General features: G+C 44.1%; 2 protein-coding genes across 2 annotated transcripts; both read left to right on the forward strand.

The window, feature by feature from the left end:
• Window positions 1–6,323: 6,323 nt before the first annotated feature.
• LOC118372275 (FERM and PDZ domain-containing protein 4-like) lies at window positions 6,324–40,895 on the forward strand. Its single transcript, XM_052498895.1, has 15 exons — window positions 6,324–6,340; window positions 19,155–19,271; window positions 21,493–21,637; window positions 27,201–27,305; window positions 31,231–31,338; window positions 31,568–31,699; window positions 33,181–33,300; window positions 33,688–33,824; window positions 34,105–34,231; window positions 34,696–34,785; window positions 34,965–35,147; window positions 35,576–35,711; window positions 35,828–36,865; window positions 37,128–38,309; window positions 39,027–40,895. The coding sequence occupies exons 1-15, from the start codon at window positions 6,324–6,326 to the stop codon at window positions 40,460–40,462; spliced, it is 5,073 nt and encodes a 1,690-aa protein (XP_052354855.1). The 3' UTR covers window positions 40,463–40,895.
• A 3,613-nt stretch (window positions 40,896–44,508) lies between these two features.
• On the forward strand, window positions 44,509–55,673 carry LOC118372293 (ribose-phosphate pyrophosphokinase 2). The gene is made up of 7 exons (XM_035758126.2): window positions 44,509–44,799; window positions 48,640–48,823; window positions 52,164–52,262; window positions 52,499–52,623; window positions 52,901–53,074; window positions 53,720–53,879; window positions 54,141–55,673. The coding sequence occupies exons 1-7, from the start codon at window positions 44,678–44,680 to the stop codon at window positions 54,231–54,233; spliced, it is 957 nt and encodes a 318-aa protein (XP_035614019.1). The 5' UTR covers window positions 44,509–44,677; the 3' UTR covers window positions 54,234–55,673.
• Window positions 55,674–71,175: the final 15,502 nt, after the last annotated feature.

Here is a 71,175-nt window from a genome sequence, read left to right on the forward strand (position 1 = left end):
ATAAAGGTAAAAAAAAATAGCCGCACCCTCAGCACCCCCTGAAAATATTTATTTTCTAGACAAAAGTAGTGCACTGGCCCTTTAGTAGTCGTGTATTAGGGGACATAGCCGTCTGTAGCAACCCCCACCCCCCAAACATCTTCTCACGACTATGACTACTACTAGTATTATAACTACTAAAAAGGGCTTTCTAAATTCATTTGATTGATTGACTACTACTGTAGCCTGGTCCCAGATCCATTTGCCAAACATGTTGCTATTCACACAGTCACCCAAACAGATCTGGGCCCAGACTACTAATACAGCTGCTGCTACTACTTTGGTAGGTTTAGATGTATAGTTATTCCGGGAAGACATTCAAAGTCATTTGAAGTGTATTGTTACTATAAGGTTTAGAAAGCAAAGCAGTTACTCCAATACACTATCTATTATGGACTGTTGATGATCCAACGCCAAAGAAACCAGTTAGTTAATGGAGAATTGGTACCACACAGTACCCATCACATTTCCATTGTGTAGAGGTAGGTTGCATCCCAAATAGTACCCTAAATCCCTATGTAGCACTTTTCTGGGCCCATAGGTCTCTGGTCAAAAGTAGTGCACTATATAGGGAACTGGGTGCCATTTGGGAGCTACAGTACAAAGTGTACAGGACACTTCAGTGTACATTATGCTATGTTAATAATAAAGCTGATTAATCATAAGATGGAGAGATATGTGATATGTACAGTACTCTAGGTGAGAGAGCGCTGCCAGCCAGTCACGTAAGAGCAGAGACAAGGCGTCACTGCTGATGAATTAGCCACATGACATTGTGTTGATTCCTTTGTTAACATTCATTATCAGCACTGCTTTTTAATTAAATGCCACTATAAAGTCACACTCTGTAGGATGGTCATACTCTGCCAATCCAAAGAGTGGACCACCAACAATGTTGCAAATGCGTCCTCCATGATATTTCCACATGCAAATAGCACTTGACAACCAAAACATGTGAAAACAGGTCCTTCGTCCTTTTAGTTATCATAAGTTCATACAGGTCCTATTAGTGTATTCATACATCATATTATATGTCCTTAATTGAAATGACTGGAAAGCTTACAGACTGTGTCTTTAAATGTGATTTTCAATACACCCATTTGGAGGGAGAACTGACAGACTATGGATAAGACGCGGGAGCTTGGGGCGTTGTTACGTAATGCTGTACAAGTGAATCAGCCTCTGTCAATCGCATGAGACACAATTACAAAGTCATCCTAGTCAAACAATAGATGTCTCGTTAAGAAATGTTCCAAGTCTCTGGCTTTTCAATACCCCCTCCATGAAAAAAAGATTCACAAAAGGAACATTTGTTGCAGCTGACGTACTACGGTATTTGAATAGGTCATCTTGTGGCTGTTCTTTTATCACTCATATTATTGAATTATATTACAATCAAAGTGTAGCTATCTGACCCGGGACCATATCCTCAAAGCGTCCGAGAGTAGAACTGCTCATTTAGGGTCAGGTCCATATAATGTTATTCATTATGACATCAAATGTGAAACTGATCCTAGATCACTACTGCTACTCTGAGAGGCTGCGTTCGTGTGCATTGCTATAACCTTCCTGCACATCATAGTAAAATCTGAACCTGCAGATGCCCTACTACAACTACATACGGCCCCTGTGTGTCGGAGCTGATATAATTCATAGTGCTATGAACACAGCAACCCTACAAGAACATCCAGGTCTTAAAACTCCATCTAACTCTTTTCCGAGGCCCATAGCTCCTTTTGTCTTGTGTTCAGTTTTCACCATTCTGGACCATCCCTTGGGTCACATGGAGAATACCAAAGCAAAATACTAATGTGTTTTTTAATAAAACACACACAGTCTCCCGTTGTGACCTTGGGTATATTGGTTTCCCCCTGTGGACAGTGTAGCCGAGCACGTCTTCCTTATCTCCCTGCAACACAAAGCATCATTGACGTTCTATCTAGACGAGCACCGCTGAGCACGTCCCTTGGCCCTATAAGGTTTAGAATCAGTGCAGGCGGTCTATTAAACCCAAGTCCAGGGCTTAGTGCTAGAAGGTCTCTTGTGTCTTGTGTAACTTTGATGTAGAGGCTCTTGGCTTCCTGTTTGGCTGGATTCTTTGGATCGCAGAAGATCCAATAGCTGAGATGACTTTCATGGTGTGGTATATGATAGGGGCACGACTTTGGTTTTAGAAGTGGGGGGGACATGTTCAAATACATATATATCCAGTCTGATAAACACTCCAAACAGCCTACCTGACTGCATACGCATGGTCCTAAAGCACACCGTTGCCTCGTTTTGTTTCACATTCCAATGATAAAACTGGGAGGTACAAAAATGACATTTCAGAATGTGGGGGGGACGTGTCCCCCCGTCCCCAATGAAAGTTGCGCCTCTGGTATATGGTCTGAATGTGGTCTCTAAATATGCTTTTGTGTCTGCATCCCTCCCGTTCAACACATAAAAGATCATCAAGAAGAAAGTTGAACGTCTTGGAATCTACATGACACTCACTCTCTGTGTTGCCTATGTTTGAAAAGATAGGAACAGGCTACAGATGTGAGAAAGAGTTTTACGCTTCAGGCTCATCTCTGAGATGGGTTGTCACGGCGACCCCTGGAGACAGCGCTCAAACACAGGTAGAGCTCTTTAGGAAACGCTGGGGTAATCATAAAAAATGGATGTGACATAAAAGAGCCCCTCTCCCACACCAAAGCTGTCTTCTCCACTGCTTGACTTAAAGCGCTGTTTAATTTCGCTTCCCGACGCTCTGTTTTTAGAAAAGGGACGCTCCGTTCTTAGTGCGCCTTTGATTCACGGGGGGACGCAGAGAACAGCATACAGCGTTGAGCCATCGACCTCCATGTGATGAACAAAGGGTTCTGCAGCTTTGTTTCCAGGAGCAGTTCAAAGTTCAGCAAGTGCTTGGACCTCTTGGCGTAACAAGTCACATTCACCATAGATTCACTATAGACTCACAGGTGTGGGATCAGTTTGACTTTGTTGAAAGTAACCCCAGGTCAAGACAAGGTATACAGGTCTGGGATCAGGTTGAACATGTTAACATAGCCTGTGTTGACTGTGGCTGGAGAATATACACTGACCCCAGGACCGTAGTGGGTGTGTTTTCTGGTGCTGAGGAGATGAGCTGTGAGAGCTGTGTAAAGGAGCCGCTAATATAACTGACACAATACGGGCAGACCTGTCCCTGTGCATCTCAGAGTAGGAGTCCTGATCTAGGATCAGTTATGTATTTTAGATCATAATGAATAATATGATATGGACAGGGGGACCTCATCAGCACACAGATGCTTCATGAATACTATCTTAAATTCTACCTAGAGGTTCCCGGTACGGGGACCTCCTATATGTGCCCGTCCTCTTTAAAGCTTCAATATGTAACTCGTAGGGGGACCCAACCAAATTCACATAGAACTGTGAGTTATAGATCTGTCATTCTCATTGAAAGCAAGTCTAAGAAATTATATATATCTTCTATGTGCGCTATTTCTATGCTTCCCATTCTTAAGTTTAGGTTTTGTGCACCAGCTTCAAACAGCTGAAAATACAATATTTTTGGTTATGAAAAAGATATTTCACAGCAGTTTAGATTGTACAATGATTCTCTACACTATACTCGCTTATTTTGTCACATAAACTGAAATTAGTCAAACTATTAGAATTTTAGCAACCACGGAATAGCTGAGCTATTTCTGCAGAGTGCAGCTTAAAGAAAACTAAATGTATGGGCCTAATCATGGAACTGCATATAGAATCCTTACTAATTTCATGAAAAGCTGTGAAAACGATTCAACATGTTTCAGTTAAACTTGGATGCATATTTTATGTGGTTGAAAATGAAATACTGTCATCTTTTATGTCATTGAAAGAAATGACATGTTTACAACAGGTCCCTAAGCATCACTCATTCTCTCAAGATGCTGAAAGAAAAAATGTATGTTTCTCCACTCCTGTTCCCGAGACAGAATTCACATTTGGTCTTTCATTTTACTGTGATGAACACTTCATTCTGCAGCAGTTAATATTATAATAGGCTACAAGTGAAGCTTACAGTCCTTTTCTAGACTTCAGTTAATATTATAATAAGCTACATGTGAGGCCTACAGTCAGTGTCCAGACAGTTACTATTCCAACTATTAGGTTACTTCAATTCTGCCATCCATTCAATTCTGCCGTCCATCCATACATTTGATCAATTGAAAGAGACCACTTCCAAAACACCACAAAGTGTTATGAATGCCAGTCTGTTATTGTCATCCATTAGGCCTGCACAAGTCTTGTAACCTGAATTGATGCTGCTGTGGTCTCGGCCACTCATCTCTGCCTTATCATGGAACCACACTGCATTTTGGAGCGTATTCCACAAGTTTTCAAGTCTATTCGCTCATTTTTCATGCGACTCACATCTCGCATGCGGCAATGATAAATACTGTAATAGCCTACAGTTTTTGGAGAATCTATGTTCTAATTATTGTGATAGGCTCATGTTTTACTGGTTTATTTTGCCTGTACTCCATACGAGACCGTTTCAGCTTACTTTCACCCCTGATTCTACCCCTGAACAGGATGACACAGTACAGGGCATCAGAAACAGAAATACACTATTAGTTAATATAGGAAAAAGAGGATATAGGCGAAAAGGAATGATGAAATAATATGGTATAATAAAATATACAATTAGAAAAATATCATTTAACAGTAGGTTAACCTTGAATGCCAGTCTGTCTGTGCTTTCGTGCCAAAATTGTCACTCTTTGTCATGCCAAAAAACACTTGGCATGACAATTCCATAAGGGGTTGGCAAGTGAGTAGAAACAGACACCCAGGCTAAAATGCAGTAAAACCGCGAACAAAACACCACGGTACAGAAACAATCAGAGCAGAACTGAACAGACTTGCCTTTTGGTTGTGTTGCATTGGGTTTGTGTGTTGAATTGTAGTACATGGTACGGTAAATAGACTTAGGCAGTTTTGCATTCGATTACAGTGTGTTGCGGCTTAGAGGCACGTTCCTAATGGCTGACATGTTCTGTCCTTGGCCCCCGTGGGCTGACTCACAGAAGGTAGAGCCTCCTGTTGCTCCCTGGACCATCTGCAGGACCACAGTCACTGCTTCAGGTCAAATGGCGAATGAGGATGGGTCCTAATGGACTTATGCGTGCGTTCCTGTTTGAGGGTGGGTGGGTGTGTGCGTGTGTGTGTGTGTGCATGCGTGCGTGCATGCGAGAGAGAGCTAGTGAGAAAGAGGGACAGAGCAGTGTGCAATCGACGTACATAAAATGCATGCAAAGCATGTCAAGGAGTAATTACACAAAACACAAACAGTCCTAACAGCTGTGTCTAGGCTCATATGTAACTACATATATTTCTGAGACTCATCAAAGACTTGTCAAGCATAGCTCTGTTTCAGGTTTGTAATTAGATGAAAGTTAGCAGTGTGCTGGTGTTCTTTCTATATGTCAGTGTGGTTGCTGTGGCTCACTTAGCAACACAAATAAACCAGAGAGACAGGGTCCTGCTCCCGCCAGCCTCCCTCCCTCCCTCTCTCGTTCTGCAGAGTCAGCGCTCCTCTCCTAACGCTCGTCACGTCTCTCTCTCGTTTGTTTCTTTCTCTCTCCCTTTCCATTTCTCTGCTGCACTCCCTCCTCCCCAGGCAATCCGAGCACCCCTCCCTATCTCTCTCCACCCCTCTCACTTTCGTAAAGGGGTGAAGACCAGGGGGACGGATGGCTCCTCTCTACTCTGCGGAGGACGTGTGAGTGCTGGGAGCATCCGTCATGTGGATTTGAGTCCCTCCTCCTTTCCTTCCCCTGCCTCTCTCACTCCTCCATCCCCCCTCCTCTTCATCCCCTCCCTCTCCTTCTTCGCTTTTATTCTCCATGTAGCTCTGGACCGGCACAATCTTTCAGCTCAGCTGAGATGGAGACCACCCAGAGAGGGCTCAGTGTTGCCCACCGCGGCCAGGGGGAGAGAGGGGTAGAGCGGACTGGCTAGTCAGAGGGGGGTCCTTCACTTGCCCACCATATACCCTCTCAAGGGCAGTACTCTGGATAGGAAACAGGACAGGTCTTAAGGCTTAGCGCTTTCAGCAAGGAATGACACTTCTGTTTGTTGGATTTCTCCAATATTTTAGCATGGTTACTTACTGAATCCTGATTATGGAGTTTGTGCAAATGTGGTTTTCCCTACTCTGGATTTGAATCTGGATCTAATCGCCATCTGGAGTGCCTGAGTTTTTACAGCCGTAACTGGAACGCATGGACGTCTTTGGTTTCGCAAAGATGGCAAAGCTGTCAGGGTGAGTGTGTGTACGGTGCCGGGACGACGGAAACTAAGCGGGCACGCTGGGAGTGGTTGAGGGTGGCGGGGGTTGTCTCTGCATAGGAACAAGGTGTGTGTGACCAATGAGCGAGCAGTCTGTTGTGCCTGGGAGCAGAGTGTGGACTGCAACACAAGCAGTGAGTCAGGACTCAGATCACGGCTCTGTGGCTGATCCATAAAGTTCTGAGAGAGAGAGAGAGAGAGATATATATATATATATGAGCTGAGCGACTGTGTTTGGCCGGATAGTTAGATAAGTTGCAAGAGAGAGTTTGACATAGAGAGTGGGAGAGAGTAAGATAAAGACTAAGGGGAAGTGTGTGAACTAGAGAAGTCATCATTTATGTGAGTGAGAAAGGACAGAAAGCAGACATGGAGATGATGTACCAGAGAGCTACAGAGGGAGGAGGGAAGGAAGAACAGAGTAACAACAAGATAAAGCAAGGTAAGTAAAGTGAAGAAGTAGAAAGAGGAGAAGGCCCAACAGGGAATGTGAAAGAGATAGGGGGGGGGGGTTCTTCGTTTACTTGAAGCAGAAGAGGTTCCATAAGTAGAATGTTGTTGTAATGATGAATAGCAGAGAGCACAATTCTTCCTGATCTCTGTTACTTCCTGATCTCTGTGCTTCTAGTCCACACACACGCATGCAAACAGAGCCTGTAGCACACACAAACACTAACACAATCACACACACAGACGTTGGGATGATCCCTCACTTGAGTGGGGTCGAAACACGAAACCCACTAAACATGGCTCAAAACAAATATTTTAAACCTCAGCACACAGAGAGAGGTCTACAGCTGGAATTAATCATTCTCTCTCTTGTGAAGTAGTGGGAGTGTGTGGCGTAGCTCGGACCTCAAGTTTGCAGAGGCCGGGATCTTCTGGGTTCCTTCGAGGGATTCCTTTAAGAGAGATGAGGCAGCTCGTTGGATCTAATTGGGGCTGTTATTGGCTAGAAAAGTTTCAAACGGTTTCAATCAATCATTGATGCTTATCGATGTCTCTATATTGTTTCCAGGGTGCGCAACTTTCACAGTGCCAGTCAAAGGTTTGGACACACCTATTTATTCCAGGGGTTTTCTTTATTTTTCTATTTTCTACATTGTAGAATCATAGTGAAGACATCAAAACTATGAAATAACAAATATGAAACCATGTAGTAACCCAAAAAGTGTTAAACAAATCTAAATATATTTTAGATTTGAGATTCTTCAAAGTAGCCACTCTTTGCCTTGATGACAGCTTTGCACACGCTTGGCATTCTCTCAACCAGCTTCAACTGGAATGCTTTTCCAACAGTCTTGAAGGAGTTCCCACATATGCTGAGCACTTGTTGGCTGCTTTTCTGTCAATCTGTGGTCCAACTCTTCCCAAACCACCTCAATTGGGTTGAGGTCAGGTGATTGTGGAGGCCAGGTCATCTGATGCAGCACTCATCACTCTCCTTCTTGATCAAATATCCCATTACACAGCCTGGAGGTGTGTTTGGTCATTGTCCTGTTGAAAAACAAATGATTGTCCCACTAAGCCCAAACCATACGGGATGGCATATCGCTGCAGAATGCTGTGGTAGCCATGCTGGTTAAGTGTACCTTGAATTCTAAGGTCAAGTTTTGGTGGTTCCATCGCTAAAAGATCATAACGATTATTTCAAGTTTTACCGCCACAGTCGACCGTTGAATTATTCTATTAATCTGCTGTTTCTCAGAGCAAGGTGCAAGCAGCGTCACAGATATGTTTGAATATAGATATCAGAGAGGCAGCCAGCCGGGAGAAACCAATAGGTTAGCGCAGGAAAACCACACATTTCTTGATTTGAGTCACGCTAATCCTCCCAAGGGATTTTGACGGGTGATCACCACTGCACACATGACCCCCCGCTTCATTCGACTGGATGAAATCGCTGAAGCATGTCACCCTCTGTCCGTGTGTCTGTCAGTCAGTCAGCGAGAGAGAGAAAGAAAGGACAGACAAGAATAGAGGAACAAAGAAATACACAACAATGCAGCCTTGTATTATGAAAGAAAAGATTGAGGGATTTTCTAAGAGGAGGTTGGTGCTCGTGGAGGTCTGAGCAGGGACACTGTAAAGACTCCCGCATGTTGTGTGGGTAGTTAGTGTTGATTATGTAGAGTCTACATAAGGGATAATCAACGAGGGGCTATGCGTTCTGTGGAAAATAATGAATGACGTCAAAGATTTTTATAACTAAACCAAGATAGACCACAATGGGAACAAATGAGTCTTAGCAGGCAGAAAAAGCAAGATGGTAGGCGCCTGTGCAATAACTCAATTTTCCTTTGCACTTCTTCTAAACAGAGCGATTTTTAAAAAACCTTTGCAAAGGGTGAAGTCTACAACACTTAGTCCACCCTTTTCATAACAGATTCTAGTTTTTTAGATAGCTATACTAGTTGCTGTGGTAACCACACAAACATACTTGCTTGTTTAGCTAATCAAACCATCAGTCCTAGCATGCTATTATGTTATGAAAATCGAATTCAACAGCACCAATAAAGTTTTCAATTTAACTTTTGCTTTAAAAAGTAGCTCAAACCAAATATGTGAGAATTAACTATAGCCATTTAATTCTACCTTGCCGATATACTGTGCGTTATAGGGAATTAGAAAATGGATGGGTCTAATCCTGAATGCTGATTGGTTAAAACCGCATTCAAGCCGGTGTCTATTCCACAAGTTACCACCGGCTAAATATATGATGTTAAAATGCCTATTTACTCTGTTCCATCTGACTGCGCAATGCACTGTCTCATCAGCCCAACCAAGCAAATTATAAATGTGATCTCCACTATAAAAAGCATCTCGACATTATCTCACATTTAGTTTTCAACAGTGGAGATGTGTATAAACCTTGCTGCCTGTCTCTCCGACAATAGCAACATTGTTTCAATATTTAAATTCAATCTCCAGCTGTCCCATAGTAATGAACGTGTTGGGAGTCGGGATGAAACAGATAGGCAGGCAGCGTTTCTCAGCCAGTCGAAATCATGAATCAGCTGGCCTCGTTTTTATGGATATATACAAACAAATGTAAATTGGAAAAAGGTCAAACGAAATGAAGTGCAGCTAGTTTGCAGTCTTTCCAGCGTCACTTTGACGTAATTGTGTTAGCTGTGTTGTTGGCTAGCTCCTCTGAACAATAGTGTTCTGACGAGAGAGCATGTTTTCTCTGCAAGGCGAAATTGCTACAAAACAGCTTAAACAAATGCAAATGCAGCTACTGTTGTTATTCTGGCTGCACTGTTGACGCAGTTCGCTAGCTAGCAAGGGATAAGAACGTTGCCAGCCAGTATGTCCATAGATACAAAACAAAAAGAATGAACGACTGGGTCTGCTCTGGCAACCGAAACGATAGAACAACCAGCCGGCTTGGGAAGCAACCCTAGATTTGTGTCGGGACTCTATCTTGTAGAAGGAGGAAATAGTATGAATAAATGTATAAAAATAACATTTTTTAATGAAAATATGTCAATCACTATTTTAATATGTTGGTAACCGGTTGTATAAAAGTGATAATACCCTCGAGGACAGTGTTTGGAGGACATATTGGCACGGTTCGCCGGCCCTCGACTTTGTTTCGGGCCTAACAACACCCGTGCCAATATATCCTCCAAACACCATCTTCTCAGGCATTATCATATTAATAATGCATGCTCTAGAATGCCCTTCAAGCCTATAAGAAATGAGTATTCAACAATGCCATGGTATAATGTTGGTTATGTAGTTTATACTGTTGATTATGAAGTTTCTACTGTTGATTATGTAGTTTCTACTCTTGATTATGTCCCAATAGGCATTGTGGAAAATATTAGTCAAACATTGGTGTAAGTCAGAGGACCGAGTTGGGAAACGCTGGTGTAAGTTATATGTTTGTAAGAAGATACTTGGAATAGAAAATGGCCACTGGGCTGTTTGGGGTTTTGGCAATATCTTGAAATGAAGCTATTGTAATTATCTGTTCAATTGTTGTTGTTTTTTGCCTTTGCCAAGCAACAAGAAGGAAACGCATGTTTGATTATCCTGCCCACCTTCCAGTGGTATAGAGTAACATAGTTAGCAACCAAACTTGATCTCATGAACGCGGATCTCCAAAACATTGATTTAAACTAGAAAGTCATCTTCAGCCAAGGAAATTAAGTCTACTGCTTGGAATAAATCAGTTTGCTTGTTTTGTTTTTAGTAGAAGCAACATTCGTCTCGGCGGAAGCCACCTACACGCACCAAGTCTTAATCAGATGTGGTGTCGAAGAGACAAATACGGCCGACAACACCATATTCAAAATGATAGCATGTATAGACAGAGGATTAATCATACAGTAGCACTTCTAACTTCTGGTTACACTGAGGAGATCAAGCACATCCTCTTCTCTCCTCCATTTATCACCAGTGTCCCCCAGATCAATTATGGAAATAAAGCAAGCAAACAACCTTTTTTTTGCTTTCAATTTAAATTCTTGCTTACCCCACTCTGGCAGGCGCTACACAAAACGCTGAAATAAAATATAAAACATGCATTACCTTTGACGAGCTTCTTTTGTTGGCACTCCAATATGTCCCATAAACATCACAATTGGTCCTTTTGTTCGATTAATTCCGTCCATATATATCCAAAATGTCCATTTATAAAGCGCATTTGACCCAGAAAAAAACAGCTTACAAAAAACACATCACTACAAAATATTTCAAAAGTTGCCTATAAACTTTGCCAAAATATTTCAAACAACTTTTGTAATACAACTTTAGGTATTTTTAAACGTTAATAATCTATCAAATTGTAGACGGGGCAATCTGTGATCAATACTGGAATGAAAACAAACCAGCGCCACTTTTCACGTCTTGCGCAACTCACAAAAGTGTACCCAGTTCCTAGTTGGCCTACTTCTTCGTTGCACAAAGGAATAACCTCAACCAAATTCCAAAGACTGGTGACATCCAGTGGAAGCGGTAGGAACTGAAAATAGGTTCCTAAGAAATATCCCTTGGCAATAACAAGTCAGGGAACAGAGAGAGGCAAAATTTAAAAAAAAATTCTGAACAGTTTTCCCTGCTACATAAGTTCTGTTATACTCACAGACATGATTCAAACAGTTTTAGAAACTTCAGAGTGTTTTATATCCAAATATATGAATAATATGCATATCTTATATTATTGGCATGAGTAGCAGGAAGTTGAAATTGGGCATGCTATTTATCCAAAAGTGAAAATTCTGCCCCCGAGCCCCAAGAGGATTTATTTTAATGGAGGTACACACATTTACGTAAAAAATGATTTATATTATTCATATGTTTTATGCAATTCATTCAAAATGGTAATTTGCATCTCATTAGAATATAGTTATTGTCTCATGCTCTAGTCTAGTGTGTCTGGGACCTGTTTGGTTTAGGACTTTCCAGTCTAGCGTTTAATCCGCTAATGATGTCAACTCACTCAGCGATTTGTTTTGCTCTAGATAGTATCACTCACTCACTACATGGATTCACAGTTAACGACAAGCTGAGAGAAAGAGACCAAGACATTAGTGGATGTCAACAGGCACAAGCACACGCAGACCGACAGACACGCAGACTGACAGACACACATACATACACATACCCACCCCCCTGTCCCTTCGCTGAAGACTACATTAACGGTGGTAGAAAAAGTACTCAATAGTCATACTTAATAGGAAATGACTCAAGTGAAAGTGAGTCACCCAGTAAAATACTACTTTAGTGTTTAGTAAGTCCGCGAGTCAGTAGGTAAGATAACGTATTATATTGATAGGTACATGAATTCAAATCAAATGTTATTTATCACATGCGCAAATACAACAGGTTGGATCTTACCGTGAAATGCGTACTTACAAGCTCTTAACTAACAATGCAGTTCAGGAAATAGTTAAGAAAATATTTACTAAATAAAATGAAGTGAAAAAAATTATAAAAAAGTAACAATAAAATTTCATAACAATAACGAGGCTGAGTACCGGTACCGAGTCAATGTGCGGGGTACAGGTTTGTCGAGGTCATTTGTAAAGTGACTATGCATAGAATTTGATCATATTGCTGTCAAGCCTGAGCATTCAAAATGTAATGAGTACATTTGGTTGCCAGCGAAAATGTATGGGAGTTAAAACTACAGATTTTCTTTACAAATGTAGTAGTGTAAAAGTAAAAATGATCAAAATACAGATACGGAAGTACAGTAAGTATTTTTACTTAGTTACTTTACACCACTTAAATACTACTGCTGAAACAGCACTGAAACAGCACTGCTCTTCGGTACTAATTATTATCTTTTGTGGTCTTGTTTGGGATATATTTGTCTTGTATTTAGTGATGCTTGTTCTGTGGGATTTTTATCTGTGGGATTTGTGCTCCAGTGTTTTGCTATTGCAGATGTTGCATTCATCTGTTTTTAACACTGGCGAACGTGATGCACCCCAACCCCACCACAAAATCTGTATGTATGTTCTCAAGCTGCTACCATCAGCTGGGGCTTTGTCAACCAGAACCTGCACAGACCTCTTAATGATCGCTTCACGAGACTTGTGTTTCCTTATTGTCTAAGAAAGTTGAAGAACCCAATCTGGCTTTCCAGACAATTTATAATAATGACTGAACCCAATCTGGCAACCTGGAGCATTTATTAAAATGGATGAATATCAAAACAAGCTTTTATGAGCCATTTAGGAAATCCAGGTCTACAACATCTGACTGCAATATACACGCTCCCTTTTTCGTATGTGTGTGATATGTTTAGTCAGTTTTCATACTGAAATGAATTATACTATCCTATGTGCCAGCCTGGCTAACATTCCAGCTCCCTGTCACACTTTGGCATGCTGAACATGTTTGCACAAACAGGTCTGGGACCAGGGCTAGGCTAGAATCATACTGTCTGGAATGTGTTTTATTTAACCCCAACATCAGTTTGGGCAGAAAATAGAAGATTTACAAATACATCTTGTTCTGCAACTGATAATATATCAATATTGTAAACAAGGTTATCTAAACACATCACGTCCACATTGTACTACTAACATACAAGTGATCAGGTTATCTCAGGGTTACCAGTACATTGAAGTGGGAGGAGAACAATGTGACAAATGGCTGGATGAAATTATTTTCCAACAATTAAAATGATAGTGATTATCTCTAATCTGTGGATTTGAAATATCCCTCTTGAATGACCTACAGAGTTTGTTTTATTCAGAATTAACACGGCCGTTGCAAACTATCACAGATGTGACCTAGTCCTCTGAATCACTTTGTTAATGAGTGAGGTGTGTGTCAGCCGGCCAAATAAGGGGCCAAATAATGGGCTATAATTCAATGTCATAACTTTATGTTAATGCATCCTTTAACTGAAGGACGATACAGGTTGAAATATTCAATGGACAGGTGCCTCTAGATTATAGGAAGTCAAAACCAAATATATTGAGTGCCCTAGTAGAATATTTCCTTTCCACATCATTCAGTACTCAAGGACACCCCTTGAAGAGGGCATTTGGCCTATATGATTGTTGTTTGAAGGACTAGGAACAAACAATATAGAGAGAGCACTACAAAACACACACACTTGCCATAAGACTAAGGGCAAAGGATCAGCTCCCTAGGGAACCATTCTTCTGAACGGAATCTCAAAGGTGTTCAGCACCAGCCTTTGAGTCATGAGACTGATAGTCTCCATCCCTCTGTGTGTGAGTGAGTCTTGCTGGCTGGCTGGCTGGCTGGTGGAGCCAACTGAGGATGTACTGTTCTTACTGTTCTGCTGCAGAGGGTCATGCATTGCTGTGGGCTTCCTGCCAGACAATGTGCCAGGGTTAAAACAACAACCCTCGCTACTACCACCATTACCACCAGCAGCCTCCATGGCAGCCTCCTACAGCGCGCACACCCCCTCGACCCTCTCTCTCTGTCTCTTTGCTCTGCCTATGGGTTTCCTGCTACTGTCACTCAGGGACAGGAAGAGGGGCATGGCTTTGTTTTGTTCTGCCTTTCATGTTCTTCTCCTTCTGATCTGTGCTCCCTTGAAGCGCAGTGTGATAGGTATGGGGATGTCAGAACAGGTTATGTCATTTATTGTAAGATCAGAGCAATCGGCGTCAATGGAGGTGTGTGTGCGTGCACGTGTGCGGTATACACACACTTGACATGATGCGACTGTAAACTAAACGGAAACGAAGGAGTATCAAGGCGCCACCCAGAGAATGTAGCTGATAGCTGTAACTGTATTATTGCATTCGTTACTGACTACCAAGACTTCATTTAGCCAGTTAACGTACATCATTATACATAGCAAAGCCATGAATGAATAGCAATGAAAATAAGAGCATGGGGAGGCCTGTGAGAACCATAGCCTGTCATGGTCTGTGTGTGCCGGCAAGGAGGCCAAAAGGCCTGCTAACCATGTGTATGTGACAAATAAAATTTGATTTGATTTTTGATTTGATTTGAAGGCTCAGGGGCTATGTTAGTGTGTGTGAGTGAGTGACCGAGAGAGCGAGAGAGAGTCACTAAGTGACAGTGAAGAAAGAGAATTTGCGGGCTTTGTCATTCCAGCAATGTGCTTTTTGACCTTCCATTTGAGTAAATTGCTGCATCAAGGTGATTGCAGTGAGTAGTGCGGCTTCAGTATGGTGGCTGCATTGAGCACTATTGCTGTCCATGGTGCTGAACAATTCAGGGCTACTGGTGGTGCTGAATGGAAACCTAAACCCCGTGTTTTACATAGTGGAACATCATGCTTTTCCCATGCTCTAAAGCAATGAACTCTAAATGAATAGCAATTAACTCTGAGAAACAAAATCCCAATAAAACTGCAAGGTTATCCACTTAAAATGTACATTTTTGATAACTCAAAGTTTCCATACATTGCCTTTTAACAACAGCTGCGTCTGCGAAACGCTTGCAGTTTTCTTGTGGTCCTCAGCATTCCCTCGTCCAGGCCTATAGTGCATCCTCCATGGACAAAATGTTCAGAGCAGAGCACGGGGTGTGGTATGGCCGGGTTACATAAAACATCGCTGTGAGAGCTGAAGCATGTTGTCTTCTTCAGAAAGCCATGCTGTATTAATAGGGAGCACATTGAGGGCATCTTTTAAAGACATGGAGGGATGTTTCATTTATGACTCTCTGAAGCACCACAGAGCGACATGGGAGGGGAGAGGAATCTCTAGTAGGCTGCTGGTGGTGGAAAAAGTTAATGGGATGCCTTGAGTCACAGCTCTTGGATGGGGATGAAGTCAAGATCATAGATTTACGATGTGTAGAATTTGCATTAAACGTGGCCGATGGCAACCATATTGGTGGGGCTATTTGTATCTCCAGCTTGACTAATTTCATACCACATTCTGACCACATGACCTGTGAAGATGTACGCTGTCTAGGTAGGTCTAAGTAGAATTTAAAACCCTCTCCATTTTGCCGTGTCTATTTCTACAGTTTGGAGCAGAGTGCAGAAGTGATAAAATGGCTCCTAGCAGAGTGTTTTAGTCATCCACAGGGAATGTTGCAGAACCACATAGGGACACACTGATGTTCTCTAGCCACTGCCTTTGTGTCCTTTTCTATAATTCATGGCAGGGAACCAGACCTCCACACACTTTAGATGGATGATCCCCCAGATGGAGGTAGAGTAACCTGGGTTGTTCGTGCAAAAAAAAACTAAAATATGCTCGTCCAGGATCACTTTAGCCTTTGCTCTCTGCAACTGTAGAATTCCCACCGAACAAGGGAGGCCTTTTAGCCAATAAATAATGAAAAACAACTATATTGTGAAAATATGCTGTAAAGAAACACAAAATTGAGGCAGATTTTTCACAAATGTTAATGTTTCCTGTCCCCAAAAGTGCTTGTTTTGGTTCCTTAAAAGGTCAAGGTCGAGACTTGTCTCAATTGTATGACTGAGGTGCTCTCTTGTTGTTGAATATTTCTATGCCCTCCACCCAGTCTTGGAGCGAAGGGGGGTATTAGCCTAGTTATTCCTTAGAGTGTAAAAAGAGAGGCAGGGCCCGGGGAGGGAGATTGTAGCATCTCTTTTTGACATTGTGCTAATGGGACTAACACATCATGGAAAAGCTATTAGCATGTGTGTGGCTGGCTGAATGTCTGGGTAGAGACCTAGGTAGTGGGGGGAGAACGGGTTTTTAACCAGGGCTCGCACTCTCTCTCACTGTCTCTCTCTCTCGGTCTAGCCTCTTTACCCCTGCTTGCTGGAGCATGGTGAGTGATGAGCCGTCCAAGCTGAACATACTGCTGTGTGGAGTGTGAGGAAAGCCTGCTAGCACTAACGGCATGAGGTCTCCTCAGCCATCATAGCTCGACAAGAATGCGATTCTCTGAACCAAGCGATAATTGTTCTGATGATCATAGCTGGCGGTGGTGCCACAGAATAGTCCACAATTAGATGGGTATATGTGGATGGGAGCACTCGGGAAAAGGAAAATGGCTTTTGACACACTTCTTGCTTGAAGAATAGGACAATGCTGGACTCCATCCTCTCGAAAACCTTTCTGCTCCAACATAGATGGTTTTAGAAATGCTGGAGAAAAGCTGGAGAGTGTGCGTGAGACATGTGATCTGAAAGACCCTTTTCAAAGCATTGTTACCTCCCAGTGCGCGCGCACACACACACACACACACACACACACACACACACACACACACACACACACACACACACACACACACACATCCAGTGCAGGGAGATTGCAGATTGTGCAATATGCCACTGTAGGCCATTGTTTGTTTCAAGTGTTTTACAGACCTGTTCAACAGAAGGGAAAATCAGTGGATGTAATGGCAGGCTTTGAAGGTATAACCAAGCAATAGGATGTAAGACTTCATTCAGGAGGCTATGACCATCATACAACAGACTATGTGTCATCATGAGACTGGCTGTCATTCACAGCTAGGCATTAGGCTATGAGCCCAAATCTTACAACAACTTTTGGAAATGACTCGATTCACCATCATTCTGTTCAGAATGGCCAAGAGATAATCCGTCTACGTTTAGATTTGTTGCTCAGTTTTAGTTCTTTGGGACCTTTTTGCCGTTGAATCAGAATGATTGATTCAAGGCCTTGAGTGGTTCTGCTATCTTTGGGTGGGGGGGGGGTTGCAGCAAAAGCTATTCAGAAATGACCAATTCTACCTCTGAAAGGGAAAGTGCTTTTCGATTTCCTTAAAGTGTTGCTACATGCCCACGTTTCATATTGATTACAGGCTTCATGGGTCAATGGTTGCTTTTTTTATTCATACAAAGTACAGCCGCTCTGTTTGATGATGATGATGATGATGATGATGATGATGATGATGATCATTGAACTGATCATTTGAATCTCTTATTCTCATAGTCTTCTCCTCTTTTTAACTCCCACAACTTTTCCTTCCGGCAAAAACAATTGACCACAGGGTTCCCACATCAATACCCAAATCCCTTTGCCTTCTGTACATCAACTGTTTTTGAGGAACAGTCTCCCCCCTTCTGCTCCCTGCTAGGCTGTGACATCAGATCTCTAGTGGAATGGCGTTTTTCATACACTCCCTCTCCTCCTCCTCTTCCTTTAAATCCTCTTACTACACACACACACACACAAACACACACACACACACAGTGGTAGATTTGTTTTGGCTCTGATGTGGAGGATTAGGAGATGAAGGCCTCAGCTCGGAATCCGCCACAGCAGTTTGGTTTAGACCAAAAGCCTCTTCAACACAATGAGACACACGCTGAGACACAAGCATGCCGACCGACTGCAGAGCTGGCTCTCTGAAACCCACCCCCATGATGGGATAATGGGGTTGATATTGTCCCACTGATGGCTTAATGTAGTCAACCCATTAAGTCTATAAGTATGATATTTTTTAGGGATATTTAAGTATCAGCTGATTAAAATCCACGCTAAATTGTTTTCACTGGGGTTTTGTGTCCATAAAGAAAGGTTACTGATGAAAACATGTTTTCTGATCTTGTCTTTATTCTTCTACATATTGCAGTATGGTGCCTTATCACGTTGTGCTACCACGTTGTGCTACCACGTTGTGCTTTACATGTGTAAAGTCTTCAGCAGACATCAATGCAGCGTGGCGTGGCTGGAGGCCAGAGTGTGAATGAATACACTGTGACACATCAATCTGTGGGTGTTTGTCACCTACTGTGTGTTTCTGACAGGATGTCCTCCGTGTTCCACTGTGCCCTAGCTTGGCGTTGTCATTGAACTGTCACGACAGTGTTATTTCTACCTCAAGGCTTGGAAGCCAATCTTTTGTATGTGATAACAAATCAACAAACGGTGGCTATTGTATGTTCTGTATGATTTGGCCCTGTGAAGAGTTGAGAATGACAATGATATACATTTTGATTCTATGCACACTTGATGCAAAGTTTATCCAAGAGAGGATGCCAATGTTAGTGCTGTTGATACGCAACCAATTTCACAAATCTCCAAGCATTAGTTTGAAGCCTGTTGTGCCTTGACGTCTCGGTTACACCATTAATGTAATTTACGGTGAGCCGTCCGACGGTCGTCTCGGGGTTCTCTGACCGCCTCATGCCTTCACACTCTTAACAGAATTTCATGGCAGGACTTGGCTACAGCGGCTATGTAATGACCGTAGCAGCCAATTATGTTAAGCTATGTAGATCTCCAGCTCGAAGGACTAGGAACAATAATGTCCCGTGGTCCAGTAGTGGGTAGGCTCTGAGTGTTCCTTACAGCAACATCACATATTAGTAAGACGCCCAAACGATCATCCTTACACCTCATTTTGCTCTGCTTCAGCCACAAGACCAAATCATCGGGCTGGCCTCACCCCTCTGGATCCTGGGGCTCCCTGCCGGGACCCCCCTATGGCTGGGACATGGGCTCTTACAGGGACGGCCGAGACTACTTCAGCAAGTAAGTACCATCCCTCCCCAGGGGGGTGTACAACAACAGTGTCCAATGGCCAAATTCTAGGCCTATTTCAAGTCCACCTCACTCAGCTATTAACATTCAAATCACTTGTTGTAGCATTATAACACGTGACAGACTGTTGCTCAGTGAGTGTGCCTTACAGTATAATTATCGAGTGTGTGTGATCACCTACATTGTTTGATTAACCGTCCTGACTTAAACTTGAAATGATCCTCTGATCAAATTTCCACTACATGCTTCATAGTGTGATTACTCAAAACGTCAGTTATGACAGGTGCTAGGGAACACCTGCGCTGTAATGGAGATTCCTAAGGATTATGAGGACTAGTGTAGTGTTTATCTTTTTAAAGGTCCGTCGTTCCAATTTTGTCTGGACGCGTCATGTTCTCCCGTGTCCTGTATCAACAGTATGCCAATGGAATACTGATCCCCCCCACCCCACCCCACCTCCATCCCCTCATCCCTGTCTGACGTAGACTGCTTCAGTGTCTTGAATTCTTTCAGAATACTGATTTCTTTTACTACCTCTGTGGATACATAAAACACACCTTTTCCCCACTGAGTGACACAGGAGCTCTGAACAAGGAAAGGCTGCTGTCTCCTATCTCTAGACGTGTCACTAGCATGGAGGCTTCTTTGATCCCAAGTGAGAATGGGGTGACGTTCACAGAGATGACACCGGAGTGCAGATAAGAGAGCGTGACAATTGGATTTCTAGGTGCGAGAAATAAATGGATGAGGACAGGTTAAACCGACAAGATTGTTCTCCTAACCTAACCTAGTACAACCTACTGTTACAGGTTTAGTGAATGTTGCTGTTCTCCTTCGTGGCAAAGGGGAATGTGTGTGCTTGCCTGCCTACGTGTGTGTGTGCACGTGGGCGTGTATGTGCGAGCCGTACCGTCGGAGGTATGAGACAGCTATTAGGAGGATAATATATGGCTGGTCTCAGAGCAATATATCTGGCTTTGTGGCGATATTTTTCTCTGATTTGGCCCGAGTGTAATAGATGGGTCTCCCTGTTGGGCATAAAGGACTGAGTGGATTTCAAATACATCACCCTCTCTGTGCGCTTGGGATAATGATAGTACACTGAATCCTGAATCCCAGACAGTCCACACTATTGATATTATCCTTTGATATCCAGGGAATATTAGACATTCCGGTGTTTACTGTGCCCTTGGTATACCCATGTATGGATTACCTGGTGCCGGTCTGTGTGGATCCGCTGCAACATCAGCATTTAACCTTCCATGGCACAGATGAACTCTGACCATTTGCCCAGCTCTTGGAGATGAAACCGTGATCGATATGCCTGCGTGTAGCTCACCTAGGGTACGGGACTGAACACGATTCATCAGCATACAGATTTAGGAGAGGGAGAGCTACAGTAAAGTAGTGAAAATGTATTGAAACTAGTCCTGAGAAAATGGACTTGAACAGAGAGAGAATGGAGACGCCAAAAAAACGTAATGGATAATATAACCCAGAGATACTTCATATTATCACAGAACCAATAGACATTAGTTTAGAAGGGGGATGGACAGAACCAATTGGAATAGGTAAAGAGAGGGCAAAAAAACACGAACATGGAGGATGTGGACTGTGGATATGGTGCAAGTGGGTACATCAGAAGCACAAATGTAGGATGCCACACCCGATCACATCACTAATGCCAGACAGTGAACTTCAACCTTTGACCCATTGTGCGTACATGCTTGCATGAGGAAGTGTGTCAGATGGTTTAGGATTGTTATGTAGCACAGTGTAAATTAGATGTGTGAGTTATCTAAGTGAGAAGTGTCTATTTGTAGACTGCTGACCCCACCCAGATGCAGGGTGCCAGACTGCTGATTGTTTTTAAATAAGAATGTAAATAAGAATGTGTTCTTAATTGACTTACCTGTATAAATAAAGGTCAAATAATAATTATTTGAGTTAATAACAGAATCATTCTGGGGCCCAATTCCAAACTGATCCCACTACCCTCTCGCCGGTTCCTCACAGTTTTGGGACTAAAGCCAATTTGTTTTAGGCAAGGAACAAAAGAGTTTGGAGTAAGGCCTACCCAATACTAGGGAAAACACTATTCTAGTCAGGAGAGTCCTGTGTCATTAGACTCCAGTTGGATCAGTTTGGACTGAGAAGCTCCCCTATTGAGTCTGTCTCTGATGATGCGTTGCCTTTTCCTGTTTGCTCTCAGCCACGTGTCCCAGAGCAGCTCCCTGGAGGAGGTGCACCGTCTGGATGGGGTGCAGCTGGTGCCCCCTGACCCTCGGCTGGTGGAGATGAGACGGGACCCTGTCCTGGGGTTTGGCTTCGTGGCCGGAAGTGAGAAACCGGTGGTGGTACGCTCTGTTACGCCTGGTATGCATCAACGTCCCACCAACTGCCTACATCTCCCATGACCCCTCCTGGTATATCCCTCCGCCTCCGTCTCCCATGATCATCACTGACCGAACTCACCTGAAGAGCTCTAATTTAAAACCATATCAATATACATGACACTCATGTCAGAACAGGGCCGTAGCTGTTTCATGGGATCATATCCAGATATTATCCCTACATGAAGTTTAGAAATCTACTGAACATGATATTGGTACAAAGTGTTCAAAGGCATTTTAGTCAATGGAAATTACATTCTAGTGTATGTGTTATGGATACCTTCACATCCTTGGGTTAATTCTGGCTTTCCCATCGACCTTTCAAGTGTCGGTAACATTATCTGTATTTTGGTTAATAAGAGCAGTTAAATCGTTGTCACATGCTTGTAGTATGACATTGATGCCATAGGGCTTTTCACGCTCTGCACTTTGTAAGCAGTGGTCCTTGGCTCCAAGCACATGTCACGTCTCTATCCGCCTAGGGGGTATATCAATAATCCAATAAGCACTGTTTGATCAACAATACAATTCAATAACCACAAATGTCATGATTGAGAATTATTAAGGAATATGAGGGTCGTGTTAATTCTAATGAGACTTCTGGCCCTGGTGTGATGTCATCTATCTAGTCCCCGCGATATGTCCCTGTGCATTGAATAGTCCCCGCGATATGCAACTTTTTAGGGAAGTCAGGAACCAATATACGCAGTCGGTTAGCAAAGCAAAGGCTAGCTTTTTCAAACAGAAATTTGCATCCTGTAGCTTTAACTCCAAAAAGTTTTGGGACACTGTAAAGTCCTTGAAGAATAAGAGCACCTTCTCCCAGTTGTCCACGGCACTGAGGCAAGGAAACACTGTCACCACCGATAAATCCACGATAATCAAGAATTTCAATAAGCATTTATTTATGGCTGGCCATGTTTTCCTCCTGGCTACCCCAACCCCAGCCAACAGCTCCGCACCCCCCGCAGCTACTTGCTCAAGACTCCCCAGCTTCTCCTTCACCCAAATCCAGATAGCAGATGTTCTGAAAGAGCTGCAAAACCTGGACCCGTACAAATCAGCTGGGCTAGACAATCTGGACCCTCTCTTTCTAAAATGATCTGCCGCCATTGTTGCAACCCCTATTACTAGTCTGTTCAAACTCTCTTTCATATTGTCCAAGATTCCTGAAGATTGGAAAGCTGCCGCGGTCATCCCCATCTTCAAAGGGGGTGACACTCTAGACCCAAACTGTTACAGACCTATATCCATCCTGCACCTGCCTTTCTAAATTCTTTGAAAGCCAAGTTAATCAACAGATCACTGACCATTTTAAATCCCACCATACCTTCTCCGCTGTGCAATCCGGTTACCGAGCTGGTCATGGGTGCACCTCAACCACGCTCAAGGTACTAAACGATATCATAACCGCCATCGATAAAAGACTGTACTATACAGCCGTCTTCATCGACCTGGCCAAGGCTTTCGACTCTGTCAATCACCGCATTCTTATCGGCAGACTCAACAGCCTTGGTTTCTCAAATGACTGCCTTGCCTGGTTCACCAACTACTTCAGACAGAGTTCAGTGTGTCAAATCGGACCTCTGGCAGTCTCTATGAGGGTACCACAGGGTTCAATTCTCAGGCCGACTATTTTCTCTGTATTTATCAACAATGTCGCTCTTGCTGCTGGTGATTCTCTGATCCACCTCTACGCAGACAACACCATTCTATATACATCTGGCCCTTCTTTGGACACTGTGTTAACAAACCTCCAAATGAGCTTCAATGCCATACAACACTCCTTCCGTGGCCTCCAACTGCTCTTAAACGCAAGTAAAACTAAATGCTTTTCAACCGATCGCTGCCCTCACCCACCTGACTAGCATCACTACTCTGGACGGTTCTTGGAATATGTGGACAACTACAATACCTAGGTGTCTGGCTAGACTCTAAACTCTCCATCCAGTTTCATATTAAACATCTCCAATCCAAAATTAAATCTAAAATCGGCTTCCTATTTGGTAACAAAGCCTTCTTCACTCACGCTGCCAAACATACCCTCGTAAAACTGACTATCCTACCGATTCTCGACTTTGGCGATGTCATTTACAAAATAGCCTCCAACACTCTACTCAGACTGCATCCAGTTTGCTATCACAGTGCCATCCGTTTTGTCACTAAAGCCCCATATACTACCCACCGCTGCGACTTGTCTGCTCTCGTACGCCGGCCCTCGCTACATATTCGTCGCCAGACCCACTGGCTCCAGGTCATCTATAAGTCTTTGCTAGGTAAAGCTCCGCCTTATCTCAGCTCACTGGTCACCATAACACCACCCACCCGTAGCACACGCTCCAGCAGGTATATCTCACTGGTCATCCCCAAAGCCAACACCTCATTTGGCTGCCTTTCCTTCCAGTTCTCTGCTGCCAATTTTTTATTTTTTTATTTTACTAGGCAAGTCAGTTAAGAACAAATTCTTATTTTCAATGACGGCCTAGGAACAGTGGGTTAACTGCCTGTTCAGGGGCAGAACGACAGATTTGTACCTTGTCAGTTCGGGGATTCGAACTTGCAACCTTTCGGTTACTAGTCCAACGCTATAACCACTAGGCTACCCTGCCGTCCCAATGACTGGAACGAATTGCAAAAATCGCTGAAGTTGGAGACTTATCTCCCTCACCAACTTTAAAAATCAGCTATCTGAGCAACTTACCGATCACTGCACCTGTACACAGCCCATCTGTAAATAGCCCATCCAACTACCTACCTCATCCCCATATTGTTTTTATTTACTTTTTTGCTCTTTTGCACACCAGTATTTCTACTTGCACATCATCACCTGCACATCTATCACTCCAGTGTTAATTTCTTAAATTGTAATTACTTCACTACTATGGCCTATTTATTGTCTTACCTCCTTATGCCATTTGCACACACTGTATATAGACTTGTTCTATTGTGTTATTGACTGTACGCTTGTTTATCCCATGTGTAACTCTGTTGTCTGTGTCACACTGCTTTGCTTTATCTTGGCCAGGTCGCAGTTGCAAATGAGAACTTGTTCTCAACTAGCCTACCTGGTTAAATAAAGATTTGATTTGATTTATTTTTTATTTTTTATTTCACCTATCTCTCTGACTCAATAAATGCATAAGGCAGCCACTGCCATGGATTGTATCTCGCCTATAGCAGCCTCTGAGCAATTATGAATTCTCGACAGAACAATTACCTCTTGAACTGAATCTCCGCTAGGCTGTATATGAGCTCACTGAAACACAGTGATGAAGTGGTGGCTTTTCCCTGTCAATTAGTGTGATAATTAAAATGACACGATGCAATTGGACATGCAGTGACACCAATCAAATTACTTTTTTGTTCTCATCTGACAACTTTGGTGAGGTACAGCGAATATTAGTCGGTGAGAAACACCAATCACTGATGGATTACATGATGGTTAATAATAATAATAATAAATAATATATGCCATTTAGCAGACGCTTTTATCCAAAGCGACTTACAGTCATGTGTGCATACATTCTACGTATGGGTGGTCCCGGGAATCGAACCCACTACCCTGGCGTTACAAGCGCCACGCTCTACCAACTGAGCTACAGAAGGACTACTACAGAACTACTATGGTTGTTCTGACAATCGATCCTTTAGGTATTCCATGTTCTTTTCATTTTATCCCAATAATCTACTGAAAGACTTTGACACAGGTAACATTGTCAGTCAACTTATGAGTGTTGCTCATCCGGTGCTTAGTGTGACTACAGACTGAGACGACAAAACAGTAAGGCAGAGGGATTCTCTCTCAGCGTCTCTCTATTCTATTCAGATGTTGGGAGAGTTTCTGAAGCCCCCTACGCTCTCTCCCCACGTCTCCTCTCCTCAGCCAGTGTCATCCATCAATCCGTTTATTCAGGACTTCACTATCACGGGAAACAGGCTTTCTTGTTGGAAAATAATTAGCGCTTTCAGAATCGGTGCAGGCATCGGGAACAAAGGCCCATCTTCATCTGTGCCTCTACATTGTGCCTCTACAACACAAGCAGAGAGATTCAATTGCCAGAGCCGGTTGAGAAGCTCGTAATCTCCACAGGAGAGAGTGGGACGCAGAGAGACTGTCACACCTGGGAATTGAGTGAACCTGAGTTTTTGAGAAAAATGTCATGAGTTCATTTTTCTTTGGTGTTAGCGGGAAGGGCTGACGTTTGAAACCAGATTTGAACCGAAGACAACGTGAACACGGAGCCTAAACGTCTCAGTGCGTCAGCATTGTTTACGACAAATGTATGTACAAATCCTTGACTGTGTGTGTGTGTGTGTGTGTGTGTGTGTGTGTGTGTGTGTGTGTGTGTGTGTGTGTGTGTGTGTGTGTGTGTGTGTGTGTGTGTGTGTGTGTGTGTGTGTGTGTGTGGTGTAGGAGGTCCCTCGGAGGGAAAGCTGATCCCAGGAGATGAGATCATCATGATCAACGACGAGGCAGTCAGCTCAGTGCCCAGGGAACGAGTCATCGACCTCGTCAGGTGACCCTGTCTGTCTGTCTTATTGTCTCTGTTTATCTAGGGTATTCATCATGGGTAACTATGTCCAGTTGTGCCAACAGCTGTTATCTCCCATGGCCCTTTAGGCGCCAGACTTTACAGGCACTTTTTTCCTTTTGAGAAAAGAATTTCATAAACCATTATTTCTGTCTCCTTAACAAAGTAGAGACGTTACAAAGTATTCGGTGATTTGATGGCTGTAATTTCCCAGACACATCCGAACCCTTAGGGGGGGGGACATCTTGTGTCCTGTCCTTCACGTTGTAGTTTTTATTTTGTGATGATGCTCTGTGGAGTGTAAACACGGCTGACAGTTGTTGTATTTCTGAAGGATGACCAGACTTTCTCAAAAGGCCTTCGGTCGTTTTTAAGTGTTCAATTCTGAAAAGTGAACATTGCATTTTCGTGACTGCATTACTTGATTGGGCATCTCTCACATATTCAGAGCCAATTGTACTGAACAGAACTCAGGCAAAAGCTTGGGTAATTATACTTTCTAACATAGCAGACATGACATTTCATTTGAAATTGATAAATGTCAGAGTCTGAAGTGAGGCTGTGTTCTTGCCTGTTTGTTTGTGGAGACGTGAACATTTTAATAACATTTCATCCCTCCCAGATACCAGAATATGGTGTGTGTATGTATGTCCATGCGTGTTTGTGCCTCCAAACATGTGTACATGCGTGCGTGTGTGAGCGTCTGTGCCTGTGTGCGCGTGTAGTTCATTATATTGGATTGGAAATCATTGATTTCCTGTTTACGTTGCCATTAAATTGAAGTCATTCACTGTGACTATCAGTCAATTAAATGTGCTTTTCTCCCTCCAGAAACTGTAAGGAGTCCATTATGTTGACTGTTGTCCAGCCGTACCCTGTGAGTATCTTTATTTTTTAGAACTGCTGGTTATAATAACAGGATGTAACATTGCTGCACACCCGACACAGGGATTTGGTTTCATCCTGACCTCCATGCTAAATCTCTCTGTTCTCAGTCGCCCAAATCAGCGTTCATCAGTGCAGCCAAAAAAGCCAAGCTCAAGTCCAATCCGGTCAAAGTGCGCTTTGCAGAAGAGGTCATCATTAACGGTCAGGTTCCGGTAAGTTCTCCTCCTGTCACATGGTTGACCATTGAATTTATCCATTTGACCTTTAACCACCAACTGAACTGAGCAAGTTATTTGTGTACAGTTGAAGTTGGAAGTTTACATACACTTAGGTTGTCATTAAAACTCGGTTTTTAAGCACTCCACAAATTTGTTGTTAATTAACAAACTATAGTTTTGGCAAGTCGGTTAGGACATTTACTTTGTGCATGACTCAAGTTATTTTTCCAACAATTGTTTACAGACAGATTATTTTACTTATAATTCACTGTATCACAATTCCAGTGGGTCAGACGTTTACATACACTAATTTGACTGTGCCTTTAAACCTTTTAAGCTTGGAAGATTCCCGAAAATTATGTCATGACTTTAGAAGCTTATGATAGGCTAATTGATATAATTTGAGTCAATTGTACTCAGTGCCCCTTTGCTTGACATAATGGGAAAATCAAAAGGAATCAGCCAAGACCTCAGAAACAAATTGTAGACCTCCACAAGTCTGGTTCATCCTTGGAAGCAATTTCCGAATGCCTGAAGGTACCACGTTCATCTGTACAAACAATAGTACGCAAGTATAAACACCATGGGATCACGCAGTCGTCATACCGCTCAGGAAGGAGACGTGTTCTGTCTCCTAGAGATTAACGTACTTTGGTGCAAAAAGTGCAAATCAATCCCAGAACAACAGCAAGGGACCCTGTGAAGATGCTGGAGGAAACAGGTACAAAAGTATCTATATCCAGAGTAAAATGAGTCCTATATTGACATAACCTGAAAGGCCGCTCAGCAAGGAAGAAGCCACTGCTCCAAAACCACCATAAAAAAGACTACGGTTTGCAACTACACATGGGGACAAAGATCGTACTTTTTGGAGAAATGTCATCTGGTCTGATGAAACAAAAATAGAACTGTTTGGCCGTAATGACCATCATGACCATCATCACTATCATGTTTGGAGGAAAAAGGGGGAGGCTTGCAAGCCGAAGAACAAACTGCTTTTCTGCAAGAGGGGCTGGTGCACTTCACAAAATAGATGGCATCATGAGGAAGACATCTCAAGACATCAGTCAGGAAGTTAAAGCTTGGTTGCAAATGGGTCTTCCAAATGGACAATGTCCCCAAGCATACTTTCAAAGTTGTGGCAATATGAGATAAGGACAACAAAATCAAGGTATTGGAGTGGCCATCACAAAGCCCTGACCACAATCCCATAGAAAATTTGTGGGCAGAACTGGAAAGGCGTACACGAGCAAGGAGGCCAACAAACCTGACTCGGTTTCACCAGCTTATTGTGGGAAGCTTGTGGAAGGCTACCTAAAACGTTTGACCCAAGTTAAACAATTTAAGGCAATGCTAGCAAATACTAATTGAGTGTATGTAAACTTCTGACCCACTGGCAATGTGATGAAAGAAATAATTGTATCTACTATTATTCTGACATTTCACATTCTTAAAATAAAGTCCTCTCTCTCGGAGGACCTGAGCCCAAGGACCGTGCCCCAGGACGACCTGACATGATGACTCCTTGCTGTCCCCAGTCCACCTGACTGTGCTGCTGCTCCAGTTTCAACTGTTCTGCCTTGTTATTATTTGACCATGCTGGTCATTTATGAACATTTGAACATCTTGGCCATGTTCTGTTATAATCTCCACCCGGCACAGCCAGAAGAGGACTGGCCACCCCAAATAGCCTGGTTCCTCTCTAGGTTTCTTCCTAGGTTTTGGCCTTTCTAGGGAGTTTTTCCTAGCCACCGTGCTTCTACACCTGCATTGCTTGCTGTTTGGGGTTTTAGGCTGGGTTTCTGTACAGCACTTTGAGATATCAGCTGATGTACGAAGGGCTATATAAATAAAATTTGATTGATTGATTGATCCGAACTGACCTAAGACAGAGACTTTTTACTAGGATTAAATGTCAGTAATTGTGAAACTGAGTTTAAATATATTTGGCTGAGGTGTATGTAAACTTCCGACTTCAACTGTATATTTGGTTCACATGAATTATATCTTTGTATTTTATTTTTTATAAGTAAGGCTCTCTTACAATATACACATAAGCATATCAGTTCAAATGAAACAATTTATTGGGGATGCATTGTAAATGGTGTGCTCGTATGGATATTCCTATTCACACCCCTTGACTTGTTCCACATTTTGTTACATTACAGCCTTATTCTAAAATCGATTAAACAAAAGGTTTTCTTTATCAATCTACACCCAGTACCTCATACAAAAAAAACTGTTTTTTAGATTTTTCTGCACATTTATTAAACCTAAAAAACAGATTTACCTTATTTACATAAGTATTCAGACCCTTTGCTATGAGACTCGAAATTGAGCTCAGGTGCATCCTGTTTCCATTGATCATCCTTGAGATGTTTCTACAACTTGATTGGAGTCCACCTGTGGTAAATTCAATTAACTGGACATGATTTGGAAAGGCACACACCTGTCTATATAAGGTCCCACAGTTGACAGTGCACATCTGAGCAAAAACCAAGCCATGAGGTTGAAGGAATTGTCCGCAGAGCTCCGAGACAGGATTGTGTCGAGGCACAGATCTGGGGAAAGGTACCAAAACATTTCTGCAGCATTGAAGATCCCCAAGAACACAGTGGCCTCCGTCATTCATGAATGGAAGAAGTTTGGAACTGCCAACGTTCTTCCTAGAGCTGGCTGCCCCGGCCAAACTGAGCAATAGGGTTCCTCTGTGGAGAAGGGGGAACCTTCCACAAGGACAACTATCTCTGCAACACTCCACCAATCAGGCCATTATGGTAGAGTGGCCAGACGGAAGCCACTCCTCAGTAAAAGGCACATGACAGCCTGGTTGGAGTTTGCCAAAAGGCACCTAAAGAGTCTCAAACCATGAGAAACAAGATTCTCTGGTCTGATGAAACCAAGATTGAATTCTTTGGCCTGAATGCCCAGCGTCACATCTGGAGGAAACCTGGCACCATCCCTGCGGTGAAGTATGCTTGTGGCAGCATCATGCTTTGGGGATTTTTTTCAGCTGCAGGGACTGGGAGACTAGTCAGGATCGAGGGAAAGATGAACGGAGCAAGGTACAGAGAGATCCTTGATGAAAACATGCTCCAGAGAGCTCAAAACCTCAGACTGGGGCAAAGGTTTATCTTCCAACAGGACAACGACTCTAAGCACATAACCAAGACAACGCAAGAGTGGCTTCGGGACAAGTCTCTGAATATCCTTGAGTGGCCTAGCCAGAGCCCCGACTTGAGCCCGATCAAACATCTCTGGAGAGAACTGAAAATAGCTGTGCAGCGATGCTCCCCATTCAACCTGACAGAGCTTGAGAGGATCTGCAGATAAGAATTGGATAAACTCCCCAAATACAGGTGTGCCTGTAGCTTGTAGCGTCATACCCAAGAAGATTTGAGTCTGTAATCACTGCCAAATGTGCTTCAACAAAGTACAGAGTAAAGGGTCTGAATACTTATGTAAATGTGATATTTCCGTTAGAAATGTTTATAAATTTGCTAACATTTCAAAAAAACTTTGTCATTTGTTTTTGCTTTGTCATTATGGGGTATTGTGTGTAGCTGGATGAGGGGGGGGACAATTTAATACATTTTAGAATAAGGCTGTAACAAAATGTGGAAAAAGTCAAAGGGTCTGAATACTTTCTGTGTTGATATACACTTGTTTATCTGACTACATCCAAGACAGTTCAACAATGCTAGCAAGCAATATAAGGTAATTCCTTTGTAAGTCCTGCTTCCACCTAGAACACAGTGAAGGACAACTCTGTTCTCTTCATGTAGGCTACTGTATGTCTTGTATGTCATTCTTCTGTGTCTCCTTTCCACCCAGAACGCAGTGAAGGACAACTCTGTTCTCTTCATGTAGGCTACTGTATGTCTTGTGTGTCATTCTTCTGTGTCTCCTTTCCACCCAGAACACAGTGAAGGACAACTCTCTCCTCTTCATGCAGAACGTTCTGAAGGTGTACCTGGAGAACGGGCAGACCAAGTCCTTCCGGTTCGACTGCAGCACATCCATCAAGGTGTGTGTGGCTCTTTGTGGAGGGGGTTGGAGTGGCACCCTTTCTATAATTACTGTGGTGAAATGGGAGGAAATTAATGGAATATGGCGTGGGGACTCAACCTTGACTTGAAATGCAAATTGCATTCGAACCATCTTAGCTACACAGTGGCAGAAAACAAGAAAACAAATACAAAATGTATCATTTGGTATTAGGACATTGAAATTGACCTTTGGTTATGGTGTGATAGGATGTTATCATGACCTTACAAGAGAAGCTGTCCATCAAGTGCATTGAGCACTTCTCCCTGATGCTGGAACAGCGGACGGAGGGATCGGGCAGCAGGCTGCTACTGCTGCATGAACAGGAAATGCTAACTCAGGTAGGAATTACTGTAGGCATGCTAACGCTAAGTCATTGGTTTGACCTTTACTTATCCAGGAAGTCCCATTGAGGTCAAGCGACCTCTTGTGTAAGGTATACCCGGCCAAGAGGGCAATTCATGACAGAGATCAATCAATGACTCAATCAACCAATCAATTTATAAAGCCCTTTTTACTAACACAAAGCAAATGGAGCTTCTGCTTTCTGCCATAAGTCCTAATAGTTTGAAAAAGAGCAGAAGAAAGAGAATAATATATGTAACTGAACTAGACACCCCTAGCCCATTTCAGGAGGATAGGTCTCAGTATGGAGCTCTATAGCTACAGGTCCAGGTTATCAACGTCCCAGAGAGAATAGAGAGAATGAAAGTCATTCATCTGTTGCTAGCCCAGAGTCACCCTCAGTGATCCCATTCTGCTTCCTAAACACACTCCCACCTCGGCCTCTTCACTTAGTATCCTATAGATAAGAGGCAATTCTATTCCAGCACTACCGCACAATCACACTCCAAGCTTCTAGCTGAGACAGACAAAGTACACATCCCAAATGGCACCCTATTCCCATTATAGGTCACTACTTTTGACCAGGGCCCATAGAGCGTCCCATAGAGGGCTCGTCAAAAGTAGTGCACTCAGGAATAGGGTGCCATTTGGGACGTTCGCAAACACTTCCTGCTCAGTATTCATAGAGCGACTCAAGAACACAGCGTGATTTATCAAGTCCGGCACAGCAGGGCGCCTCTGCTTTCAATGTTTTAATGAAAGTGTGCTGCGATCATAGTGAGGATACTTTTAATATGCATCACCATCATCCTGCATAGACAGCCCTTTGGTGGTAAGCAATAACGGGACTAACCGACGAATAACATGTTATTATTCTTTTCAAGGATGAAAAGAGTTATGTAATAGGTTTTGTTATGATTCTTGTAAGGGGCTGAAATCTGTAAGCTCAATGCTCAAGACGTTACACTCTTAGGAAAAAAAAGGCGCTATCTACGTAGAACCAAAAAGCGTTCTCCTATGTGGCCAGCCGAAGCACCCTTTTGGAACCCTTTTTTCTAAGAGTGTACCTTTCAAGGAAATAGGGAACGAGGGCAAATTACTGACCAGTGTAGCACTTACAATATATCTCCCTCTGCGTGTCTTAATGAATTCCTGTCCCTTGACAGAGGCCAAGAACCTGTCCAATGGATGTAAATTTGCCTGACTTGTATTTGCAACAATGACTCACCCTGTCCTTAGCACTGACCTTACCATCCCATTATGTCCTCGGGAATGAATTCACCTGACTATTTTATGAAGTTTGACGTAGCACCTTGAGGGATCTTGCATTTGATGTTTTCCGTTTTGATGTGTCTGTGTCTCTTTCACATCAGTATACATTTACAGTGCAGTAAAACATTTTAATCTTTTCTCTATTACACACACTCAATTCCTCCCCCTCCTTTCTCACATCCTCTCGTCCCCTTTTTCGTTTCAGGTGACACAGAGGCCGGGGTCCGATAAGATGAAATGTTTCTTCAGAATCAGCTTCGTCCCCAAGGACCCGGTGGATCTGCTCAGACGGGATGCCGTGGCATTTGAATACCTCTACGTACAGGTGAGAGCACCACAGGAGACCTCGCCCAATCATAGTGGAGCATAACACAAGACCGCACTCCTGTATTCTCAGGTGAACTTGTCTAACAAGCATTGAGACTTTAGCTTGTCAATAATGGCCTTTTGATCAATTACTATACATGCATATCAAGTTCAAGGTTCCCATCCAAAATTGGTTAGTTGTCCAAGGTTTTAGGCTCATTCAGAACTTCATAATATTTTCTGTTCTCTTGGGATTGACTATTCAAAGCAAAATCGCTTCTATGTTACTGACAACAATACCGGGTTTCTAGCTCGTCCTTCATCAACTTGTAAATAGAACAAAATGTATCTATTTTGAATGGATTTGAATCCACTGGTTCTAACTTCCCCTCCTGGTCTTCCGTAGAGCTGTAACGATGTGGTTCTTGAGCGCTTCGGCTCGGAGCTGAAGTATGACGCCGCGCTCCGATTGGCCGCTCTGCAAATGTACGTCCTCACTATGACGACCAGGCAGACGCAGAAGGTCTCGCTCAAATACATCCAGTAAGTTCAGCTCCTTACTGTTATTTTTTTAAATTTTACCTACTTTATTCAACTAGGCAAGAACTAGAAAATTCTTATTTTCAATGACGACCTAGGAACAGTGGGTTAACTGCATTGTTCAGGGGCAGAACGACAGATTTTTACCTTGTCAGCTCGGGGGATTCGATCTTGCAACCTTTCAGTTACTAGTCCAACGCTCTAACCATTAGTGTTCACTGGGTGAACACTAATTTGCATTATTTCCACGCCCTTGAATATCAAATGCCTTCTTAATTTCCAGGAAGGAGTGGGGTCTGACACTTTTCATCCCACCAGCGGTGATGACCAGCATGAAGGAGAAGAACATCAAGAAAGCACTGACGCACATCCTCAAAACCAATCAGAACCTAGTGCCTCCGGGAAAAAAGGTACAGTACGGATTCCATCGTCTCTCTCTCTCTCTCCCTCTCTCTCTCCCTCTCTCTCTCCCTCTCTCTCTCCCTCTCTCGCGCTCTCTCTCTCTCTCTCTCTCTCTCTCTCTCTCTCTCTCTCTCTCTCTCTCTCTCTCTCTCTCTCTCTCTCTCTCTCTCTCTCTCTCCTCTCTCCTCTCTCCTCTCTCCTCTCTTCTCTCCTCTCTCTCTCTCTCCTCTCTCCTCTCTCCTCTCTTCTCTCTTCTCTCTTCCTCTTCTCTCTCTCTCTCTCTCTCTCTCGTATGCTTAGCAGAGCTGCCCTCTAGAGGAGTGTAGCTGTGTGTTTGCTTCCTTTTTTTTTTCTTCATCGTCAATGATGATGTCCGTTGTGTATTTGAGACAGAGACACAGTCAAACCTATAAACAGTTAGTGTATTTTTGTTAACCCCAAGATATTTTCCTCTGGCTTTTTCCCCCTGCAGTTGACTGCGTTGCAGGCAAAGGTGCACTACTTGAAGTATCTCAGTGACCTGAGGTTGTATGGAGGGAGAGTGTTCAAATCCATACTTTTGGTAAGGCCACTAGTTGTATCTGTCCCTATTTCAGTCATTTGTCAAATAGAAAAACAATATTGTTCCAAATCCATATCCTGCCTTCTCTATTTTACACACTCTCTCACACACACACACACATACACAACCCTCTTCAACCCCAACACACACACCCGCACCCCCAACACACACCCTCACAGCAAGGGGAGAAGCAGACAGAGGTGACCTTGCTAGTGGGGCCCAGGTACGGTATCAGTCACGTGATCAACACCAAGACCAACCTGATGGCCCTGCTGGCAGACTTCAGCCACGTGAACCGCATCGAGATCCTCACAGAGGATGATATCAACGTCCGCGTGGAGCTGCACGTCATGGATGTCAGGGTAAGGAGTGGGGCCTGAGGTGTCGAGTTGACACAGTTAACTGAGTGGCTTGAGGCTTGGAACAGTAACCGAAAGGTCGCTCATTCAAATCCTGAGCCGGCAAGGTGTGAAAATCTGCCGTTCTGCCCTTGAGCAAGGCAGTCAACCCCCAACAACAACTGGGCGCCGATGACGTCGATTAAGGCAGCCCCCCAAACCTCTCTGGTTCAAGGGGGTTGGGTTAAATACGGAAGAAACATTTTGGTTGAATGCATTTAGTTCCGCAACTTACTAGGTAAAAGTGTACAGATACCCATAAGGCATCATGCCCTGGTCAATATTAGCTGGCTATTAAGTAGAAAAAAAACAGTTTGTACATAAATGCTATTCTTGCAAGACCACATCCTTGTGTTCTGTAATGTTTGTATTTCTTCATGTTTGATCTGAAGCCCATCACATTGATAATGGAGTCCAGTGATGCCATGAACCTGGCGTGTCTGACAGCAGGGTACTATCGACTCCTAGTGGACTCTAGGAGATCTATCTTCAACATGGCCCACTGCAACAGCATTGCTGAAGAAATGGGTTCGTCAACCTAGTACTATGCGGTGTGTGTGTGCGTGTGTGCGCTTCTGTATAAATGTCTATTATTATCAGAATTCCGCCAAATTGTTGAAGTGAGTTCTTCTATTAAACAACAGATCAGGACAATCTTCTGGAGTGGCCGTACAGCACTTCGTTAGGCAACTGTGAGGACCCCAATGCTGCCGGCCAGGACGAGCGTTACAGCAGTGACATGGACTTCTCTAACAATGGAGGGAGAGAGAACAACATCTCTCCCCACGTTCCTGAGCCCCAAAACCATACCCTAACCCTGCAGCAGAACGAGAGGCCATCGGAGGGGCGGAGGAGTCCCCAGCCCCCTCCTCTCCCCCCCGCCAGAAACAAACCCAAAGACTCCCCCCGGAGCGCCAAGGTCTCCTTCATCTTCGGAGACCCCCCTTTGAACACTGTGAACCCCCAGAACTTAGGCTACGAGTGCCTGATGGATGAGAGTCCCGAGGTGCCCGAGAACAGGCCCATAGCCTACTTGCACAACAACATCAACAACACGGGGGACTTCAGGACCCAGGTGACCGTGCCCTATCAGTTCGTCGACGGCAGTTCGCATGTGGTCTACAGCAACATCGGTGAGGAGCTGGTGGAGGAACCGCTGCTCAGGGACCTTTGTTATGCAGACACCACGGACGACGCCGAGGATGAGGATGACGCCAGCTGTGAGGAAGACTCTACCGGGGGGGGAGGGGGGGAGGATGGCGGCAGAGGTGGAGAGGGCGGCACGACGGCGGCAAGCAAAGCCACGTTCCTCACCCTCTCAGGCTCCAGCGATGACATCATCGACCTGACCTCACTTCCTCCCCCCGAGGGGGGCGACGACGACGATGATGATACTGACGGCGTCCTCCATTCCCTAAATCTCGCCATTGCCGCCCCTCCCCCGGGGTTCAGAGACAGTTCTGATGAGGAGAGTCCCGAGGGTCGCCCTTTGGCCACTGCCGACAACGATGACATGCCCGTGTCGCTGATCGACGCTGTCCCCACGGGGTCACGTGTCGAGGTGAGCGGCGGGGAAAGGAGGCTGGAGGATGCCATGGTGACAACCCTGCAGGCACTGGAAGCCCTGACTGTGTCCGAGGAGAGGCCACGCCCACCACGCCCACAGCGACCACAGCCCAACAGTAACCCAGGTCTTTAGTTCTACCGTCATTGTGCCAACATCACTTATAGTTTACAGCTGTTGTACATACAGTGTCATGGCCTCTCATTTTGTTTTTTCATTACTCACTGTTGTGCTTGTGGTCAGACCTGGCCCAAATTAGGATGTCTTCAAACTATATGTTGAACTTTGTTTAAAGTGATATAATAGAATTATATTACTTTTATGTAGTTAAGGTTGAAAGAAGCTCAAATTATAATATTTTTTCTCTCTGGCTCACATAGGTGTGCATATGTCTCGGGCTTTCAGTCCTGAGTCTTCCTCTGACTCAGGCAACGAGACCAACTCCTCAGAGATGACCGAGACCATGGAGCAGGCCGCCGCCCACAAACTCATCCACGAGAACCACAGGCGCCTCCTTATCGCCACCTCCGAGGGCTACCAGCCTCTGATGGAGGAAAAGACAGACTTCCCTGTCTCGCCCAGAGTGGCCACCCAAAAGAAAGCCCACAGCCCCTCCCACCATCGAGACATCGGGCCGCCGTCGTCCGCCACGCTCCCTAAACAGACCCTCCATCCAGATGGCATAGAGCTGGATCCAGAAACCACTGATTCTCTGACTAACCTCTCCAACTCCGTAGCTGTTGGAGGGAAACAGCTAAAAAAGTTGGCCGACACCAACGGGAAGTTCAACACGTTCAGTACCAGAGACGGCCACAGGGGGAGCCAGCTGGATGTGGAGCGTACCTCGTTCTGCGAGAGGTTGCAGATAAGGCCGCCTCTTCCTCTACCAGAGAATTCAATCTCCATCATGGCGGAGAACCTAGCGGTGAACAGCCTGCCGAGGAGTCACCGCAGGCTGCCGTGCCCCCCTCCCCCACACCCTGAACGGACAGAGCCTGTGGAGGAACTTGGGGAGGCTGCAGAGGGGGACACTGGGGCGATGGGCGGCCAGGAGGAAGGGTACCTGGGGGGAGCGGCAGGTCCTTTCCCCTCCTCCCCAACCAAGAAGCCCCGGGACCCCCCCGGTGGGCAGGGAGATGCCCCAGGGGAGCAGCTGCAGCAAGTGAGGCAAGGAGTTGCCCGGCTGTGTGAGTACCACCTAGCCAAACGGATCTCGTCCCTCCAGAGCGAGGCCCACAACTCCCTGCAGGGCTCCCAGTGCTCATCACTGGACGCGGGCTGCAGCACGGGGAGCAGCGCCTGTGGCACCCCAACGGATTCACCCCTCTGTGCCCCTGACGGCAACCACCATCCGCTCTCCGAATCTTCCACGTCCCTCAGGGTTTTCACCTACGAGGACAAGGCTCCCCATTGCACCCCGAGCCAGATCCCTGGGGGCAGGGACCTCCACCCCCAAGCAGACCCCACACTCCTGCGGAAGATGCTGCCCAACATACACCCTCCTGGGTCAGACACCAGCAGAGAGGGTTCCATCCGGTCGGCCAAGATGAAAGAAACCACAGGTAGTACAGCTAGAAGGAGTAACCTTCAAAATGATCTGCATGCCAAGACAGCCTGTGTAAGGGGTGCTAACTCCAAGGAGGGGAATGAGTCCTATAGGCAGCTCATTAACTACCTGACAGTGAGCCAGATGCACCAGGGAGGCAGGTTGCACAGTGCAGGCCTGGGAGGGGGAGTCAGGAAGGACACTAGGAGATATATTACCAGTAATCCCCAACTGATAGAGATGGTTAGGAGTAAAGGGAACACCATTCACCGCTATCCCTGCATGCCCTCCTCGTCCTTCCTCAGCCCGAGTCTAGTGAACCCCAATGCAGCCACCTCACGGGGTGACAAAGGCTCCCGACTGTATCACTCCGCCACGCTGCCCGCTAAGTTGAAGAGCTATCCTGACTTGCATGCTCAGAGACCCGCTGACAGTGTTGAAGTAAGGCCCAGTGGCACAGAGAGGAGGAGCTCCTTTTCGGGCCTTGAGAGTGAGTTAGAGAGGGGCGCCATCGACCCTGAGGTCGAGCGGTTCCTGTCCGTGAGGGACAGCATCCATGGAGGGGGTGGGGGCATGGTCCACAGGCCCCCCTCCAGGGCGCGGAGTGTGATGTTCCAAAGCGGTGCCAGCATCTGTGGCCCAGAGGACTGGCTCAGGTCTGACTGCAGGACAAAGCATGCCGTCCGACAGGCTCTTAACGATTCTCTCTGTTTCTCTACTGCCCCTAGTGTAGCTCGCACAGAGCAGCTGGGGACGTCACTGGGAGCGGAAGCAGGAGATCACCCATCAGCTTTCACTAAGCAGGCCCGAGCCTGTGCCACGGCTCCTCCTCCTCCTCCTCCTCCACCTCCTCCACCTCCCCTACCAGCCAACATGAGCACCATCAACTCCACTGTGCCAAAGCAGGAGTCCACCGTCACATACAGACAAAACCACATCCAGTCAGTCACAGCCAGCCTCCACCACGAGTGCGAGCCCAATATGAACAGCCTCCAGCGGGGTAGGGATTCCAGTGTGAACAGCCTCCACCTGGGCAGGGAGCCCAGCACCAACAGCCTCCACCTGGGCAGGGAGCCCAGCACCAACAGCCTCCACCTGGGCAGGGAGCCCAGCACCGACAGCCTGCAGCGGGGCAGGGAGCTCAGACGGAGCACCAGTAATGTAACTGCGGGCTGCGGGAGTGTGGAGGTGCTCTTCGACAAAGGCAGAACTAAGTGCCAGCAGCAGCAAAGACCAGTTGACCCCAAACTACAGAGGAGACCGACGAGGAAGAGGCTGTCGAAGAGCTACTCGCAGGGCTCGGTAGCGTCCACCTGCTGGTCGGCTGGGGGCAGAGACAGCCGGAGGGCCTCAGTGATGTTACCCCTGCAGAAGGACACCAAGCACATGAAGGGCTCGCAGAAGCTGGACTCGGGCAGCCCCTGGAGGTGCCATGGTCCTTTCAGCTACTGCTTCTTCAAGAGGAAGAGCCAGGCGGAGGAGGATGAGGTAGAGAGAGACGAGAGGGGCGAGAGGTCCAGGCGCAGCCGTGGCGGGGAAATGGAAGAAGCAGCGCCTACCTACGGCCCGGCCATGGACGCAGCAGGCGACCAGCTCTACAGCGAGGTCCTGACCAACATGAGCTTCAGCGACCGGCTGTCGCGCATCAACACACTCAAAGACCGCATGTACGTCTTCCCCGTTGGCTTCTCGGACGTACACCGCGACGCCAGCGAGCTCATCGCTCTAGTGCGCTCAAGCGTAGGCAGGGGGGACCGCAGCGGCCAGGTGCCACAGATCACAGCAGACCTGTCCCAATACAAGCAGCTGCTATCCATCGAGTCTAAAGAGCTGGGGCGGGCATGTCGCAGGATGGCCCAGGCCCACGGCAGCCCAGAGGAGATGCTGCTGGCCATCACCTGCAGTTTCCAGGTGCTGTGCTGCCTGTCTGAGGCCTGCATGTGCCTGGTGAGGGGCCTGGGGGCATCAGCCGCCCAACAGCAGAGGGAGGTGGTGGCCAAGGTGGATGAGCTGGTCATGAACTACATCTGCCTGCTGCGCGCAGCCGAGGCGGCGTCCATCGGAGCGCCCAGCGACCACAGCGTCAATGCCCTGGTCCGCCACTCCAGCACCATGTCAGCCATCGCCAACGCACTCACCCGCTCCCTCAAAACGCTGCTTAGCAAGTAGTAGGACGCCCAGCCGGCGGCACCATCTTTTAGTGTTATGTACATTATACGAAGCCATACAAGTCCAGAACTTTGTAATAAGAACTGATGTTATTATAGACACCCTTCTTCCTGTGTACATTTTTTTCCCATGTATATAATGTACATACAGTACATATGATACACTATATGAATATATAAATTACTAAAGATATTTTGAGTGGTCATTGGGAAGACATGTACTCTTTAATGTGATATTGACGATGCAGTTATAGGTTGCAATGTGGAGAGGATTGATGTACCGTAACACTGAAATTGCACTGCATTTAACAGTCCTTAGTGTAATTTCTAAATTATTTTGACATGTTTTTTTTTTTAAATACAGAGGGCAAAAACTTATAATGAAAAGACATAAAATATGTAAGCAAGTATCTTATTAAAGCGCTTTTAAGTCAGTGTGTAATGTTTAATAATTTTTTACAAGTTATTTCATTGTATTTGTTTTAATATGGTCCTCTCTGGACTCAATGGTGTCCTTCAACATCTACAGTTGAAGTCGGAAGTTTACATACACTTATGTTGGAGTCATTAAACTCGTTTTTCAACCACTCCACAATATGTCTTGTTAACGAACTATAGTTTTGGCAAGTCGGTTAGGACATCTACTTTGTGCATGACACAAGTAATTTTTCCAACAATTGTTTACAGACAGATTATTTCACTTATAATTCACTGTATCACAATTCCAGTGGGTCAGACACTAAATTGACTGTGCCTTTAAACAGCTTGTAAAATTCCAGAAAATGACATTATAGCTTTAGAAGCTTCTGATAGCCTAATTTACTTTTATTGTGTTGTTTTATCAGGTAAATTGACTGAGAACACGTTCTCATTTACAGCAACGACCTGGGGAATAGTTACAGGGGAGAGGAGGGGGATGAATGAGCCAATTGTAAACTGGGGATTATTAGGTGACTGTGATGGCCAGATTAGGAATTTAGCCAGGACACCAGGGTTAACAGCCCTACTCTTACAATAAGTGCCATGTGATCTTTAATGACCTCAGAGAGTCAGGACACCTGTTTAACATCCCATCCAAAAGACAGCACCCTACACAGGGCAGTGTCCCCAATCACTGCCCTGGGGAATTGGGATATTTTTTAGACCAGAGGAAAGAGTGCCTCCTACTGTCCCTCCAACACCACTTCCAGCAGCATCTGGTCTCCCATCAAGGGACTGACCAGGCCCAACCCTGCTTAGCTTCAGAAGCAAGCCAGCAGTGGTATGCAGGGTGGTATGCTGCTGCCTCCAATTTGAGTCAATTGGAGGTGTACCTGTGGATGTATTTCAAGGTCTACCTTCAAACTCAGTGCCTCTTTGCTTGACATCATGGGAAAATCAAAATAAATCAGCCAAGACCTCACAAAAAGTCTGGTTCATTCTTGGGAGAAATTTCCAAAATGTTAATCTGTCCAAACAATAGTCTGCAAGTATAAACACCATGGGACCACGCAGCCATCATACCGCTCAGGAAGGAGACGTGTTCTGTCTCCTAGAAAAGAACGTACTTTGGTGCAAAAAGTGCAAATAAATCCCAAAACAACAGCAAAGGACCTTGTGAAGATGCTGGAGGAAACACGTACAAAAGTATCTAACATCCACAGTAAAACGAGTCCTATATTGACATAACCTGAAAGGCCGCTCAGCAAGGAAGCCACTGCTCCAAAACCTCCATAAAAAAAGCCAGACTACAGTTTGCAACTGCACATGGGGACAAAGATCGTACTTTTTGGAGATATGTCCTCTGTTCTGATGAAACAAAAATAGAACTGTTTGGCCATAATGACCATCGTTATGTTTGGAGGAAAAAGGGGGAGGCTTGCAAGCCGAAGAACACCATCTCAACTGCTTTTCTGCAGGAGGGACTGGTGCACTTCACAAAATAGATGACATTATGAGGCAGGAAAATTATGTATATATATTGAAGCAACATCTCAAGACAGTCAGGAAGTTAAAGTTGGTCGCAAATGGGTCTCCCAAATGGACAATGACCCCAAGCATACTTCCAAAGTTGTGGCAAAATGGCTTAAGGACAACAAAGTCAAGGTATTGGAGAGGCCACTAAATAGTCCTGACCTCAATCCTATAAATAAAATGGTGGGCTGAACTGAAACAGTTTGTGCGAGCAAGGAGGCCTATAAATCTGATTAAGTTCCACCAGCTCTGTCAGGAGGAATGGGACAAAATTCACCTAACTTATTGTGGGAAACTTGTGGAAGGCTACCCGAAACGTTTGCTACCAAATACTAATGGAGTGTATGTAAACTTTTGACCCACTGAGAATGTGATGAAAGGAATAAAAGCTGAAATAAATCCTTCTCTCTACTATTATTCTGACATTTCACATTCTTAAAATAAAGTGGTGATCCTAACTGACCTAAGAGGGCATTTTTACTAGGATTAAATGTCATGAATTGTGGAAAAACTGAGTTTAAATGTACTTGGCTAAGGTGTATGTAAACTTACGACTTCAGCTGTATGTATCAGATTACATTTTATTTCTCCGACCATAAATATAAAAATCCATTCAATATTTTTTCAGCTTCTCTGACCCATTAAAACGTTTTACATATCTGTGGGTCATGGTGTGTCTTCACTTGCTATTTAATTTACTCCACTAATATCTTGTAGAAGAACTCCATTCAGTAAAAAAAAATATTAACTTGTGCACTGTCTCATTTTTCTACACCCTAGGCCTAGTAGCTTTCTCTATCTACAAAACAAAAATGCTAATTCCATTTTGAACATGAAAATGTTTCATTCCAAACTACGTCTTATTAATTTGGACATAAAACCATCTATTCATTTCAAATGAACAGGAGGCCCTTCTTTCCTAGCGTGATGCTTCTCATGTGAGCATAGTAAGAGGGAGTGTATCACCAAGGATTTGACAAAGGTTTCTGTGTGTGGATAAAATAAGCACTTGAGGTATCAATCTCTCTCAGAGTTAAATCAAGTTAAAACACACAGATCCAAAGGCCTTAAAGGGTAAGGACCATTCCTTTCTGAATCTCTGGCCAATGTGCTTTTCAAACCAACAGTACATGTAACTATTATGCCTTGATCACACCAATAGTGTCATTGCTCAAAATAGTATGAAGCATCATCTGGATATGCGTGCAACAAAAGTTCAACATTCAACTTCTGCTACCATGTCTGTCAAGCTGTCTACACATACAGTTTGGCACATACGTTCAATAAATCCAACGTGTGTCCCACACAGAACACACTGCAAATGCCTCTGCAACGCAATGCTGCAAGGCAAACGCAGCGTTCCATTGGAAACTAATGTACTTGTGATGTACCAAAATGCAATCACGCTGTCCGTGTGATTGGGGCGTTAGTCAGTCATAGTAGGCCTGATGTATGTGTGGCAGGACAAACAAATACATTGTTTGTTTTTTTAAGGCCCAGTGCAGTCAAAATTAAGATTTTCTTTATATATATTTCCACAATATGAGGTTGGAATAATACTGTGAAATGTTTTAAATGACTATAATGCCATATTAGTGTAAAAGCTGTTTGAAAACACTGACTGAAATGTCAGCCTGTTTTGGTGGGATGGAGTTTTGGCCTTCCAAATAGCATGGACCATAACGTTTAATGCCAACCGCGGGGGGGAAAACACCTAAGAAGAAAGGCATCGATTTTGTCCAATTAGGAAGAGGATGGAAGCCGCAGAGAAATACTTGGGTTTGTGAGGTTTTACTGCAGAAGAGTTGCAGGGAGTGTTGAATGGTCGTGTTCTGTCCCCCCAGACCATAGTAGGATTATATTGGGTAAATAATGGAATACGGTGGGGTTTTAGATGGCAGGATACATTTTCCTTTTCCCCAATTGTATAATACTGTATCACAAATAACGTAATGTAGGTTGGCTGTGAATAGCCTCACACTCCAATACAGTAGGTGGCAGTGCATGAACCTGAAATCGGACGCGATCCGCCAAAACAATCCCAAAGAATAAGAATAAGAATTAGGACGCGACCCTTCCGCTATACCATGCAAACACTGTTCTCACTTCCTTTTCAGTTTTAGGTGTCCTGTCGTGCTGATCTGCAATGCGTGGGCTACAGCGATAATAAGTTAACTTGTTAGCTAACTTGCCCCTTGAGGGATAATTGTTGCATCAAAAATCTCCTACTCACGTTACCAAATTGCACATAAATATTTAGGACATGCCAAACATCGTGCTTTTCAGCGGGAGCTCCCACCAAGACCTGTCACAAAAAGTGGCTGATCGCCTCGGACTGGAGTTGGGGAAAGTGATAACGAAGAAATTCTCCAACCAAGAAACATGGTAGGTTTCGTTTTTTACGCATTTATCGTCTGCGTTTAGATACGTGCATGATTATCTAATTGATCTGCTGAGCTAGCCTAGCAAGCTATCTGGTGCTGGACGTTAACTTACTGCAGCCTGGGTCATGCATACACGTGTGCGCAGGAGTAGTAAGTTTGCTATGCTAACGGCACTGAATAACGTTAGCGTGCTGCCGTTATTACATCAACACCAAAATTGGAAAGTTAGTTATGGAATCCCATGGTCACGCGTGCTGGTGTTCATTGTTGAGTCGTAACTTTGCAAGATATGCTAGCTAGTTTGCGAAAAGACTCACTTGACTTAGTAATAGCCAACATAGTTCAGGTAAACAGAACCAACCACTGCAGCAACAGAGAACGAGGCCACGTTCAGTAGGCAAACGTCTTGAAACGTTGCAGATAAAGTGTAATGAACAGAGAATGAAAAGAGTGATAACTGCAGGTAGCCTAGTGGGTAAGAGGTTTCTGCCAGTAACCAAAAACTCACCGGTTTGAACCCCCTGCACCGACTAGGTGTAAAATCGCTCGATGTGCCCTAATTGTACCAGTAAGTCGCTCTGATCAAATATATACATGTGTGTTATCCAAATTGTTCCTATAATTATTCGCCCTGCTGCAACCCCAGATTCAATCTCTGCCTAAATAATGTCATGCACTTAAACCTAATTGCACCTGTCGCTCTGTATAAGATATACATGCATACATAATGTTCCTGATCTGTATTGTTCCAATATTGTTTTGCCATGCTGCCACCCCTGGTTCCATTTTAGCCTAAATGATGTCATGCACGTAATCTAGGTTCATTTCCAGCAAGTAACCAAGCTGACCTAATTGTTCAGTAGCGATGGTAACTACATAAACCTGCTCTGGTTCATGTAGACTTTACAATACTCGCAATATGATGCAATGGGTGTGAGCGAGTACACTGCATTGCCCCATGAACCAAGGTGAGCTACGGTCTCCTATTGATTTTTAGCCGAGCTTAATTTACTTGTCCCCTATGTGCAATAGTGGGTCTTTGTCAGCTATATTAATACAATGATCTGCTTTAAAATTTGTGGGTGCTTTTGGATACAGTTTGGCCTGATAGTGGGAGTGAGTACAAGGACACAGATAAATGAGATATTATTGTGGGATGTCCTCCTTGCAAGGAAGAAAAGTGGGAGAAAGTACATAGTATTGAGTAGATGATCTGACATGATATATGATAGTCTTATACTCAGCTGGCCCCTCCCTGGATTTTGTGTTAAACGCTCAACAACAAAGCTTTCTCTGCCCTTAACCTTGTTCTGAACACCTCCAAAACAAAAATTGTGAAACACACCCCCCTCAGAGAGAGAGACACATACACAGATTAATGTTGAAAGATGTGAGAGCTCACATTTTTTTTTTTACAAAAGGATAGATTTGGAGTTGGATTTTTTGGCAGGTACATATGCAGGATGCTACTCTCCACAGCATGGTCTTTGTTCCAGATCAAAACTCCTAACCTACAACCTCATTTTGACCAAAATTAACCGGATAGATTACTGCTTCCCGTGTTTTCTTTTTCCAAGTCTAGCAAACAAAGAGCAGAGACCTGAGGACACCATCCAACCTGGAACCGCGCTCCCAGACTTGAAAGGACAGACCAGATACAAATTCAATTAACACGAAGGTGTGACGTAAGAGGGCTTTTGACCCAACAAATGTCAGGAGTCTTTGAAGCGTCCTCTGAAGCCCCCTCCTGCTGTTCAGTCCATTCACTGGCATTTTCTACAAGAAATCTGCCTCCAGAAGTAAAAGCTTCTCCCAAGGTGGTGGGACACCTACTCCCGTTGCCTGCTGCACTGCTGCTTGGATTCTACCTGGCGATCTGTTCACCGTGTGCTCTGGCCTGTCTCCCCCTGTCTGGTACAGGCAGTTTCACCACACTCGCCCCTCTCTCCCTGGCCTGTCTCCCCCTGTCTGGTACAGGCAGTTTCACCACACTCACCCCTCTCTCCCTGGCCTGTCTCCCCCTGTCTGGTACAGGCAGTTTCACAACACTCACCCCTCTCTCCCTGGCCTGTCTCCCCCTGTCTGGTACAGGCAGTTTCACAACACTCACCCCTCTCTCCCTGGCCTGTCTCCCCCTGTCTGGTACAGGCAGTTTCACCACACTCACCCCTCTCTCCCTGTCTGGTACAGGCAGTTTCACCACACTCACCCCTCTCTCCCTGGCCTGTCTCGCCCTGTCTGGTACAGGCAGTTTCACCACACTCACCCCTCTCTCCCTGGCCTGTCTCGCCCTGTCTGGTACAGGCAGTTTCACCACACTCACCCCTTTCTCCCGAGCTTTCACTCGCCTCCAGCACACACGCACTGTTTGGGCGAGTGACTCTGAACTTACAATCCTATATGAAAAAAAAATTGGTGCATTTTGATATTTGACTCATGTGTACTTTGTAGTCAACAAACTTTCTTTACCCAACTGTGGGACAGACCGTGTTTGTTCCCCACTCAGGACTCTGACTCTCTATTGGTTACAGACTTTTGGCCTCCCATCCTATTCTAACCACCTCTCACCGGCTTTGTATTCATGTTACCTGATAGAATTGCTACAATATGATCTTGTTGCCACCTGATACACATTCAGATGTCATAAATCAGCACTGCAGAGCTCTCCCTGTCCTCTGCCGTGCCTTGATTGTATTGCTGTTGATGATATTTGGAAATGTGCATGTACACCCTGGCCCACCTACTGTTGCTAGCCCCAATTCTGACTTGTGCTCTGATATTTGCTTCACTGGTTGCTGAACTCGTGAAAGCCTGGGTTTTTCACATGTTAACACTAGAAGCTCATGACCTAAAATGGATCAATTGAAAGTGTGTTCACAGATCCAATCCAGATCTGTTGGTCATTACTGAGACGTGGTTAAGGAAGAGTTTAGCATACTGATGTTCAACTTTCTGGTTATAACCTTTTTTGGCTCGACAGATCTTCCAAAGACGGGGAAGTGGCAATCTTTACCAAGGATCACTTTCAGTGCTCGGTTGTCTCCACCATGTCTTTCCCTAAACAATTTTTGATTTGCTGGTTTTAAGCATTAAGCTTTCAAATAGCTCTTTGTTGACTGTTGCTGGGTGCTATCGTCCTCCATCAGCACCGGCCTGTACCCTACCTGCCCTAATATCCCCAGTAGCTGTGGATCTCGTGTCTCCTCGCGTCGTGCCTCTTCTGGGTGGTTCAGATGGGTAGACCGGCTGTTGCATTAATTGCCTCTCTTGGTCAGATGTGAGCACATGACTCCAGCGGAGGCAGGGAAAGGGGGTTGTCCTGTCGGGAATGTTTCAGTTGTTGACTTGTTTTGAAGCCTGCAACTTGTGGAGAGATGGTGTGTGTGTGTGTGTGCGTGCACTGATTCCTAGAAGTCTGCTTTTCCACACACACTTTCAAATGAGAGTTACTTTGTCAACGTTAAGCTCGTTCTGGTCATTCCAATTTACTGCACCAGACCTCCATCGGTCCTCTGTTGGCGTGCAATTATTATACTGTGTTGTTGGAAAGTGATTTGTGGTGCTGTATCATGCATGAGTGAGTAGCAGTTGCCCTTTTTTCCCTAAGCATAACTTGTAGGAAGGGATTTGGTCTAGTTAATAAATGTCCATGGCGAAGTTTACGATCAGCCTTCTCCGTCAGGGTATACGATCTATATGCCCAGCGTGGAGTGATAAGAGCAGGGTGATGAGGATGATCTTCTCTACCTCAGTGTGGAGATGAGTGAGTGGTTCTGTGGTGGTAAGAGTTATCCTTTTCCTTAAGGTGACACTAAATTATGCTGCTGCCTCTCTTTGTCAGCGTGGAGATCGGGGAGAGCGTGCGCGGTGAGGACGTCTACATTGTGCAGAGCGGCTGCGGCGAGATCAACGACAACCTGATGGAGCTGCTGATCATGATCAACGCGTGCAAGATCGCCTCGTCGTCCCGCGTCACCGCTGTCATCCCCTGCTTCCCCTACGCCCGGCAGGACAAAAAAGACAAGGTAAGCCTGTTGCCTGCCGGGCTGCTCGCAGGCCCAAAGAAGTCTACTACAATGATTCACAATGTGTGGTGTCCAGTATGTAGTGCAAAACGTAGCATATATACATTACCAGTCAATAGTTTGGACACACCTACTCATGCAAGTGTTTTTCTACATTTTGTACTATTTTCTAGAATAATATTGAAGACATCAAAACTATGAAATAACACATGGAATCATGTAGTAACCAAAAAAGTGTTGAGGTTCTTCAAATTAGTCACCCTTTGCCTTGATGACAGGTTTGCACACTCTTGGCATTCTCTCAACCTGCTTTATGATGATGTCACCTGGAATGCATTTCAAAGTTTCAAAGTTCATTTGAGATACATTCCTTAGAAATTGCAGCCCAAATAAAAGCTTCATAGTTCAATTAACACAGATCTCAACATCAACTGTTCAGAGGAGACTGTGTGAATCAGGCCTTCATGGTCTAATTGCTGTAAAGAAACCACTAATAAAGGACACTAAGAAGAAGAGACTTTCTTGGGCCAAGAAAAACAAGCAATGGACATCAGACCGGTGGAAATCTATACTTAGGTCTGAGGAGTCCAAATGTTAGATTTTTGGTACCTACCACTGTCTTTGTGAGACACAGAGTAGGTGAACGGATGATCTCTGCATGTGTTGTTCCCACTGTGAAGCATGGAGGTGTGATGGTGACACTCGTGATTTATTTAGAATTCAAGGCACACTTAACCAGCATGGCTACCACAGCATTCGGCAGTGATACGCCATCCCATCTGGTTTGCACTTAGTGGAACTATCATTTGTTTTTCAACAGGACAATGACCCAACACACCTCCAGGCTGTGTAAGTGCTATTTTACCAATAAGGAGAGTAATGGAGTGCTGATTCAGATGACCCGGCCTCCACAGTCACCCGACCTCAACCCAATTGAGATGGTTTTATACTGAATTGGACCGCAGAGTGAAGGAAAAGCAGTCAACAAGTGCTCAGCATATGTGGCAACTCCTTCAAGACTGTTGGAAAAGCATTCCAGGTCAAGCTGGTTGAGAGAATGCCTAGAGTGTGAAAAGCTGTCAAGGCAAGAGTGGTTACTTTGAAGTATCTCTGAATTTGTTTTACACTTTATTGATTGCCATTTCTTCATTGTTTTAATGTCTTCACTATTATTCTACAATGTAGAAAATGGTTTTAAAAAAGGAAAACCCATGTAGTTGTCCAAACTTTAGACTGGTACTGTGTATATAAACATACACACATCTCCTCCTATTGAATGTTTTCCCCAGACACAGTTGATTGGCATGTCATCCAATAACTTCTGTGTTATAACACAAAAGACATACGAAAAATACAGCCTCGGCCAAATAAAGCTGTCGGTTTGAATTAGAGCATGGTTCGTCACCCGAGGTGGCGTCAGACTTTCCTAGAGGGGAGAAAAGGTTCAGACCACCGCTTATCTGGTAAATGATTCACACACTGTTCCAGTTAATAAAGTAACAAACGAGTTTCCTCGTGTAGCAACCCGCAGTTGTTCTGAGGCCTAACCTATATTCCACCTTTTCTCCCTCTTTCTCTATCAACCAAACGACAGTGTATCAAGCACCAGTTACTATCATGAGACCCGAAGCACGCAATCTCTGTTCTGGAGCATATTTAACCTTTTATTTAACTAGGCAAGTCCGGTGAGAGAACAAATTCTTATTTACAATGACCGCCTACTCCGGCCAAACTCGGACGACGCCGGGCCAAATTCTGTGCCGCCCTATGGGACTCCCAATCATGGCCGGATATGATACAGCCTGGATTTGAACCAGGTACTATAATGACGCCTGTTGCACTGAGATGCAGTGCCGTAGACCCCTGCGTCACTCGGGAGCCCTATTATGTTTTGTAACAAGGTGTAACATGCCAGATCTCAAAGGCCCCTCTAACGTAGTGGCATACTGTAGCCCAGTGTTTCCCTACTCTTGTCCTCCAGTGTAACAGGTTTCAAGGTCATGTCTAGCAGGGATCTTGCTAATGTCAAATTGACGTCATAACTTGCATATTCGAGGTCATGTTGGAGAATCTTTGCAATTTAGCTAACCCTAACCCTTTTCCTAACCTTAATTTAATGTACCTAACCTGCTTTGAAAAGGTCACCTCTGACATCAGAGGCATCCCATCTCGTCAACCCTGATTCAACTCGTTGAGGGCTTGATAATTAGTTGACAAGTTGCATCGGGTGTACTTGTCTGAGCCTACAACAAAAATGTGTGCTGCAGGGGTTACTGGAGGTCTGGAGTTGGGAAATACATCTGTAGCCTATACAAACACTCGGAACTACAAGTTCTTGAACAGGACATTACAGATTTCCGACAGAGGGTTTACTTATGTTTGTAAATCAAGTTTAATACAAGAAGGATTTAGACGGTGTATGTCTGCTTATACCAAATGGTGGCAGTTTAATACAAGAAGGATTTAGACGGGGTATGTCTGCTTATACCAAATGGTGGCTGTTTAATACAAGAAGGATTTAGACGGGGTATGTCTGCTTATACCAAATGGTGGCTGTTTAATACAAGAAGGATTTAGATGTCTGCTTATACCAAATGGTGGCAGTATGTCTGCTTTATACCAAATGGTGGCTGTTTAATACAAGAAGGATTTAGACGGGGTATGTCTGCTTATACCAAATGGTGGCTGTTTAATACAAGAAGGATTTAGACGGGGTATGTCTGCTTATACCAAATGGTGGCTGTTTAATACAAGAAGGATTTAGACGGGGTATGTCTGCTTATACCAAATGGTGGCTGTTTAATACAAGAAGGATTTAGACGGGGTATGTCTGCTTATACCAAATTGTGTCTGTTTAATACCACATGTTGGCCTATCACTGTTGTCTTTTCCCCGAGGCATGTTAAATCAATACATGGCACTGTGGAATGTGACCTAGTACAAAATAGATGTTGAAACAAGCGACCTGCCAGAGTTGAACTTGTGTGTGTGTGTGTGTGTGTGTGTGTGTGTAAATAAAGTAACCTGTGAGTTGTGATTTGTCCCCTGAAACCAGAATCTCTACGGTCACCTTGTGCTGCTATTTTGCTACAGAGAGCTGTGTGCATTAACCACAGAAGACCGAGATGTCTGTGTTGAACACGCGACAACCTGTAGCCAATCGCCATCTGTTGTCTGTCGCCTGACCTGGATTGTGTTCCTTGTGGAGGAGCAAACGATTTAGACTTCACTAGTTATTTAAATCCAGAGCATTTTACTGTATTACAACAGTTGTTGTCACACTGAATAATTGAATTGTGTGCTTCATTTGAAAGAGCCTGTAACTCCCTCTGTGTCCCAGAGTCGTGCTCCTATCTCAGCCAAGCTGGTGGCCAACATGCTGTCTGTAGCCGGCGCCGACCACATCATCACAATGGACCTCCACGCCTCGCAGATCCAGGTAGGCAGCATCCAACACATCACCGTCACAGCAATGCAATTGCAGGGTGCAGTTTCACCTGCCGATAAATGAAGTTATATTCAATTGAAACGACTAGTAGTAGTTGCTAGATTTGTTTAATTCCTAGTTAATGCAGTGAAGTCTAAAGTTGTCGCTATGTTTTTGCCTAATATTAGGCTAGTCGAAGAAGGCGGTATATTATCATGGAAAATCTAACTTTTTTTATCTCTCTGTAGGGATTCTTCGACATCGCCGTGGACAACCTGTATGCGGAGCCCGCGGTCCTCCAGTGGATCCGGGAGAACATTCCAGAGTGGAAGAACAGCTGCATTGTGTCCCCTGACGCTGGAGGAGCCAAACGGTAATAACCAATTCCATGTGGCAGGGTCACATGAACCGGATACGGCTGGTCCTGAGGTCTTCAACAATGTGGCAAAGCGACGGGGAAGAAGTGTTTGGACCCGTTCATCTCTCCGTCATTTAACCGTTTTCATTGGGTGTTTCTTTGTACCTGTCCATCTTCGAGATGACTTATGCCCGACTTCCGGGGGTCATGCGAATGCGGTGCTATTTCAGCTGAGCGCTGACATGCACATCTCCTATTTCTTAAATCTTTCTTTTCATTTCCTTGTATCCAGAGTGACCTCCATCGCTGACCGTCTGAATGTGGAGTTTGCCCTCATCCACAAGGAGAGGAAGAAGGCCAACGAGGTGGACCGCATGGTCCTGGTCGGAGACGTGAAGGACCGCGTGGCCATCCTGGTCGACGACATGGCCGACACCTGCGGTACCATCTGCAAAGCTGCTGAGAAGTGAGCCACAGCGACCCCTCACACAGATCCTAATATCCCCAAAGTTATTCTACCATGGCCTTGCTCTAGGTTATTTGTGTTAGGCTTATGCTGTCAATAAAAGTCTGTATTTATAGATGGTTGCTATGTAGGCTCATCTGTTGAGCATCTGTTGATCTCAAATCACTGTATGGTTTATTGACCTGAACCCATTCTATCAAACCTAATGAGAAAGATTGTGTAGAGGGTGAGAAGTGATGTGGGGATTCAAAATCAACTCAGGGTTTTTTTTTTCTTTGTCAAAATGGGGGCTTGGCCGTGGGTGTGGCCAATGGTACTGTCGCTGACCTAAACATGTAGGGCCCTCCTGTTTGCTGCAGTGACAAAATTTAGCTGTTTTAAAGTTTTTCTCTGCTGTTTTTATTTTACTGTTTGGACATAGTTGGCCCGGGGGAATAAAAATCATTATCGTTTTCGTTTGTTCCAGTCTCAACCATAGCTCCCGTTTCACGGTCTCTGAAAATCCTCAACCTTTCACTCTTCTATTTGATGCTTGTGCCTTTTTACATTTTTCTACTTTGCTCATATGCATTATTTCAAATGCAGTTTCCAAATTACTGTCACTTTCTTGATTTTTTATTACACAACTCATATCTCTCTTTCTAGATTGATTGATGCCGGTGCGATCAAGGTCTACGCTATCCTCACGCACGGCATATTTTCCGGTCCGGCCATCGCGCGCATCAACGACGCTCCCTTCGAGGCCGTGGTGGTCACCAACACCATCCCCCAGGAGGAGAAGATGAAGTCTTGCCCAAAGATACAGGTACCCCCAGTCCAGATAGGCACTTCCTGTTTTCTCACATGTCCTTCTACCTTTTAGCCAATGAGGAATCCATTTGTTGATACATGCAGCATTTAGCCTCTCCCATGTCTTGAAGCACCTGTTGCTTGCTGCTGTTGTTAAAGCTAACCATTCCAACCAGGATTGATTGGCTGCCCTGTAGGTTGCCTGACCTGAGGCACTGGTATATGGCGGTCTGCCATAGAGATGTATATGATGTTGTATTTTTGTGGTCTCCACCAGATCATAGATATAGCCATGATCCTGGCCGAGGCGATCAGGAGAACCCACAATGGCGAGTCGGTGTCCTACCTCTTCAGCCACGTGCCCTTATAAAGGATGGTCACAAGGAAGAGGTCACAATGGCCAATTTAGGCAGTTTCTCTCCTCGTGGTCCAATCAGCTCGCACCTTCAGTGGCCACGCCCTCCCGGAAGTCCTTAAACCCTGACGGTTTGGGCTAATTACATGTGAACGGTTCCTAAAGGCCACGCCCACTTTCCCAGCTCCGTTGTTCCATGTGGAGACCCAAGAAAGAGTATCATCTCTTTGAGACCAGCAAGTTTCTATTTATGCATAATACCATGTTAAGATTTCCTTATTGTGTTTGTTTTCATTATCATGCTTTGCCAGCCAAAGGATCTGGCTGTCATTTTAACCAAAGGTCCATTGCCTAACGATGTTCCTGTTTGTTGTACCTCATTTTTTGTCCATTTCACTATAAATGAAAGCATTCCATTGTGTGATGTCACTTCTTGAGTCATCTGACCCTATTCACTAGACTCAAAACGGTAGTAAACGGGGAGGGACTATCTATCCGATGTTTTGCTACGGTGTGTGCTAATCAATGCCACCCAGGGTTGTTTAGTCATCAACAGCTGATTTTTAATTCCTTTAACCAGCAACATTTGGTTAGTGTTGGAGTTCAGTTTTTTTCTCCGAAAGATCCAGAGTAGAGGCTGTATTTGTTCAACCAGCAGATACCTACGTAATGTCTATAAGCGTCTAGAATTGTCTCCTTAATGTCCCAAAATTGTATCATGGAATTCAACTTGCGATATGAGAGAATTGTCGTAAGCATTTCCACATGTTCTAGTTAAAACACTCTACTTTAGTGCCACGTAACAAGGCCAAATCTGATTTGCCATTTTAGTTTCCTTCATTAAGTATGCACCTGGTGGTGCACTCTAGTGACGGACTGGTGTCATTGCAGGACCGCATGCTCACCTTTTGTATTTCTGATCACATTTTCTCCATTACAATCTTGAAATTGCTCATTTACTAAAACTCCAACACCACTTCTAAACTTTTGAAAAACTGGGCAGCAAGAGGTATCTGATAGGATGTAGGCAATCGGATAGGATTCAATGAATAGAAGGGGTATCCACATTCAAGTCAATGATACAATCGCTCTATTTCTATCCATTTAATTAGATCCGATAACTTAGAGGGGCTGTCCCCAGTTTCTCCATCAGGCTTATCCATCTTTTCAAAGGGTGATTGGTCAAACAACCCTCACCTAAAAGGTCACGAATTTCAAAGTTCTGCTTTCCCCGTGTCTTAAGTGTTATTACTTTTAGCGTAAGTTCTAATGTAGGAGGGTAAATCCTCAGGGTTCATTTTCCCCTGTTGTATGCTGAGTGCTCCAAAGGCTGTGTTCAGAATGATTTCGCGGATTGGTTGAAAACTGCTGGTGGACAGGCAGCCACACTTTAGTTTTTTTTTTTTTTTCTCCACCAGGGTTTTCATTGACAATAAACTTTGACAGTGACATCTACATACTGCTGACTGTCTTCCTTTCTTTGAGGATCCTCAGATGAATTGTTATAGACAGTACACTGTTATTTTCCCTATGGGCAGGAGTTGTGTGGTCCCATTGGAAGATGGGAGTAATTGGGTTGCCATATGAGGAACGTGTTGCTTGCTACTTACGGCACCAGAATCTTATGGCAGTGCCATGGGAAAGTAAAGGACCTTGGTTGAACGTTTGTCAGTCACACGTCTTAAAAGGGTGAGTTCACCAAACTAGCCATGCAACACCACCGCCCAACCACCATCTAGGATCAGGTCCTCCCTGACTATGTAATCTTATTAATTGTGATCTAAAATGCAAAACTGGTCCTAGATCAGCACTCCTGGTGTGAGACGCTTTGCCCTGGACTCCCATCCAAGGACCAACCAGGGTGAATATCCTTGTTTAGGCTCAGGCCGAGACACCTGCCAACAAGGGGGATGCGGGATGGTGTGGTTGATGGCTACAGCCATATATAATATTTCATATATATATATATATGGCATGAGGACCATGATGTCAGTTTTGATTTCATGGTGATGGATAGTGGCTGAAAAGCTCCATAGCTGGCACCCACGTGCTTACTGGGTGTTTCATCTGAACCAGGCCAAACTGTCACGTAACCATAACATACTTCACAAAGAGGATCATCGAGAAAATAAGACAAGTGCTATTAGATATTTATTAAGAAATGTGAGTTATAACTATAGATTATCTTTGCCAGTGGTAATAATCATATGCGTCTGTTTTATAGAGACCATAAGACTACTTGCCCACACCGAGTTAATAGAAGGGACATGTTCTTTGCTTTCTTAGAAATGAGTGCAAGAAAAAGTCACATGATAAATACAATATGTGGTACGGTACATACCTCCGTTTCCCGACAGGTGGCGTCTTGTGCATACTTCTCTCAGCGGTGCCTGAAACTCGGTGAATAAAGTGATTTTTAAAAACACATTTGTGGAATTTTGGACACATGTATCACGTCTCTAAAATGTGTTCTAATTCCCGCCGTTGAAAAATGAGGTTCAAATGTAATCTAATTTTAATATACCGCGTGTTTAATTTCCAAATCGTTCTTGGATGGGAGCTGTAATCGTGACGTCAGACTTTGGCATTTGCATATTGCTCAGTATATCTCCTATGCTTGCGCAAAGGCGCGACACATTGCTGCAACGCAAAGCCTGGAGAAGTACCACTAGTCAATCAGTCCAACTTTGGTAAGCACTGATATTCATATTAACTTTAAGGTATTGGTCATATAAAAGTAGGATACCTGATATATGCTGAAATGCTGCCAGAATAGTGTAACTAACCTGAATTTATCCTTGCGAGAATATTCTAACCTGTACCATGCCAAGGACAAAAGATGCGACTATAAAGATGTTTGGATGGATACAACATCTTTAAAAAAATAATAATAATTTAAAGAAACATCTAACTAGTAAATAGAAACTAATGGGTATGTGTTCTATTTCAGTTTCGCTGTGTAACACTAGCCATATGAATCCACATCCTTTGTTCAGATTAGTTGTGGTGGTGGTAGGCTACGGTCAATTGTCTAAATCATGCGTAATAACATTTGAAATGTGCCTTTTAGATAGGCCCACTCATGTCACAACATACTATTTGAGGGAATTGGTGTACAATTTGGGAGACGATGTTCGAAGATAAAGCGGATCTGGGCGGTGGTTCTCCAGATTGCGCTGCCCAAGGGAGAGGCGAGTTTTAGACCATACACGTGGAATTAAAGTCTGATCAGCATTGAAGACAAAAAAAAAAGTAATACATTTAATATACTGTATCTTTATACTTTAGCCGTTGCTGTGAACGCATGGTTGGTTTTGTGTGGCCAACCGCTTTTCCCTCTTTTCGGCGTTCTCAGCATGGGAACGCTTATTGTTATGTAAATGTGAATTTTGGGGAATATTAGGCGCCATTCATTGTGGGGTGCGGTTTTGTGCCCCTGTGTGTGACATGGTCCCTGAATTGGGTAACGGGATGTGAGGCAAATTGCACCAGGCTCTGCTTGAGGCGAACAAAAGAATGCAGGCGCACCACTTACACGTTTTGGTCTCGTTGCGCACTTGAGGAACAGCTATTGTGGCTGCAGTGCTGTCTGCGCATATGTTTAATTAAAAATAATGCTTCTCGTTTTGACAGACACTTCGCAATCATGTCTGACAAGCCAAATCTCGAGGAGGTTGCCAGCTTCGACAAGACCAAGCTGAAAAAGACCGAGACGCAGGAGAAGAATCCGCTGCCGACTAAAGAAAGTAAGGATGCAGACATTTATGCAACAGTCTGACATTATGATATGACACATGAATACTATATTTTAAACTTAATTTGCTTTTTTGAATAGACTTAACCCACTGTGGAATAAAAGTTGAGTTGACATCAGTGCCCAGTGGGATGCATCATAAGAAGACTACTGTACTGTAGGCCTACTGGTACTCCTATAGAATATAATCCTACCTTTTCAACATTAACATTTTGGGTCTAGGCTATGTTACATTAGACATGATAGGCCTAGGCTAAGTGAAAGACCATTTATGCCTCAAGGGTGTTGAGATTTTCATCACTGTTCTTTTGTCTCTCTTTGTCTCTGTCTTTCACTCTGTCCCCAGCCATTGAACAGGAGAAGCAGGCGTCATCGTGAAGACCATCCCTCCGTCATGCACTGTAACCCCCTCCTCCTGCATTGCCTTCTTTTCACTCACTTATTTTTAGCTGTATAACTTGTCAAGAAAATCCACACCAACAACACAAAGCTGCACTGCTATGGATGACCATCCATGTCCAGGCGCTGACCCCACCCCTCCTACCACCTCCACCAATAGAGGAGCAGGCCCTCGCCAGGCCAGGAATGAGGAAGTACTACCAACCAACCAGGGGCGGTACGGCGGACGGGCCCGAAGGTGTTGGTTGTGGTGTCCAAACATCAATACTGGTTAGAGAGGGCAACAGGATGGGGGCGTGGTCTTGGATCTAGGAAGTTACATCCCTCGTTCGACATCCAATTTCCTGTGTGGCCTCTTGTCGACCTGGTAACACACGCCTCAATGGTGTCGCGGCTTCTTTTATTTCATTTTCGGGGAAAATGCACAACCTTTTTTTGTTTTTACGCTGGTAATATGATTAACATACCCATCGGTTAATACAAGTTTTCTGTCAGATATTTTTTTCTCGAACCAAGGATGAAAAAATGGAATCCATGTAGTCTTCGGAGATACTCGTGTGGATTTTATTTACATTGATGTTTTCAAAACGTTATTGTACGATGACCTTTTTTATCAATGTGATTTGGGAAAGCTTTTTGTGTTGCACCCGGTCTCTGAATTGTTTAATATTGTAAGGAAAACATATCATTACTGGAAATTAATTCCATGTGTTCTGCGTCGATCAAATTATTTGGAGTTTTCTAAAGTCCCAACTCATGTTAATCTGCCACATACCTTTACCAAGAATGGAAACAGTGAAATGTTGTAATAAAAAAATGTGTTTCTATGAAGTGAATTGCGACATGCTTTCTTTATCCATGCATTTTTTTACATTGAGGGATGCGTACTTAGTGGACCACTCACGTTCTGTGTTTGTCAACTAAGGCCAATTCTCTGGTCTGCCGACGGTAACCCACATTTCGTACTCTACATGGCCATGACCCTTGAACCTGCAAGGCGATGAGGCTGTTTGCACTGGGAAAATCAATCACTCAAAAACGACTATCTTTGGTTATTTTACTCATTAGTCCACTGTCGATACAGTCCCACATTTTTTTGCATGTCAGCAGTCATGTTTTCAAAACGCAACATCATGATGATGTGGCAGGTGACACTTTGCTTCCTGAAAATCCTATATCTTGAAAACTTGACTGCTCCCATGCAAAACATTTTGGGACTGTATCAACAGTGGACTAGTTATTTTTTTTAAAGAGAGATTTTGAGTAGATGTTCCCTTTTTAAAGGCATATCCAGGACATTTCAGTTAGCAATGCAATGAAAGATCCACGGGCACGTTGATTAAGGCCTTTTATCCCATGTTTATTGGGGAGTAGGATGTCTCAGACTCAGCATTGATTATCACACACATTCAGTATCAGCTCAGGCATTGTAGGCACTTAGAGTTGAGTGGAAATGGAGTGGCTGCGTTCATATCTATTGTTACTCTGTGAATCAATGTGTATTTCATGAATATTTGTTTGCAAGCCAGGTGAACAAGTGTACGGATGTACACATTTCAATGACACAGTGTAGATATAAACTCTTGACAGAAGACTTTATCTCAAATGTTCAAAGAAATGAAGTAAGCGCATAATAAACATGAGTAAGATTCACCTCTCAATTAGGTTTTGTATGATTTAGCAGTTCTTTGTCCTCGGTGTGGTCAATAGGGTGTTGCCTCTAAGTTGGGGATTTATTCAGCCCAACTCCCTTCAGCTTGAATTAGTGTTCACCTGCAAAGCCTAATGGTATTATCATGACATCAGACACTCCACTTCCTGGAAATAGACAGATGACAAACATACCATACACAAGCCAGGACTGTTTCACTTCACTTCCTTATCAATATAAAAAAGACAAGTTGCGGATTGGGCCTTTAATGATGACACTGCTCACACTGTATGTTGCGACAGCAATCAATTACAATGACTGAAAATAATGAAGTCTTAAGATGAATCCTGCAGTCTACTCTGTTGACATTTCTGTCCATCGGCCATGTGCTGGTGAAAAGACAAAAGAACACTGAGTACTGTATAAGGATTTCAATCCAGTCCTCATTCCGGCCTGCAGTGTCCACAAAAGATGTCCAAGACCTAACAGCAGGTTAATCACACGTCAGTGTAAGTGGATTGATGTTAAATCAGTTACTCTTAATAGGGCATTAATCTGCTGCTCGGGCTGGACAAGGCTGAGGACTCTTGAGACAGTCTGAGAGAGAGAGAGTAGGCCAGAGCCACAGCCTCATTCTCACGCTGCTCACATGCATGGGCACCGTGACCTCCCTGGATTAACCTAATAACTAACTAACTAACTCTCTCTGTGTCTCTCTCTTGTTCGTAGTCAGCATCTGACCAACCCTACTGAAGGATGTTATTTACCAAGATGAATGTACTGTATAATAATCTCTAAATAATATTAGCAATCCAATAGTGTGGTGACTCATATTTTATGTCTTAGTATGTGCATATGTGATATGCTTATGTTCATTTGGGCGTGCATAATGAGGTGGGGGTGGGAAGAGGACAGGGCTGTACATCGGTCAGATGTGTCACCGGGGCCGGGATGACCTACCCCGTAACCCGTGGTAACAGCTGCATGGAACTGCTGCTGAGTCACTTCCTGGTTTATTACCCTGATGCTTGTCATGGATGATTACAGTGTCCTACCAAGCACTTTCCCTGGGTTTGCAGTCTAAATAGAAAAACCTTTATTGTTATTTCTACTCATTTTAAAGACACAATCTGGACTTTGCATTTCATTCCAACTGCAGTCAATGGGTTGGGTTGTCCTATATCATTTATTAAAATGATCATTGAACGGCAGGAAATATCCCATATTGTTAATATAAAGAGTTCTGTGAGAAAGAAATACATAGACAAACATTTAGGGCGCCCATCTAGAACGAGCTCATTCCATCTCTTAAATTCATCCCCCTCTCCACTGTGGACCGCCTCCTTGGGTTCAATTCCACAGTCATCTATTGTTTGAAACTGGGCACAGATAGAGCGATGGCCACATTCATTGATGGATTGATAGATTGATTAATGGTCCCTGTACAATCATTCCTTCCCTGGCTGCAGACATACCCTGCAGAGGCCAGCGGGAGGCCGGTTAGCTCTTCACAGCCGGTTGCACAGGGTCAGTGCTCTTTAACCTCTTACCCCCCTACTTTTTTCCATTTCCGCCTGAAGACATTCCCAAATCTAACTGCCTGTAGCTCAGGCCCAGAATCAAGGATATGCATATTATTGGTTTCATTTGAAAGAAAACACTCTAAAGTTTGTGTAAATGTGAATTGAATGTGGGAGAATATAACACAATAGATCTGGTTTAGATAATACAATGGAAAAAAAACATACGTTTTTTATTTTTATTGTTGTATCATCATCTTTAAAATGAACAAGACAAAACAAACATTCAGATAGGATGATGGAGACAATTTCAGTGAAAAAAAAGAGGGCAACAGTACTTGTGCAGAGTTTCAGAATGATAACTTCCAAAATGAGCGTGCTACATGACAATTATCATGAAGTCACCCAGGTGTCCCACACAAGTAGCCCAAATGTACCCAAGTGGCCAAATTGGTGAAGTTATACATTTTGAATGGAATAACTATATACAAAATACCAAAATGCTATTCTAACACACACACCCAAAAAATGGAGAAAAAACATGAAAAAAATATATACATTTATAAAATAACACTTTCAATATTTGGAAGACCCTCAGTCCTCTACACAATATTGTGCTGCTGATGCCAGGTGCCATAACAGTCTCTTTCTGCTGTAAAGCAGAGGGTCACCAAGCATGTGGTGCAGGTGATGGGGGACTTCATTTTGCAAAGAACACAGCGACGCCTCCATGCTGTGCCCTTTTGGCCCTGAGGCACATCCATGCCTGCAGAAATACATTTGGGCAGATGAACACCACTTGTGGCAGGAGCAGAAGGGACAAAGGTAGAGGGGCCAGAACGTGGTGCTGTGGTGCTGTAGCCAACAAGCTCCTTGATGAGCAGCTATCTGAAGGCTAGCTGTAAGATGGGGGGCTTTCCACAGCTCTTAGCCATTTCCTTGTGTAGGATGAATGCATTCACCACAGCAATGTCGATGAAATGATAGAAGAAAGTCTTGTACCATTTCATCATCTTATGGAGAACATTTTAATAGCCTATCAGCGCATCTGACAGGTCCACACCTCCCATGCTCTTGTTGTTGTCCTTTATTGCAGTTGGAATGGGGACATTTTTTGTGGTCCATGCACCAGTAGCGCTGAGACAACAGGTGTCCGGCTGGATGAACCAGCTTCAGTGGGGGATGGACACCTTGGCACTGGGGGCTCCCATTCGGAGTCAGTGTCACTGTGAAAGAAAATGTTCAGTTAGAATAGTTTCACATATGAGCCCTGTGTCAACAGGTATAATAAACAGATACGTGAAACAATCTCTTATCAATCTCTCATCTGTCACCGTGTCATTGGTTGTCTGTGTCTTCCACATCAAATGTTATGTCATTTCTAAAACCATGTCGTGGCCTTAAGCAGGAGCCATGAACGACATCTTCATCTCTGCAATCAGTTGTATCTTGACTTGGCTCTGAGATCATACTCTAGATAAGACATATTTTCTGTTTTCTCTGCTCTGCCCCAAGAAAGAAAGGTGTGTCAATGCTTGTCTCTGCAGAATAAGTTGGGGAGAAATGGATCTGCCCTCATATCTATGTGCTGTGTGTGCAGGAGAAAAGGGTGTAGCACTACATAGTTGGCTAAAGTAAAGAGATTGCTGCCAAACTATGGACAGCACTCCTGTAGTCTACACCCTACTCTATTAGACTGGCCTCAGTAGGCTGGAGATCAATGATGGCTAGTGGTGTTGACTGTTCTCCATTCCATGTCTGTACTGTAATGCATTAGCCGAAGTAGAGGGGCAATCGATGGGCACTGCTTGGACAGCACGGCTAAGCACAGCATTAGTCCACCCATTGCAGATCGACTCATGGTGGTTTGATGAAGTGGCTAGCTGGTGCTGCTGACAGTAGTTATCGACTCAAAGATATCGACTTTGATGTTGCTATTGACTCAAAGATGTTGACCCCCCCCCCGTGTCTGTCTGTCCTTCTATATCAGTATGTCTGTGCCTCTGCATGTAAACATGCGTATATGATCCAATCTGATGTTCCGCATTCACGTGCGCGTGAGTCACCTTTAGCAGCACCTCCATCGAGGAGGGAGGTGTAAACATGGACAATCTCTCTTTATAACTGCAGTATAACTCTGCTCGACTCGCTAAAAACAAGTGTGTGCCTGTGTGTGCCCCCATGCTTGTGTGTGTCTGTTAATGCGTCAAACCACTGAGATATCTGAGCCATTTCTCAACTTCTTCCTCCTCTGAGACAATTGCAGCTCTCTTCACTTTCAGATTTGTCTCTGTCTCTGTGAGACTGTGTGTCTGGTGTTGGGTTTGCAGTGAGACTGTGGAGTCACAGTATTAATGATGATGTCACAGTAGGGCCTGAGAAGGATAGAGAGAGAGAGAGCTCTGGTTAATTACCAGCCCTCGTGTCTACCTTTCGGTTATGCATTAATCAAAGCAACATTATATACAGTGGCTTCAGAAAGTATTCAAACCCCTTGACTTTTATTAAATGCTGTTATGTTACAGCCTGCATTTCAAATGGTTTAAATATATATGTTGTGTCACTGGCCTACACACAATACCCTAAATGGTCAAAGTGGAATTTTGTTTTTAGAAATGTTTACAAATTAATAGAAAATTAAAAGCTGAGTCAATAAGTATTTAACCCCTTTGTTAAAGCAAGCCTAAATAAGTTCAGGAATTTAAAAAAAGTCTAACGAGTCACATAATACATTGCATGGACTCACTCTGTGTGCAATAGTGTTGAACATGATTTTGTAATGACTACCTCATCTCTGTACCCCACACATACAATTATCTGTTAGGACCCTCAGTCGAGCAGTGAATTGTAAACAAAGATACAACCACAAAGACCAGGGAGGTTTTCCAATGCCTCGCAAATAATTGCACCTATTGGTAGATGGGTAAAAAAAGCTGACATTGAATATCCCTTTGAGCATGGTGAAGTTATTAATTACACTTTGGATGGTGTATCAATACACCCAGTCACTACAAAGATACAGGTGTCCTTCTCAGTTGCCAGAGAGGAAGGAAACCGCTCAGGGATTTCACCATGAGGCCAATGGTGATTTTAAAACAGTTACAGAGTTTAGTGGCTGTCATAGGAGAAAACTGAGGATGGATCAACAACATTGTAGTTACTCCACAATACTAACCTAAATGATGGAGTGAAAAGAAGGAAGCCTGTACAGAATAAATATATTCCTAAACATGCATCCTGTATGAGGCAGTAAAGTAAAACTGCAAAAAATGTGGCAAAGAAATGAACATTATGTCCTGAATGCAAAGTGTTATGTTTGGAGCAAACACAACACAGCACTGAGTACCACTCTTCATATTTTCAAGCATGGTGGTGGCTGCATCATGTTATGGGTATGCTTGTTATCGGCAAGGACTAGGGAGTTTTTTAGGATAAAAATAAACTTAATAGAGCTGAGCACAGCCAAAATTCTAGAGTCAAACCTGGTTCAGTCTGTTTTCCACCAGACACTGGGAGATCAATTAATCTTTCAGTAGGACAATAACCTAAAACACAAGGCCAAATATACACTTGAGTTGCTTACCAAGACGATATTGAATCTTCCTGTGGCATAGTTACAGTTTTGATTTAAATTGGCTTGGAAATCTTTGGCAAGACTTGACAATGGCTGTTTTGCAAGGATCAACAACCAACTTGACAGAGCTTTAAGAATCACAATCCAGGTGTGCAAAGCTCTTAGAGACTTACCCAGAAGGACTTACAGCTGTAATCACTGCCAAAGGTGTTTCTAACATGTATTGACTCGGGGGTGTAAATACTTGTGTAAATACTGAGAAAAAAAAATATTGAATCTATTTTGAATTCAGGCTGTAACACAATGTGGATGAAGTCAAAGGGTATGAATGCTTTCTGAAGTGAAGTTGATATATGCCTTAGTTAACATATAACAGTGCATAAACTCTCATGTGTTTGCTAAACGCACAAACTATTACCAGAATATCTCTTGGCCATCGGATCGACACAGTGTGGAGATCCTCAACAACTAGTCATCGGGATAATAATAAAATGAGCAGAATTATCATGCTGGTTTGGGAATATGTGAAGGAATAGGTGAGTGGAACTGGAACGTTCCATGTGAATATTTCCAATGGATAAAACTGGGCCCTTTTTCCATTGTATGAGTGCATGTGTGTCTGTCTGTGCACATGAATGTGTGGTGTGTGTTTTGTCTGTGATGGAAAATATTGTGCCAACTCATTGTAGCATTGCTCACCTCAAATGCTACCGTGTCCTTGTGGGAGCATGAGCCCATAGCGCTAACTGGTGATTCAATCTTACAGGATACTCAGTCACTGTTTGTGTGATTTATAACACAAACTATCTGCCACAAAATGCTAATGTGTTCCCTTATAACACTCTTCCTGTATTAGGATTAAGCATTAGGCATCAATCCGCCTGAATCTGCTGTTTGGGTCCATGTGCTATTTCTTATCCCTTAAAGCTACAGTCTGTGATTTGTTGTATAGCAGAATAGCGAACCACTTGTTTTGGTTGAACAGATTCCCAGATCCCAGACTGTAACTAAAGCAGTGGAACCCAGGAGTGAATGTGATGTTACATGGTTGGCCCAAACATTGCTCAATGGTATGTGTTCATGTTGATCTCTATCTAGGTCGAATATGTTTCAGCCTGGTTCTGTCTGCTGCCTCTGGAGATGGTCAATAGTGTTGTGATGACGAATAGGGACACATAAAACAGTCTTTTTTTTGTTGGCTCATTTTCTATGATTCATCTCTTGCCAGAGCCCTTGAGCCAAAAGGTTGATAGCTTTCTTATTCACGTGTCAAGTCTGACGTTATCGTTCTCAGCATCTTGTTTCGTTGACTAAGACACAAAAAACTAGACTTGTGTGGGCTGTTCGGATGACACAAGTGTTGAAAGACATGTATTGGACAGTATATTATTGGTCTCCTGAAATGTATACAGACAACGGACTACAATGCCAGAGGCCATCCATGAGTCATGTGGCTGGAATCCACAGGAGGAGGAAACAGTGACACTGACTGCCCCACCACCGTTGTTATAGATTTGTTGCTGAGCTGAGGAGCGTCGCACATCATAGTAATTTTTTTTTTTGCAGTACATACAGTACATATTGTGCTCTTCTATCAAGTGTACAATAATGTCAGAGGGGAAAAAACTGTGTTTGTTGTTTGCATTACAAGAACTAGGAGTACTTTGCTGTTGTAATATCGTAAACGGACGTGGCTGTTTCACCATTAAGGATTCCAGCTGAAAGTCTCGCACACATGAGAAAGAAAACATTTTCCTTTCTATATTTGAGATGGGAACCCTTAGGAAAACTGTATACAATGACATCACGGTGTCCAAATTAATCTGGGGTTCTCTGCCAGAAGGAGGGGTCAACCACAGAAACCTCCGGATGCATTTGGCTGTGTGTGTTTGTGGGGGGTTCAAAGGTTAATGATGAGATGACTGTCAGTCTGGTTAATACGCATGACTCCTCCCTAACACCTTATAGGGAATGTGTTTGTTCTGAGCTTCCATTTTGAGCGCGAAGGCCGGTACGGCTGCGATAGCGTCTTCTGGTATGCTTCTGATTATGCAAACAGGTACAAACGCAGAATCTACAACAGCAGACACACATTTCTCCAGCACAAGGTAATCAATCCAGGAAGTTGGTCCATAATCACGGGAGCGGGAACTAGCTGTAGTGGAGTGCATGCAGAGTCAATGTGAACAGCATGGCTATGCTGTGAATATGGTGATTAGTGTATATGCAGTGAGGAAGCTGTTTTTTTTGCTTTCTGACTTAACCAGGTAGAATTGTGAGAAGGATTGTAAGCATTGCAGCATGTACATAATGTCTCACACACACACACACACACACACACACACACACACACACACACACACACACACACACACACACACACACACACACACACACACACACACACACACACACACACACACACACACACACACACACACACACACACACACACACAGGCTGTGTTGCATGAAAGATTTTAAAAGAGGACATTAGCAGATATTTTTCTCATTAATTGTCAGGTTGTAGGGGTTTATTGAAGTTTCACCAAAGTCTTGATACAGGAGACAGGGGAGCCATTGGAAGACAAATAATTATGTTATTTATCTCTTAGTTCCTGTTTCTCATCTCTAGCTACATAACGAGGATGTTTATGATCATATTCACACATTTATAGAGCCCCGCCCACTCTTCAAACACATGCACACACGCACTTAAGCACGGACTCAAACGCACCAACACGCCATGGGTATGCCATGGCAAGGGACCAAGAGGGCCCATTGTCCTCATTACGTCAAATTAAGTCACCAATGGTAGGCTGTACGCCAACCTCGGCGCCCAAATAAGGATGGGCCTCCAGACCCAGCTAGCACAGTGGATCTGGGCCGATTCCGGCTGAGAGTCGGAGCACTCGGCTGAGAGTCAGACTCGGCCGATGTCATGTGGCCCGAGTTTGGGCCACCTTCGGCAGTATTACTTATGGCTAGGATGTGGCGATTGAGTTCGGGCCGATTCCGGTGTTCGTTATCTGTCCCAAATATATTACTTGGGCGTCGGGCCGATTGAGGCTCCTCTCTGGCAGATGATTACACGGGCTGCTTTATATAATTAACAGTTCATTATTTGTTTTTCCATATTTTGCTGGTTCGAGACCAGTGTCGGCTGTGCCCAGGAAACCCATGAGGCGATGCATAATTGGCCCAGCGTCGTCTGAGTTAGAGGGTTTGACCAGCTGGGATGGCCTTGTCCCATCGCGCTGTAGCGACTCCCGTGGAGGGCCAGGTGCATGCACGCTGACACGGTCACACAGGTGTATGGTGTTTCCTCCAACTGAAACAGTTTTTTTTATTTGTGGATGGGTATAATTTGTATGTACACAATGTATAATAGTAATATTTAAAATGAGTAAATTGGGTCATTTGTTTACATTTATTAAAGTTGCATTGGGCCGCTTCTGGGGCGATTCTGGTAAGAAAAGTCGGTAAAGTGGCTGAATTCTGGTCGACGGAAACGGGCCGATTCTGGGCAGTCATTCATTTGGATTCTGGGCCGAGTCCGACATCTGATTCCGGGCCAATTCAATCAGTTCCGGCCCCCCGGAACACAAACTAAGATGTTGGATTTGTCTTAGACTATGTTAATCTACAGTAGGGTCCTGCTAAGTCAATATTTATCCTGCTTTGATAAGCATAAACAGAATTGATAATTGGTACATTTTGTTATCTAGGACAGCCTCTTATTACACTTAAAGGACATGTACGTGCGCATGTGCACACAGAATGTACACACAACGTTTTATGTACTAGTTTGCAGGCATCTTTTTCAGCCACATGCTGTTTTTTCTTAGATGAGTGAATTCTCTTATTGATCCACACAGACTTAGTGGGAATTGGCCATAGAGCTGGACCCGACTTTATCACGGAGGACATTCAAGGACATGTTCTCCTTAGAAATGTGTCTGTTGCTGAAATTAAGTTGGAGTTTGCAATTGTTTGAAACACACTGTATGTTAACTTTAATCCATAATGAATGGTGTTTGCTGACCTCCTCATGCTTTTTATCAGGAGGATCAGTGAGAATTGTCCACTCCTGTCTGTCAGAAGGCCGACCAGTTAATTGTGTACTTTAAAGTTTTCAAAAGAACCTAAGAAATATGTTTACCAGCATTTGAAAACTGCATATACCCACAAGGCTGCTATATGGTGTGGCTGAAATAATGTACTCTCTCTCTCACTCTCACTCTCTCGACAATCCTTCTGCTGCATGGGCCGGGCACCAATCACAGCCAGGTCTGGCTAAGCTTCCTCCGTTCTCACCAGAGGACTGAATGTTCTCTCTTCCTCCATCACAGATGAATGAGGCCTTTTGTCAGCTCTGTCTAAACAACAAAAAGGAAGAAGTCAAGGATTTCACTTCCTCTCAGGGTATTTCAGCTGAACAGTTTAAAAGTAACAGGAGCTATTCGAATACAGTTTGGCAATTGCATTATATGATGTATGTTGTGTCCTCCACTGAAAATGAACACATTGAATGCTGCTTGTTTTAATAATACCCGAGAAGCAAAAGACACTCAAGTTCGAAAATGCAATGTGGGGTCACATCAGGGTGACGGGGTGGAGTCACCCTCAAAGACGCCAGTGTCGTATGAGGCGAAACAGGAAGTTACACAGCAGTGGAGCTCCAAAATGGACTCTTTGTATCTCTTTTTTTTTCTTCCCTTATCACTGCCCATCTCCTCTCAGATCCGTAGAGTGATTGCCTGGGCCTCAGTGCTGTCTCCATGGCAACAGACCAGTTAGTCCCCTCAGGATGTGTTGATGATGTACATCTCAATCTGATAGATGTGATCGGCCTGGGGGCAGTAATGTATTTAGCCTGACCTAGTGGAGCAATCATTTCAGGTGTGAAACTGTCTGAATTCGCTTCAATATGAAATGATTGTTAGATCAGTGTAATAGGGTTATTTGATAGGACAATTCAATAATTTGCCAACTCTGATATACACCGAGTATACAAAACATTAAGAACAGCTGCTCTTTCCATGACATACTGTAGACTGACCAGGTGAATCCAGGTGAAAGCTATGATCTCTTATCAATGTCACTTGTTAAATCCACTTCAATCCGTGTAGATGAAGGGGAGGAGAGTTAAAGAAGGATGTTTAAACCTTGAGACAATTCAGACATGGATTGTGTCTGTGTGTTATTCAGAGGTTCAATGGGCCAGACAGAAAATGTATGTGCCTTTGAACAGGGTATGGAAGTAGGTCCCAGTTTGATGGTGCCAAGAGCTGCAACGCTGCTGGGTTTTTCACGCTCAACAGTTTCCTGTGTGTGTCAAGAATGGTCCACCACCCAAAGGACATCCAGCCAACTTGACACAACTGCGGAAAGCATTGGAGTCAACATGGGCTTCAATCCCGAGTGGCACAGCGGTCTAAGGCACTGCATCTCAGTGCTAGATGTGTCACTAAAGTCCCTGGTTTGATTCCAGGCTGTATCACAAACGGTTGTGATTGGGAGTACCTTAGGGCGGCGCACAATTGGCCCAGCGTCGTCCAGGTTAGGGTTTGGCCGGGGTAGGTCATCACTGTAAATAAGAATTTGTTCATAACTGACTTGCCTAGTTAAATCCCAAAATGTAAATACATATAATCAATGTGGAATGCTTTTGCCACTTTGTAGAGTCCATTCGCTGAAGAATTGAAGCTTGTTCTGAGGGCAAAAGTGGGTCTAGTCAGTGTATACACCGTACACCATCGCAATATGTTTAATTCACCTTGTTAGCAACATTACCATTAGGCCTATCTATGAGTCATTGACTATAACATTGATAAGGCAATCTACTTTAGGCTGGAACTCATTCTCCCACGATACAGTAGCCATGTAGGCCAATCTGATATCAATGTAGATAAGACTGGTTGACTGTGCCTGACTCCGTGCACCAGAGGAGGCTGGTGGGAGCAGTATGAAATTGTATCAAACATATGGAAACGACATGTTTAACTCCATTCCATTTATTCCATTCCATCACAAGGAGCCCATCCTCCTATAGCTCGT

Source organism: Oncorhynchus keta, chromosome 37 (genome assembly GCF_023373465.1).
Source record: "Oncorhynchus keta strain PuntledgeMale-10-30-2019 chromosome 37, Oket_V2, whole genome shotgun sequence".
NCBI lineage: Eukaryota > Metazoa > Chordata > Actinopteri > Salmoniformes > Salmonidae > Oncorhynchus > Oncorhynchus keta.

Excerpts from the sequence above, each read along its gene's own strand:
- LOC118372275 (XM_052498895.1), top strand. Across the intron at positions 21,638-27,200 it reads GAAGTGAGAAACCGGTGGTG|TCGCCCAAATCAGCGTTCAT; the intron begins GTACGCTCTGTT and ends CTCTGTTCTCAG. Across the intron at positions 35,712-35,827 it reads CAGCATTGCTGAAGAAATGG|ATCAGGACAATCTTCTGGAG; the intron begins GTTCGTCAACCT and ends ATTAAACAACAG.
- LOC118372293 (XM_035758126.2), top strand. The coding sequence starts at position 44,678 with ATGCCAAACATCGTGCTTTTCAGCGGGAGCTCCCACCAAGACCTGTCA. Across the intron at positions 52,624-52,900 it reads GACGCTGGAGGAGCCAAACG|AGTGACCTCCATCGCTGACC; the intron begins GTAATAACCAAT and ends CCTTGTATCCAG. Across the intron at positions 53,075-53,719 it reads ATCTGCAAAGCTGCTGAGAA|ATTGATTGATGCCGGTGCGA; the intron begins GTGAGCCACAGC and ends CTCTCTTTCTAG.